Source organism: Haliotis rubra, unplaced genomic scaffold, assembly GCF_003918875.1.
Source record: "Haliotis rubra isolate DU_JTF1 unplaced genomic scaffold, ASM391887v1 Scf1419, whole genome shotgun sequence".
NCBI lineage: Eukaryota > Metazoa > Mollusca > Gastropoda > Lepetellida > Haliotidae > Haliotis > Haliotis rubra.
Window position 1 is genome coordinate 1,990 of NW_025765358.1, and position 72,089 is coordinate 74,078.

General features: G+C 42.3%; 2 protein-coding genes and 2 long non-coding RNA genes across 7 annotated transcripts; all 4 read right to left on the bottom strand.

Moving 5' to 3' along the window:
• Positions 1 to 17,144: 17,144 nt before the first annotated feature.
• Positions 17,145 to 42,039, bottom strand: LOC124269075. Its single transcript, XM_046704091.1, has 3 exons — positions 41,891 to 42,039; positions 25,145 to 25,491; positions 17,145 to 18,020 (listed from the first exon to the last, which is right to left on the bottom strand). Exons 2-3 carry the CDS (start codon positions 25,487 to 25,489, stop codon positions 17,619 to 17,621), a joined length of 747 nt encoding a protein of 248 aa, XP_046560047.1. The 5' UTR covers positions 25,490 to 25,491; positions 41,891 to 42,039; the 3' UTR covers positions 17,145 to 17,618.
• A 1,925-nt stretch (positions 42,040 to 43,964) lies between these two features.
• On the bottom strand, positions 43,965 to 44,714 carry LOC124269076. Its single transcript, XR_006896414.1, has 2 exons — positions 44,624 to 44,714; positions 43,965 to 44,187 (listed from the first exon to the last, which is right to left on the bottom strand). It is a non-coding gene; the product is annotated as an uncharacterized LOC124269076 (long non-coding RNA).
• A 9,472-nt stretch (positions 44,715 to 54,186) lies between these two features.
• On the bottom strand, positions 54,187 to 63,612 carry LOC124269074. Of its 4 annotated transcripts, XM_046704090.1 has the most exons (4): positions 59,202 to 59,290; positions 56,098 to 56,362; positions 55,914 to 56,040; positions 54,187 to 54,606 (listed from the first exon to the last, which is right to left on the bottom strand). In XM_046704090.1, exons 2-4 carry the CDS (start codon positions 56,358 to 56,360, stop codon positions 54,199 to 54,201), a joined length of 798 nt encoding a protein of 265 aa, XP_046560046.1. In that variant the 5' UTR covers positions 56,361 to 56,362; positions 59,202 to 59,290; the 3' UTR covers positions 54,187 to 54,198. The 4 variants fall into 4 exon arrangements, with proteins under 4 accessions (XP_046560046.1, XP_046560045.1, XP_046560042.1 ...); XM_046704089.1 differs by having other exon boundaries at positions 55,914 to 56,362; XM_046704086.1 differs by lacking the exons at positions 54,187 to 54,606; positions 55,914 to 56,040; positions 56,098 to 56,362 and adding exons at positions 57,488 to 58,111; positions 63,552 to 63,612 and having other exon boundaries at positions 59,202 to 59,772.
• LOC124269077 lies at positions 60,502 to 61,764 on the bottom strand. The gene is made up of 2 exons (XR_006896415.1): positions 61,503 to 61,764; positions 60,502 to 60,590 (listed from the first exon to the last, which is right to left on the bottom strand). It is a non-coding gene; the product is annotated as an uncharacterized LOC124269077 (long non-coding RNA).
• Positions 63,613 to 72,089: the final 8,477 nt, after the last annotated feature.

Genomic DNA, 72,089 nt, shown 5'->3' on the forward strand with positions numbered 1-72,089 from the left:
CCCTGTCGCACGTCATGGAAGCCCTCAGGACACAGCATGGGCCTCCAAACCAACCCCTCAACGACAGCGCGGAAGAGACGCCACACCCCAGACAGACCTTGGTTCCATCAACGGAGAACCCCCACCACCACCACCAACAACAACAACAACAACAACAACAACACCCACCATCACTGGCGCGCATCGAAAACCCACACCGCCACCACCACCACCACCACCACCAACACCAAGGCCGACCACCCAAACTCGAGCTGATCGACACCAACGCGTTAATGAAGAAAAAGGAAGAAGAAGGCGAACGGCGGCATAACGGCGATGACAGCTGCCAACGAGGAAGAAAAACCCTCGAAGAAACAAAGGAAGCGGCTTCTCTCCTCCTCCGAAGAAGACGAAAAAACAGTTGTCGAACTCGACGGTGAATTACAGAGGCTCGTGGCTGAGCTGATGGGGGTAGCTGAATGGCAGTGAAAGCGCACTCTCCCATGACGAATAAACGAACCGGACCGTGGTGGTCCGTTGAAATGTAAAACCCATTATTTCTGTCGTTATTTTCGCACGTCTCTCTCTCTCTCTCTGTTTTCACGCAGGGAAAAACAACGACAAACAAATAGCTATGGACTCGTTATAAAAGCATCACAGAAGCGCTTTATACGTTTTATTTATACTCAGGAAATGTCTTCGGTTAATTGACGCCATTCTTCTGTGGAAATAGATATACCCAAAACAGTCGCTTTTGCCGGCTAGAAATTATCTAATATCGATTATAGGAGGTTTCTTTCATACAAACGGAAACACGTTTTGTTGCCGAAAGCGTAGCTGATTCCGCGATACACCGGTATCCGTTAGGTTCGCCACCGTCGCGTCAAGGCGAATGATTGTCTCGAGGGGTACCGTTCTCGATGAATGTGGTAAAGTTATCGAGACCAACGCGCAGCACACACGATAACTAGGTAGTCGCCAATAGCACGAGAAACACGCGAGCACAGAGACACACTCACGCTTTAATGGCGATTTTTCGTATCAGCGCACCATGACAGGAACGGTTAGTAGACAGAACTCATTTCCAGTTCCTAAGATATTCAGACTCTTAATAGGAGGTCCTAGCGGGCGGAGTAAAACCACATTCGTAAAGCACATGCTAGAAAACGATATCGATGGTCCGTGGCCCTTACTACAAAAGCTACCCGACATCGTAGTGTGGGTGTATAGCGAAATGCAGCCTATATATACGACGCTATAAAAACGATATGCGCGAGGGAGGTATTGAAATTCATTTAGATCAAGAAGATTAGCTGACGACGAGAAGGCTACGTGAAGCGGCAAGCATAACTGGCTAGTGATTGGGACGACGCTGCGGGTGTGATTTGACCCGGGAGGACGAAAAGAGCTACTTAGATGGTTCGTTAAAGGTCCCACCACAGACAGACCAGCATTCTATACTTACAACAGAACATTTTTCGCGGACACCGTTCCACAGAACAATCAGCTTCAAATTGCACGCACGTGGTGTGTACAGAACCCTCAGGATAGAAGCCGGAGATAGAACATTTAGCTAGACAGATATTCCCGGGTCAATCGGGATTTATAAGAGATACCTACGCCCATGCTACGTCACAACCCCACACCTATATAATGTCTGGATTTAACGCCGAAGCACACCCGACGAGTTTAGAGTGCGTGGTAACCAGTTTAACAGGGAACATGGGAAATAGGCGGTATACCAGCCTAAGCAAAAGTGAATAATATGGATTGCCTCAAATGATAAGGGTTGCGTGTCAGAGGGAAAGAAATGCTCCGCGGACGACGGGACGTTGTCGCCACGAACAACGCAGACGAAGACGGTAGTAGTAGTAGTAGTAGTGGTAGTAGTAGTAGCAGCTATGACGACTATTCTTCGACATCTCCCGACGGATACACCGACGGCTCTAGTATGACCGATGACGATGCGACGACCAGTTCTTCTTCTTCTTCTTCTGCATCGTCTGGGGTATTGCCGCGACGATGTAGGTGCTTACAACGACGGCGAGAGTAGCAGCCACGATACCGGGGATGATGTACCAGCCACGAGACGTCGAGGGGGACTCCCTTCTGTCACTTTCACCTCGAGCAAGGGTGGACGACGTGGTGACACTACGGACTCGGTTATCCCTCCGATACTGCCACCCAAGCGTATTTTGAAAAGGAAATAAATAATCATAAATATAACGGTCACACGTTTTAGTCGTCATTTGGCGGATATCCCCAGCGTAGTGTGACATCCCCTCGAGGCAAAATTGATGAACAACATGCCTCGTTCTAACGGTAAATTACTCCGGGGTAAAGACGACCCGCCCGGAGGACGGCGGCTATTAAGAGAACCGGTATTGCCAAAGGCGATTCGTCCAACAGGGTAAAAGCTAATGCGGACATTCTGCATTTACTTATGTAGGGCTCCGAGCGCTGTCAGATCGCGGTTAGCTCAGTGCTTACCCAGAGAAGTCATCAACGCTTTACGGTGACTGTTGTTAATGTGTATTCCGGCAATCTGCTATGATGACTGATGACCAGAGGCGCCGATTAAATTGTAAGAAAGAGCTTCTTCATACCCTATGTCAGAGACACAGGGTTTCGCAGGCTGGTAAGAGGAAAATACTGGCGCAAAAGGGTGGTATATTACCTCTGTTATTACCCCTTTAGCACCAGTCGTAACAAAACTTGTATTGAGCGTGGTAGGGTCTTTTACCGGCTCTTAATACCATACCATGCCTTCCTCCTTTACCAAAATGGTGGTGTTACCACAGACTTAGCGTATTCCCGCCTCGTAGATTCCTCTCGACACGCATCGACGGAGTCTCGGACGGAATACTCTCCTCGGGAAACGTTCTTTTATTGAAAGAAAGGCGGAAAATTTAGGCGACTTGAGAAATGTGGCGCACGAACGCCGAAAAATCCCAATGATAGGACGTTATCGGTACTGATTAAACTACATGAGAAAATGGTCGCTATAATGCTCTATTGGAAGACGCTCTAGATTTACAATCGAGAGCCCGTGCCGCGATGGAGGGTTTAGTCAAGAGTGGAGGAGATCCATAGCGCTTTTTCCGAGGGACGGATAAATGATAACGTGGCGGACTAGCACCGCGACGACCGCGGTCTGCTACGGAAGTAAAACCGTGTCGGGTTTAGATGCAACGCTTTCTAAGGTTTTGTTCGATTTACCTAAAGCGTACAGACAAGATGCTAAACATATTACCGACTTCATTAAAAGTGATCCTGATCTGGAAGTGTCTGACGAGGGAACTTTGAGCTATAAAGGGATCGTCTCTGGGGACGGATACGTTGCGCTTGACGTATTACACGTAATTGACTAAAAGAAAGGTAGCGGGAGCAAATACAACAAAGTAGCGGGTTTCCTGTCATCTAGAATGGCGGAGTCTGGAGCGAGCACTACTGGTATTAAAAAGCGATGTACGTCGAGAGGGAGCAATAGTACCGGGGAGGTCCGCGAAGAAGAAACAGGGTAATGAGGAAAGTAAGAGCTCGAAAACGATCTCGGGGGAGGAAAAGAGGGTCGGCGCCGCGCGAGGGCACCGACCGACAGCGAAAGTGGGAAACCTATTAAACCTTACTGGTTGAAATGGTTGAAACGTGTTTATTACGATGACGAAGAGGTTTTGATTCGCGCGTGGGTCTCTTAAGAAAATTGTCAGAAGCTAAGGAACGTAAGGGTACCGTCAAACCTACCCAGCGCGCAGGTAACCGTTTGGTTAAAGAGACAACCCGCGTACAGTCTACATAGACCCCACCCCACCAAGCGCTTTCCCAGAACACCTTATTCCGCCACCGTGTGTAGAAAAAAGATCAATTGTGGCAGGCTGACTTGTCGGACATGTAAGCGTATCAGTAAAGTCAACGATGGTTACAAATTCATATTATGCGTGATTGACGTGTTTAGCAGAATCGCGTTTGCCGAACGCGAGGATAAAAAAGCTAAAACCGTGACCGATGGTTTCAAAAGGATCTTGGCCCGGGCTAAGCCTCGTATGTTTCTTAGCTTAATGACTGATAAAGGTAGCGAATTTGTCAACAGTACTTTTTAGACATCACGTTGAGAAGGTTCTGAGGGAAATCGTTTTATACTAGTCAAAGCGGCAGGCGTGAAATGCGCTGTGGTGGAAAGATTTCAGAGAACCCTAAAGACCCGCTTATGGAGATATTTTACCCGCGGTGCGCGGCATAACCTCCGTGCGTGGGGGTTGCCTAAAATATTGAAAGCTTACAATAACGCTTTTACCACACTAGCATCGGATGTAAGCCCAGCGGCGCGGTAACCATCCGTGACGAGCTTTCGGGGTGTGGGATCACGCTGCGAACAACAAGCCGCGGGCAAAATACCTGGACGCCAAAATGTTATCTTTCATCCGAGCGCGAACAATACCTACTGCCAGATACACCCGGTGAGGATTTCTACGAGAAAAGGGAATTTTGATAAAGGGTATAGAGGCCAACTGGACCAGAGAAATATTTTATGTTGTCAAACAAAGTTAGACATAGGAAACCGCCAGCCTATAAAATACGCGACTACAACAGAAACGCTATAAAGGAACATTTTATTGGGACGAGTTACAAATGTATCAGAGTCGGAGGCGCGATGCAGCGTAGATAGTGTAGTGAAGAGAAGGATCAATAAGGCTACCGGTAAAAGAGAGCTGTTAATTCGATGGAAGGGATACCGGCAAAAGAATTCGACCAATGGCTACCAGAAAGTCATGTGGTAAGGACATCTTCGCGTGAGGAAGCTACACACAATAACACCATTCTGTTATGCGTACTGGTCGTATGCTACTTGTCTCCTGAGAGGTACTACGTCACCGATCCTAGCCGAGGATATAAAGAAGGTGGAGGAACCGTTGTTTGAATTACTTAAAATATAAAGCTGTTCACGCGTACGGTTCATACCTCACCGAACGTCAGCGTATGGGAGAACGACACTGTACATTATGAGTAATGGTGCGAAACCGTCAGATTTTCACCTTTACCTACCTAGCGATGCCAGCCCAGAAACTCGACCAGATAATGTGCAGCACACGTACACCGTAGATTTACCATACCCTCTGAAGGTAGATAGAAAAATAATTGGAGAGTGGGCGTTAGTACTGTACAGATACCCCGTGACATGTATAATAATTTACCTGGCCTCACAATACTTTCAGCGCGTTATATCACCGTCCCGTGCGTGAGAGAGAGTGTATAAGAAGGGTAGAGGGGTGGTCAGGATAAATCGCGGTTTAGAAACCAAATTTCTGGGATAGATAATGCTACCGCAAAGGAATTATACGATGGCGAGACTCTTAGATACCATGAATAGCTCCATCAACTCGCGGTTGCAAGCGTGGCGTGAAGAATATCATAAACTGTATAATGCAGGTGGTGGGGGTGGGGGTGGTGGAAATCGACATAGAATTGATAACGCCTAAAGAGACCTGTAAATATTTGTACTCTCGAGACGATTTAGTTTTACATGGCCTCGGGCTTTGAGGAGAAGCGATTTCGTGGGGGTCGATGTTGACAAGGTGAGACACGTTTTAGGTAAATGTGGTCCTAGATTCGACATGTCGCCCTACCTGGCTTCTATGTTGGGTTTCACTACCACCGTGCCCGAGACTGTGGGCGACACCCTTGTATGCATACTGGACCCCAGAACGACTCCCGTAGCCGATACGTGCTCCAATTTCTCCAAAGAACAGCTTTTCCATAACATGTACGTCTATTCGGACATTATCGACGACCAGATCGTCGGTCACACGTTGACACCTCTGCTGACGTTGATACCCGTCAAAAAGAAAATGATGAAAGATGTAGTATACGTGAGCGGAAAAAATCCTATACAATATTTGTCTTTAAAATTTGACGAGATTCGTTCTGTGACTATTCTTATAAGAGACAATCGCGGACGACCCGTGTCATTTGCTGGCAGTCGGTCGGTTGGTGGTGATACTCCATTTTAAAAGCGAGGGGTGACATACTAACGATGTACGGTAGTCATGGGAGTCACATACCGGTGTACGTCGGTAGACATTACGGACAGGGTGGTGCTGGTCTCGGAAATATATTAGGCGCTATAGGTAGAATAGCAATGCCTCTGCTTAAGTCGACGGGTAAAGTAATACTGAGGGAGGGTGCCAAAGCTGCCGCGGGTGTTGTGGGCGACGTGGTCAAGGGTAGTGCAAAGGCGTCAGAAAGTATAAGACGGCGTGGTAGCAGGGCGTTTAAAAGCACAATGTCGATCGTTTTGGGACCATTCCCGACAGGAACGTCGAATGGTAAGCGCAGACGAATTAGTATCGGTACTCAGACACCGATAAAACGTAGGAAAAACAGAGGATTTCTACGGGTTGGCGTGGGACGAGCGCCCTGTTGAAAAGAAAGAAGCCGCAGGAGAAAGGTTAAGAGAAGCTTGGTATTCTAGTAGAGATTTAACGTAGTTTCAAATTATGATGTCAGGGAATATGGATCACGTGCAATGTGGTAAAAGTGAGCTGGATTTATTTTCACTACCGGGCATGGTTTCCACGATGACGGATTCACACTGGACCAAATATAGTCCCGTTACGGTCTCGACAGTTGGACGGTACCATAAGGTTTGATATCAATAACCCTATAAACAGCTATGTAGACCTGGCCGAATATTACCTGAGAATTGTATGCGAATTTAAGACGGTATGGATGGTCGCGCTACCGTCGCTGACAATGTGGTGGAAGCGAGGATAGTGAGACGGTGACTAGACACAGAGACGTGTGCGCACCAGTCTTAAAACACTCTACATTCTCTATTTCCGTGAGAGGTAAGGGTGATAGCGGGGTCTAACCAGCTAGAATTAACGGACAGCCTGGGTACATACCCGTACAGAGCGTTTATCGAGACCCTACTGAGTTGCGATCAATCGCAAATAGACAGCAACCTGGTAGCGCAGAATTTCATTAAAGATAAGGCGGGTCGTTTCAATAACTTCACTCTAGGACAGGGGAATTCTAACCCGGGTTTCGAGGAACGACGACCCAAATGCGTCCCCAGTAGACCCGTAGAGCTCGTCGGGAAATTACACTCTGATTTGTTTATGCAGCATAGATATCTCATAGACAGCGTGCCTTTAAAAATTGAACTGATATGTAGTCCGCATAATTTCTACATGCTACATTTTTGTAGCACAGACCAGGCTGGTACTCGCATACCCGGCTATGCTTGCCACATACTATCGGCCGAGTTTCATGTGAGACAGGTAAATGTAGCACCCGCCATTAGAGACAGTCATATCAGGGGTTTGACGCGTGGTAGCACTGTAAAGTATCCTATAGCCCAAGTGAAAACCACGGCACACGACATCCCTCAAGGCTTGAGAGAATATAATTCTGAACACTTAATAATGGGTCATATCCCTAAAAGAATAGTACTCGGTCTCGTCGACAACGAATCCCTTTGGCGGGGTTTCGAATAAAAATCCTTTAATTTCCAACCTTTGCATTGACTGAAATAGCCGCAAAAGTGAACGGTCAGGAGGTAGGTAAAAGATGTCATACCGTCAATTTCGAGCCCGACTCTACGCGAACGTGATATCAGACATACCTGGAGCTGTTTAGAAATACGGGTGGTTCTTTGGGAGAAATTCTACGCACACAGTGACTCTGGAAGAATTTTTAGACGGTACTACATTGTTTGTGTTCGATTTAACGCACGATTTGGGTGCCGACATGTCACACGATGTATCTGAAGAGCTCTGGTAAGGTTGGCATAGAATTGAAATTTTCGGCCAGCCATCCTCGAGCCTTGACGCTGGTGTGCTATATCGAGAGCTGGACAGTATCATAGAATTTGACCACTTTAGAAATGCTACTATACACTGATGTAGACTAGGGACAGGTTACACATCCTCCTAAAAATGTTGTACGGACGAGATTTTACAATGGTTTGGACATAACGACCCTTTTCTTAAAAAAACTACTACGGTGGTATCAGCAGTAGGGATACTTTGGAAGAGGGTGTGTGGTAATAAAATACGCGATGCTATGCTTAGCGGGGTGAAAAAGATTGAAATATCCCATTCTGTTTATTTTGCAACACGGACAAGAAGAGTGAGCCGGGCAGTCACTGGTTGCACCAGGTAGATTGCACCTAAACGACTCCGTACGGGATAGATTACACGCGAATTTGGGTCGAATTTCACGATTTTGTGTCAAAATATGGTCAGTTTGCAATATACCTGGCCAATAGAGTGCGCGATGCAGAGTCTATCGTCTGTAGCTTGGATGGACACCATAGCCTATATTTCAGTAGCTGTCGTTCTAGGGGTATTTCCAACGACGAGATAGTGAAACATTACAGTGAAAAGAACATGCTTAAGAACGACTCGATGGTTTTCAGATGGTACGATGATAGCGTGAAACGTATGCTCGAAAAATTCTAAATAGGCGCGGGAGTAAGGTTGTGTATTCTTAGTGGATTCTGTTTTGATTAACGGTGGCAGAGACCCGCGCGTGTTTGCTCCGACACGCTCGTATAACGAAGCCTGGTGTCCGGGTCCTTAGTGCCTGGGGATGTGGATTGGCGTGTGCCCCTGATTGATTGATGATGCGTGTCACCCCACCGCCGCTTAACCTGAAAGCTCGACCTCCCACGGAGGGATTGACGATGATGTCACGCGCGTCGTTACCCCATGACTGACTGACCTGCCACGGAGAGATTGACGATGGTGTCACGCACGTAGTCACCCCTGACTGACTGACCAGTCAGTTAGAACCCGACAGCCAGAGAGCAAGGTTGTGTCCACTCACCATAGCAAAGATGTCTCAGTACTACGATACTCTTCAATACCAGAAGGATGGAGAAAGGGGTCAATTGACCGATTGCTATGAGGATGATACAGACGCGAGGAAGCAGCCCGTGACTTTATCGGACTATGTATACGAAGACGGTGTAACTCTGGATGGTAAATATCATCTTCAACGTGGGCACGACACCTGTGGGAAACAACCATCGGTGGTGCACAGAAAGCTGTTGGTCGATTTAAAGTCAGAACTACTGTCACGAAACGATGTTATGTGGCTATGACAGGATGGCTACTTTTAAGGACTGGCCCGAACAGCTGGTTCAGAAGGGTAGACAGTTAGCCCGGAGAGGGTTTTATTATACCGGTGTTTTGGACAAGGTCACGTGTGCCTGGTGTGGATTACGATTGTGGAAATGGTGTGCCGAGGAAGATATCGACTTTGAACATCACAGGTTTAGCCCATCGTGCTCTATTCCTGAAAAATTACGTGTCCCCTTCAAATTCGACAGTGATACGAGGACTTATTTGTGAACTCGTGAGCTGAATTGTAAGTAATACAATGTGATCTAAGCATATTTACGAATAAAATTTGTGAAATGTTATTTACTTGTCTCTGTTGTGTTTTATAAAAGAAAAGTGTTGACGATGTCTACCTCGTGGGTACATTTTTTTGGGGGATGGTTTTAAACAATGAAGAAAACGATGCTCGTGCGGTCTTGTATTGTAGAGAGCTTTACATAGACTGCCCGGACTCGATGGTAGAATATAACCGCCTTCCCGTGATGTATTGTAGAGAGCTTTACATAAACTGGAGGGCGTGTTATTGAGCCGTCTTGATACATTTGTTTTGCTGCCTTGTATTGTAGAGAGCTTTTTACATCGACAGCACGACATTTACAGACCTCTTTTTTCAAAATTGTTCCCTGTTTGGGGTTTACTATACGAGGTAAAGAACGTAACACTCCGTACTGCTTTTTTTCTACTTCACAGATTTGTTTTTATGTAGAATATCACCGTCTTGTATTGTAGAGAGCTTTACACAGACGCGTGATTAAGAGTGTCTAGGTATGTCTTGCGGTCTAGTATTGTAGAGAGCTTTACATAGACTGTACGACATTCCCTAGCCTCCTTCAAAATTTAATGGCACGCTAACGGTGAGGTGGAGATTATTTGACGGACGCACTCGGATTTCTTATGGTCGCCATTTGTGTGTGATGTCACAGAGATGGTGAGTCAGCGCCTTTTTTTCCTACGTGAGACTCTATGACGTCATAGCGTGGTTAGCTCCTCTTTACCCGTCATCGCCTCCCCGTGACGTCATGATGGTGGGTCTTTTTCCTACGTCACGGGTCGGTCAACGTCATAGTGGTGGCGAGTATTTTTCAGACGTCACGGGGCGGTCAACGTGACGTCATGGTGGTAGTGAATGTTTTACCGACGTCACGGGGAGGTCAACACCTCCCGTGACGTCATGGGGGTGGTCAGTCTTTTTCCGACGTCACGGGGAGGTCAACACCGCCCGTGACGTCATGGTGGTGGGCCAGCTTCCCCGAGGGCATATTACGTCACCTCGGAAAAGCTGGCACCTTACTACTGCCACTGCGCCACCATCCTTTTAGGGATTTAATATGCTGAAGAAAGGTTAAATGGGAGTCGAAAATCAGACCCAAGAACTTGGCCTTCTTTACAACCTTGATGGGAGTACCATTTTAAAACAGTTCTGGGTCTTTATGTGGTTTATAAGGTCGCCCATGATAACACATGGCTTTGGAAGCTGATCATAGAGATTTTGAAGATCCGATTGTCGAATATTTGATGAAGGAACAATATACAAGCTGCACAGGGTCAATGCAATGTGCAGGGTTAAACGAACAGCAACTGTCTGAAGATTTGTATTAAGTGGGACAGTGCTATGTATGATCCCCTGCCGCACCAAAATTGAAGCACCTCCTGTTGCTCTATCTCCTGGAGGAGAGAATGAGTGGTAATCACTGTACTGTCGTAAATCAAAATTATCTGTATTTTTTAGATATGTCTCTTGGAGACATAATGCTGACGGTCGAAAAATCTTGAATTAGTAACTGTATTTCGTTAAAGTTACTTTTAAGTCCTCTGCAGTTCCACTGAATTATATTGGCCAACTGAGTCATGCATGCCTCAATTGGCGATCGTTCACGGGTATGTGAGGAGGAGCTATCCCTCCGCCTGTCCGGTGAGGACAGAGCAACCTCCATGTCTAGAGGTTCAAACGGGTTTTGAAGAGGAACCTCGAAAGGTGAAGAGACAATAGGTGGTTGTTTTCTGTTTAACTTTTTTCCTTTTTTCTTTTTGACTTGGTCAATAGCTGGTTGTGAAGTAGATGGTTGTGAAGCAGACGTCTTTGATGTCGCAGGCTGAATTCCAGTCTGAGACCCAGAAGTAGACTGAGTGACTGGTGAAGTAGGTGTTTTTGCTGAATAGACAGGTCTATCTGACAAGCAGTAGAGGATGTTGCTACAGTGTGGGTGACTGCAGCAGAATAAGAGATATTCAATGGAGTTGAATTCTGACTTGTAAACAGTTTTTTGGCTTCAAGGTAGGAAATGTTTTTTTCGCATTTGATTTTCATTATTTTTTATTCCCTTTGATAAACAGGGCACGACCTGGATGAAGCAGCATGTGGGCCTTCACAGTTTGCGCATTTATAATCATTCACGCAATCTGTACTCTCATGATTGTCACCACAGCGGTGACACACCACAGAGTTTCGACACGAGTGAGACCCATGACCGAAATGCTGACACTTGTAACACCGGAGTGGATTGGGGACATACACATCCACCCCGATGTTAACATAACCTGCTTTTATTGACTGTGGAAGGGAAGATCGCGAAAAAGTCAAGAGATAGGTATTAGTTTGAGTGATATTACCATCTTTCTTGAAGGTGAAACGTTTCACCGCTGTAACTCCTTGTTCCTAACGTTCTAGAGCTATATCCTCCTCTGACATATCACAGAGACAACGAGCTCGGTCTCGTATGTTACCACGGCAAGAGTTCAACGTTCTGTGCACAGACACATCAACCTCGATATTGGCAAAGGTCGTGACAGACAGCAGATTGAGAGATTGCTGTCTCCGTGCACACTCCACCAGAAGCGAGCCACTACGGAGACGGGTAACGTTCTTTACCTCTCCACAGATTCAAGAGATAGCTTTCGAAATTGCGAAGGGATTAAGTTTGATCGGTAGAAAGTCCTTAGACTCGATCACATGAAATCGAGCCCAGGAATCCAAGTTTACAGAAACAGTTTCAGTTGGACGATCTATTTCAACCAGACGCCTCTTTTTTTCATAGCGAGATGAACCAGCTTGTGGGGTTGCCATAATGAGAACGAAATAATTCAGCATCCCTGCTCCCCACCCACCATGGAGTGTCAACAAGGACGATGTCAAATAGCACCGGATCTCCAAGATGCCGACACCAGGGATACAGGGATGTTATACGCCAGCAAATATGACACATATAGCAATATTTGTGTACCAAATCAAATGCCAGGGTGGTTCTGCCCATGACAAGTAACTGGACACATATTGAATTTGGAGGTCAACATTGCCAGATTGGCCCATGAGCCACCGCCTTCTGGCATAGGACTCTAGGCAGTTTAAAGTAAACAATAATTTATTTACAATAGATCAAAATATCCAAGACCAATTTATAATTTAAATGTGCAAAAATATTCACCATGCACAGGGCTTGGCGTGACCAGCCGATTGATTGAACCGGGCCAGTTCAACCACCCGTCTAAGTGAAGTTAGGGCCGAAGTGGTGTGTTGGGCAAAGGAACACTGTTCCTGAAACCAGTGCCCTCAGCCACCAGACTACCTTCCTCCACCGACACAGGGGCGCAACCCACGGCAAACGGGTTGGTGGACCAAATATACCCCCGGGTCCACAACGGGGGGTCGAAGAGCGGTTAGCGTTACCCAGCACCCACCACGAGGAGGTGGCTCTTCACGGGTGCCGCGCAATTGGGAACCGATAACATGTGTCAACCAAGCCAGCAAGCCTGACCACCCGATCCCGTTAGTCGCCTCTTACCGAAGCAGACAGACAGACAGAGACAGACAGACAGATAGTTTATTTGAGTCTCACCTCATATATACAGTAAAAGTACACATAGAATTGGGAAAATATAGCAGTATAAGGAATATATGAGCCACTCTATAAGAGTTACGAGAGACTTGTATATATGCTAAAAGTTTATACACACACATACATAAGTATATACCATAAAAAGATAAATAAGTAAAAAGATAAAAAAAAAAAAAACATTCAAAAAATACATAAACATATCATATGAAAATATATACATACAGAATACTTAAAAGGTAAAACATAGGCATACACAATTAAAACATAATTAATTTATACGATAAAAAGTATACACTCTGAAAGGAGTTTTAAGAATATAGAAGATTACGACGACACTTAAGCATATTAAAACAGGCTTTGGCACATTTAACCATTAAATGGTTATGACTTAAAATCGCTGTGAACTTCACACTCTCTGGCCACAGAATGAAGTCGGTAAAGAAGGAGCTGGCTTCTTGTATCAAATCATATCTTAGATCGTCGTATACAGGGCACTGTAGTAGGACGTGACGCTCGTCTTCGATACAGGGGTTACTGCATAGGGGTTACTAAAGGTTCATTCTAACCCGGACCATCACGGGTCTGTTGGGATTAGAAATCACAAACCCTTTCTACACCTGTAAGAAATATCTTGTCTATTGCACGATTCTGACCTGACCATTACATGGGTATCTGTTTGTTTTGACGCCGCACTAGGCAGTATTTCAACGAAGCAGTCTGCAAACAATTGAGCTGGACCAAATAATCTAGTGATTGAGATCATGAGATACGACGACAGAGCATGTGAAAATACACAATGCCATTTTAGAAAGTGGTCAAATGTAACATCTGTTATATTTGGGATTACACTTTCTCAGTAAAGTACAGATTCCAGTACATTTTTTGAGTTGAGTCCCATCCGGGATTCGAACCCACACCATCAGAGTCAGGCACCAAATCGCCAGCACACAAAGTCAGACGCCTAGACCGCTCAGCCACCGCGGCTTAGACAAAAATGGAAGTCGGACAACTGGTAGTCTAGACTGCGGATACATGGAATGTTTACTGAATACACTGGCCCAAAAAAGAAACGCATAGGTGAAAATCCAGTGTTATCAGTGATGCTTTAATAACTTAAATTACACAAAAAGTAATGATAATAGAGCGATATAAATTCACACAGGTATTGGGACATGTGTATCCAAAAACATACAGTCATTGACAGTGGTATTGAGAGTCTCTGTTTTTGATGGCACGGTCACAAAGTCCCTATCTGGTGTGACCACCACGATCCTCAATCACTGCTCTGCATCGCCTGGGCATAGACTGTATAAGACGTCGGATCCGCCGTTGTGGGATTCTTCTCCACTCATCCTGCAACGCATCGTCAAGCTGTTGACGTGTCTGTGGTTGCGGCTGTCGGCGTCGTACACGTTGATCCAATTGGTCCCACAAATGTTCAATTGGGTTAAGATCCGGAGATTTTGAAGGCCATGGAAGAACTGTAATGTTGTTGATTGCAAGGAAATCTGTTGTAATGCGTGCTGTATGCGGTCTTGCGTTGTCATGCTGGAAAATTTATCTTCTAGCGTCAATTACGGGAATAACATGACGTACCAGGATTTCATCACGATAGCGCACAGCATTCAAATTCCCTTTGACATGCACCAGCTCTGTTCTGTCATTCACAGATATGCCTGCCCACATCATTACACCTCCGCCGCCGTGTCTGTCGACCTCACGAACACACTGTCGAGCATATCTTTCATTTCGACGTCTGTAAATCCGCATCCTGCCATCATGTCGATACAGCATAAACCGCGACTCGTCGCTGAACCAGATCCTCCTCCAGTTCAAGAGGGTCCATGGCCGAACGTTCCTGCTCCATTGAAGACGTGCACGACGATGGTGGTGTCGCAGAACAGGTCCTGTATGTGGTCTCATCGGTCGGATTCCATGCTCTCTTAGGCGATGCCTGATGGTTTGTGCAGAGACTCGACGCAGCCCAGGAACATTGTCGGCGGTGTACGCTGCAGTGACGGTCCGATTTCGCAGATGAAACACCCGGATGAAGCGGTCTTGCGGTGGAGTTGTCACCCTTGGTCTCCCACTCCTAGGACGATCTCTGGTCGAGTTGTGCTGCGTGTAGCGCTGCCAGAGACGGGAAATCGTACTCTGCCTCGCGTTTAGATGTCTGGCAACTGATGACTGGCTTTCTCCAGCTTCCAAGTGTCCAATGGCTCTGTTTCTGCTTTCTTCGTTTAGTCGTGGCATCTTGCGGGTCGCATATACAGAATTTCGGAGAATGAATCGCAACAGGACTGCTGGCTTTTTTATACCCATCAGTATCAAGATTCAGATCCCGTATTTGCACGTGCATCATGCTTTCAGATTTTTCTACATGCAGATTATACGGGGATTTTTTTCAAGGTGCTGTGTTTTGGCGAATAATCACCTAAGGTTGTGTTTGCTAGTGTTGGATAATTGTATGGGCTATATTCACACTTAATATTAACATTGACAGTCATTCCATGCCATATTTTTCGAAACAATCCTTGAAGATCAGAATTCAGCTATGCGTTTCTTTTTTTGGGCCAGTGTACATCAGACAGACAGAGGAGATAGAAGTTCGTTGAACTTTTGATACACACTGAAACAATTCTGTTGTTTGAATATATGAAGTATTATAGAAACTTATTGAAATGGTTTACTCTATGTCAATTATTGCATTGTGTGTATACCACTGATCAGTGAGTGAGTGATTGGAGCTTTTAGCAATATTCCAGCAATATCTCTGTGGGAGACATAAGAATGGGCTTCCCACATTGTACCCATGTGAGGAATCGAACCCGGGTCTTCAGCGTGACGAGCGAACACTTTAACCACTAGGCTACCCCACCGCTCAATACCTTTAGTAAAAAGACGATGAGTGATATGTCACACGTTGTTCTTCCATAGATTCACGTTCCTTTTGGGGGTTTTTCGCAGTGGAGGTGTGATATATTATGTAACTGTCATTTTAGAAGCAATGCTCCAAGGAATAAAGAAGGAATTATCTATGAGAATATCATCTTTATTGGAACATTAGGTGGAACACTATATCTACAAAACCCTCGCGCTCAGTTTCTATGGAAACATCTGTAAAAATATGTAACTATACGTGAGAATAATGACCACAGACCAGACTAAACTAAAAACATATCAAAAATATAAATGATTAAATATATATTCTAAAAAGAAACTGTCTACGGATAGACACTAAATGCAGTAGATGCGGTTTATTATCTTTACTTGGTATTTTGCAACCTAATAGCGACAGTCAATGAGACAAATGCGAAACGAAAAGCTTAGAAACAACACTGGTGGAAGTCCAGACACAAATCATACTTCCACCATGGCCTCAGTAAATACTGGATAGTGATTAGGAGATAAACATACTGTGTTGGAAAATCAGTGGTATATAACGAAATTATAATAGCTCTAAATCTGATTGAAAACAGAAAGCGTAGCGTTCGGTTTTAAATAAACAAATTAGAGCTACTATATAATTTCGTACACAGTACGTTTATCTCCATTCTACCATAACCGCGTTATTAAGGTTTAAACAAACAACATACTGTGTTGGAAATGCAGGGGTATATAACGTGAATACATACCTCTGAATGACTGTGATTACCAATCACAATCCAGTATTTACTGAAGTCATGGTAGAAATAAAGTCATTCAGAGGTATATAATCACGTTATATACCTCCGAAATTCCAACACAGAATGGATTTTTTAAAATCTTAATAACTCAGTTGTGATAGCATGGAGACAAACATACTATGTGGAAAAAACAGAGGTATATAACGAAAATATATTATAATAGCTCTAAATTATTCATTTAGAACCTCATGCTACGCGTTCGGTTGTAGATCAGATTTAGAGCTTTTATAATTTCGTTATACCTTTGATTTACCAAAACAGTATATTTATCTCCTAAACGTTGAGTTGATACCGGCCAAAAGCTAAACAAATATGGACAGGATAAATCAATGCTTTATAATATAAGCAACCTTGAGGATATAATACAACTAAGTGGCCTCTAATCTGAAAGTTAGACTAACGCTTAGTCCCTGAATATAATAATATATAATTTTGATAGTAACAAATAAACCCATTTAAATTGAAAAGGAGCCCCAGTGAGTTGGGAGATTCAGGCTGAAAATGAGGAAATCTAGACTTGCTTCATTTAAGGCTTTAGCATTGCAGGGAGGGCTAGGCAGTCAGGAAAATAATGTTGCTCAGGACTGTGAGACAGACTAACCAAAAGTAGATAGCCTTTTCTCAAGATGGCCGGTGTTAATAAAGGGTGAGGTACATGCAACTATCTGCAGTTTCTCAGTGGGTAGGACGCCAACCAGGCGTGGAATTCCAGACAGTTACTAGTTTAACTCACAAGCATCTATTCTTGGGTAAACGCATAACCACACTTACAGTGAATAAGTACGCGTAAAAACCAGTACCTATTAATCTGACATCATGAAATCTGAAAATTTGAATACATTTTTCTTCGAATATTTTAAGTGTATTGATATTTAACGGACTGGTTATTGGAAATAAAAATTAGATTAGATGTAGGTTTGTTTCATCCTAATTTTGCAAGACATCATTGACACGTAACTCCTTTACACTTTTGTGTCAGTTAAAGCAATTATATTCTACAGATTGATGGTTTCCTCTCTCATTAAACCTTCAAGTACATCTCTTGGCTTCTCCCCCTGCAGATTTGACAGACACCGTCGATATGAAATCCCTTTCTTGCCTTCTCTACACGTCTTGAGGTGCGGGTCATCATCTTTGTGTTTCAGCCAGGCGATTCTTATGTGAGCTCTTTTCAAAACGCTGGGTATGTTTTTCAAACATTTGCTGATGTCTTGTGTGCTTCCACCAGAAAATATGCTACAAAGATAAGGTAATATGGGCGTCTTCTTTGGCTCTCCAACATAAATTATTTTCCCCTTCCAAAGGATTGTGAACACGCCACGCTCTGTTCTGCTGAGCTGTCTCTTAACTTGAGAATATTGGACACCATCATCCTCAAATAACGTCTTACAACGTTTCTGAAACCAACATGCGAAAATTTAAAAGGTAAGCTCATAGAAATTTGTTAAACCAATTAAAATCAATCTTTATGTCACAGCAAACAAAGTAACTTAGGCTCAGTATTATTCGTTACACTGCTATACTGAGTCTAACAAAACCTAGTAAAGGTCGCGTCAGGTAACCTTTGAGTGACCTAAGACCGTCCATTCAAACGAGACGGCCGAAAGGAATTAACCAATCAGACAACGGCTACTATTTAGGGTTCGGCGGGACTTACAAATTGGCGACGCAAGATGAAATTGCCAGTGGGCTCGCTTAGGGGTTTCTGATGACATGGTTACTATTAGATTATATTTGCGCAAGACGACATCCTGGAATAATAGACAAAACGTTATTTTCAGCAACTGTTTACTCACTGTTGTAATTAATAGCGTCCTCCATGTGCATCACTCAGAAGCGGAAAATAGCATTCGGAATCGTTCGAGTACAAACGTTTTCGGGGGAAAACGGTATGTGCGAATGTTAACTTTCGCGATCATTCGTAACTACTCGCCTCTTTCCGCGGCCTACAATCCGGCTTGCCGGAATGACACGAGTAGTTACGAATGTTTCGTGATTTGGTAGGCTGTGTTCTGATTGGTCAGTTAAAAAGGTTCGCTGATGCGACCATCTACTAGGGTTTGTTAGACTCAGTATTGCAGTGTAACGGATAACACTGAGCCCAAGTTTACTTCGACTGTATGTCACATATCGATTTGTTCACATGGCACAGACCCACTGCCACATTTCACAAATTCATTGTGTGTGTCCCTAGCAGCTTGCCATACAGATGAGCTGGCTGTCAGCAGGTACACCCTGGGCTCTGACGGCTAGCTCCTGCAGACTCTGCAGGCAGGTGATATAAAAGCTGCATGTGCCTTTAGCTTGGCACACACCATGCTGACAGTGGCTGGCAGATAACGCAGTTTCCCTAACTACAGGTATGAACAATTTCTCATATTTATAGGCAGGTGTAATCCTTTGTTCCAGTAGATATACTCAACGACAAAAGTCCTTGTGACACATACATTTTTTTTATAAATTTGATCAAGTTTAACCCAAAATATTAAAACACGTCCATGAGACAACAGAGCGTACACACGCAACTTGAAGTGACTGTTCGAAAACCAGGTGAAATTGACTTTGCACGTGCAATTTCGTGAAAAATGAGTCAGTCTGTGGCTATTTAGACATGGGTAGATTTTTTCATTGTGGATAAAGACTCGTTCAACGAGTGTTAGTACTGTTACCTGGAAAAAAACCCATTGAATTTCGAACACTGTTTGGAGCTTGTGGCATCCACATCAGCAAACCAATCACGTCAGAGACCGTCCCCGCAGTGACCAACCACCACAGGTGGACATACCCGGTATGAGACTGTGAAATGTGATTTTAGTCTGACAACATTCCCATGGCCATCTTACCATTTACAAACGTGTGTAATCCAAGATAATGGTCAACATTCACAAGCCAGATGTCTGTTCTGTTAATGTATTTGTCTTGCATTTAGTATATTATGTTTCTTCTATATCAACTTTTGTTGTTGAGTATATATTTATTAATGGTTCAGTGACCATCAATTGTAATAAATATTTCTATATAATAATGAAGAATGTGTCACAATGATCGTTTTACTTTGCATATTAATGTTCTATGCAAGACACATTATGCTGGCAGTGGCAGTCAGGTACATATAGTTTCCGTGATTACAGGTTTACAAATGGTAAGCTCAGATTGTACCGCAACTGGCAAAATAAAAGAGTGAAATACCCAGCGCCTAATTAGAGACCAATCACCGGGTTTATGGTGCAGGAGCGGATCCAGGACATATGTTTATATATGGTTTACATTTTGCAATTGTATCATGTTTAATTTTATGTTATGAGAGTTATAAATGATTATTTTTCATGCGCAAAGATGGAAAATTAGAACTTTTTAATCTCTGAGAAAAATAAAATATGTTGACCTTTTCATGGACAATTATAAAATTTGAAATATTAATGTTCAAAATGTAACTAAATTTACGCAATAAAGCCGCCAAAATGGGTATCGTGATACGTATCGAATCGTGACATGGGTAGCGTGATACGTATCGATTCATGACATCGAGTATCGTGACATCCCTAGTGTGCAGGGAAATGTTGGCTATGTTGGTAGGCTCTAAGCAACAGCTCCAGATGTCAACTGACAAGAACTTAAAACTTGTGTTTGGTAACTCTGTTATAGATCTCACATCCCGGGTTAAAAACCTTGGTGTGTATTATCAAGTTGACAATTTGTGCAAGACCTGTTTTTATCATCTCAGATGTATTAGTCAAATTCGTCATCTGATATCACTTGATGCAGCCAAGACATTAGTACAGTGTTTGGTACTTTCGAGGTTGGACTATAGGCATCAGCAAAGAATCACTGAGGAGACTTCAAAAAGTCTAAAATGTAGCGGTAAGAATCGTTACACGTGCCCCAAAGTACTCTCATATTACGCCGATACTGACCCGTGATGATCCGGGGTAGAATAGGTCTTCAGCAACCCATGCTTGCCACAAAAGGCGACTATGCGTGTCGTAAGAGGAGAGTAACGGGATCCTGTGGTCAGGCTCGCTGACTTGGTTGACACATGTCATCTGTTCCCAATTGCGCAGATCGATGCTCATGCTGTTGGTCACTGGATTGTTTGGTCCAGACTCGATTATTTACAGACCGCCACCATATAGCTGGAATATTGCTGTGTGCGGCGTAAAACTAAACTCACTCACTCACTTACGCCGATACTGAAGTCATTACTCTGGTTTTCAGTTGAGGCGAGGATAGTGTTTAAGTCATCTGTATCACATTCATGAGTTTAAAACGCATGTCACCAGAATATTTAAGTGAACTGCTAACCCCCAACAAGCCATCCAGACAACTGCGATCTGAAAGCAGATTCTTTTTGAAAACTCCTTCTTATAGACTGGCCTATTATGGAAAGTGTTCTTTCAGGGTTTGTGCTCCATCGCTGTGGAATGAACTGCCCCTCGCCTTAAAACTGTCCCCATCTTTTGCTGCGTTCAAATCACATCATAAAACGCATCTCTGTTCACTGCACTATCAACTCTATTCAAACATTATTAGTACTATTATTTTGTAGGGGTTTGAGCACCCACTTAGTGGTTGGATATAGCGCTATATAAATTTCCATTATTATTATTATGTTTTACAGATGAAAGATAGTATGCAGCAGAGAGGGTTCGGGTGATCCTGGCACAGTCAGGCTGGTAAGGCTCATCATCAGCTCAGGGCCCTCACCCTCCTCTACACGCAGCCCAGACAGCGAATGGGACTTCTCCCAGGAAACACTGCCTAGTCGAACCCACCAAGAACTTTCCGGAGAATATGAAGGCTCCCCAGCCTTCTGCATTACCCAGATTGTCAGAAGGGCTGTGCTCCCGGTGGAGAACCCGGGCACTCTCCTGATCTGCACCATGAGATCAGGAGGTACCAAACCAAGGGCACCGAGAACAATGGGGAGCCTGACGACAGTGTACTTGGGATGCAAGCGAGACATTTCAAAGGCGAGGTCCGCATACTTAGTATGCTTTTCCTGAATCTTGCCAATCACACTGGTGTCAAAAGGGACAAAAATTCAATGATATAAATAAATTCATTGGCTTTATCAAAAAGGACAAGATCAGGTTTGTTGGCATGAATTCTTCTGAGGCTGTATATGAGCCTATTCCACAAAAGTTTGACAGCATCATTTTCCATGACGCCCTGGACATGTTCAGGGTCGTACCATGGATGGACCTCGGAGTCAAAGCCACAAGCATGGCGGAGACGGTAGTAAAAGCAACGAGCCATGCCATCATGTCTTTTAAGATATGCTGTTTGTGCCAAGGAAGGGCATCCACTGACAAGGTGTTGGACAGTCTCTGTAAATTCATTACACAGTCAGCATTTCATGTTAATATTTTCTTTAAGAATCACATTTTGGCGATTGCGAGTGGGAAGTGACTGGTCCTGAGTAGCAAAAAGGAAGCCCTCAGTTTCACATTTGAGACCAGCCGGTTCATCCAGGCGAAGGAGTCGGTGGGATTGCTATTCTGTTCCACACACTGCATGTACACACGATGCAATGGCTTCTCAGAAAGCTTCTCCACAAAAGACCGACTCTGGGCAGACTTGGTAAAGGACTTCACCTGGTTTACTCCCATCGCTGTACCGTCCAGTAGTACAAATCAACATCAAATTTCAGATTCTGTCCAACAACCTTGGCACGCTTAAAATAGCTGTGGAATTCCTTCCTTTCATCATGAGTCTTGACATGCATCACCAGAGGATCATCCGATACATAAATATGTGCAAAAGTACACAATACAATTCTATCATGAAGAGCCTCCTCATTAATCAAACCCCGACCTCCAGAATTGATTGGCATTTATAAACGGTTCAGAGAGGAACGAGGGTGGTGGGCTCTGTTATCAGACATGATCCTTCTGATCAGGCGGTCAAGACTCTGGATGTCTTGTTTAGTCCAATCAACTACTCCAAAGGAATAGGAAGGGACTGGCACAGCAAAAGTATTGGTGGCTTTGACTTGTTTCGAGCATTTAGCTATGAGCTCCAGATTTTCTTCAATCGAGATTTATACTCGGCTCGAAGTTTTTCTTGAATCTGGGCATGTTGGAGCTTGTCTCGAACTCCTTGATGCTCAATAACTCCTCCCCCTTGTAACCTGACCGATCCACCATTAACTACCTTGCCACGTTTCAAATGAAGAGTATTATATTTGTGGAGTCCAAATGTCATGCCAATATCATAAGAAAAGGACTCGACAAGGAGAACCTGTTCTTTCAAATTGGTATCTCCTTTGGCAAGGAGCTCAATATCATCCATGTAAAGGAGATGAGTAAGCTGTGTTGGGGATCTGTACTGAGGAGGTGCGGGATGGTATCCCCTCCTCTCTATTGAGCAGAAAGCTCAAAGGATTTAAAGACAAACAAAAAAGCAAAGGACTGAAGGAGTCCTCCTGGAATATTCCCCTTCTAATTGGAATAGATTCCGAAGTCTGCAACTGACCTTGCGAGTACATCTCAAGTTGAGTCGACCAGCAACTCATTAAAGACTTGAGTAAATCAAGTAGTCGCTCAGGGAGGTCAATACACTGAAGAGACTTCAGAATCCATTCGTGAGGGACAGAGTCGTATGCTTTTTTGTAGTCAATCCAGCACATGGAGAGGTTGCGGTGATATGTTTTGGCCTCTTCCAAAATCATTTTTTGTACAAGAAGTTGATCCTTGCACCCCCAACACCCCCCTTCTCGCTCCCTTCTGCTCTCTATAAATTATATCATTGGAAGAACAGTAGGATGACACGAGGTTTGTCAAACACCCTGTGAATATTTTATACTGAGTATTCAAACATGTGATAGGGCGGAAGTTTTTGGGATCAATCAAGTCTCCTTTTTTGGGAAGGCGTATTGTCCGACCTTTGCAGAACCATGGAGGAACATCACCTGTGTCCACGAGAGAACTGAAACAGTGATGTAATGGTGTTTGGACACAGAGGAACAGTGTTCAGTACCGGTTTCGAATGCCACCAGGCCCTGGAGCTGTATTAGATTTGGACTTTTTTATGACACTTTTCAGGCAGTCTGGTGATATGTAACAGACAAACGACCTAGCTACTTTCTCATGCATTGCATGGTCATAACCACGAACCCATGGTGCCTCAAGGTTACAGTCGCCGGGTATAGACCACAACTGTTTCCAGAACATTTCATTGGCATCCATGGGAGGCCACTTTTCATGCTCACCATCACCGTTTGTTTTCAGTTGCCTGTAGAAGTGTTTTTCATTATTTCTAAAAAGTTTACTTTGTTTGAAAAATTTGTTCTTCTTTTCCCATGTTTTTCTTTCTTTCCGTCCAAACCTTTAATTTGGCCTTAAGGGAAATGGCAATTTTGGAGAAGTACCTTTTCTTTCGTTGTCTTGTTTTGCAATTTTAATTTCTTCCAAATTGCCTTTTGCGTTTTAAACATGGGGTTCCCTGATGATCTTAATTTAAAGCACAGCTCAATCCAGGAAATATTTCTTCTCGTTTCATTAAGTTTTACAAGAAACCGGTTTTTCCTTGGTCTTTTGTTGGTTTCATTAGATGGTTCTTCTTTTGAAACTGTGTGAAGTTCCTCCAAAGTTCGAGGGGCAGCATAGACACAGCAATTCACTTCATGTAATGAACTGTCCGCAGAAGGTTTTTGGGAAAAGACACATTTAGTTGTTTAATTGGACCCCGTTTCTCTAAAGGTAAATCACAAATTTCCTGATAAATAGAACTGAACAAAATGTAAACAGGGTTCTCAGAAAGATCTGCAGTAGAGGAAGAAGAAGAGTTTGGGTCAGAAATTTCAGGGCCATTTGGCTCTATGCCGGAAGAATCAGGAAGAGAAGAGAGGTTAACGCGGACGTCCATCAGAAGTTTTGGGTCTGCTGCCACTTGAGCACTCTGCTCATGCAAAGGGGCCTGACGGGCGCCAGTTGTGGGTTGAACTGGCTCACGGGGCATGAGATTTTTAAGCCGCCGGAATTGATCTCGTAGATTTTGCTCCGTCAGGAAAGCATACATGGGCATGGCATTGTCCCAGTGCAGCTTAAGCGACTTGCCATTAAGGCGTGGATTTGCAGGCTACCCTGTCGCTCTCGCACACTCAAGTAGCGTGGTTTTAAGATGGTTTGACCAAGATATTCTTGATCGGGTTCTGTGCCTTCCTCTGGGGCAAGTCCCATCTCCAGTGTGGTTGGTTTGACTACCGGAGGACTGGGTGACTGGGCTGCGGAAGTGAAAGATTGATTTCTTCTTGTCTATTTGTAACCCAGTAAGAAAACCAGCTTCGGGGGGTCAGCCCTAACTGGGTGATGTACCTTCAGTTCAGGGAATAAAATTCCTCTATCTAGGCCCACCACGGAGAGGCGTACATCATCAGGCCCTTATTATTATCATTAAAAGCCCTGGATCACTGTTGACTACGCAGGATAAATCATTTTAAGATAACGTAAAACGTTGATAATCAAGATGACAAAATAACACTTTCTAAAAGCTAAAAAAATTACCTAAGGTGAAATTGTACCTGGATTACTGTTTGCGATTTATCCCGGTGAGGCGACTCATTTCGCCTGGAGGGACCAGGCTGGGGTGGGACCGTGGTCAGGCCATCTGGTCTTCTGGATGGGCCCGGTGTTGGTCCGCCATCTCTCCGTGCCGGAGATCGTGCCTCCTCCTCCCCAGGTTCTGTCTTGATGATGAGTTCCGGTCGAGGTTCCACCCTCTCATGGTTACCTGCCGGACAATCGCAATACGTACAGTTGTGTCTGCGGACAGGTTGGGAATACTCTCGACACTCCTCGGGGCAGTCCTTACACCGACCGCGAACAACCCCTTGCTTATCTCTGTTGGTGTCCGTGAACACTGCCATGTCTAGAAGAACAAGATTAAAACAGTAAGTTCGGCTGTCTGTGAGATTCGGAAAGGTAACGGTGAAAAAGAGTAAAAACCTGTCGCCATCATAAAAGTAAGCCATTACATAATGCAGCATTGAGGCGCATCAAATAATATTCAGAATTAGGGGGTCAAACTATTTGTCACTTTCGACACTATTTGGTTGATCTAGAAACTGTTGTCTTGGTATCAACGAGTTCTGATGACGAGTTCCGGTCGAGGTTCCACCCTCTCATGTTCACCTGCCGGACACCCGCAATATGTACAGTTGTGTCTGCGGAGCGGTTGGGAATACTCTCGACACTCCTCGGGGCAGTCCTTACACCGACCCCGAACATGTCCGTGCTTATCTTTGTTGATTTCCGTGAACACTGCCATGTCTAGGTGTACAACAAAATGTATACAGTAAGTTCGGCTGTTTGTGAGATAGAACAGTAACGGGGAAAAAAGTAAAGTGCCACCATACAAGCAAGTCATTACTTAAGGTTTCGTTGAGGCGCATCATATAATATTAGCAATTATGGGGATCTCGGGAGTCAAATGATCAGTTTCGACACTAAAACGTTTTGGTTGATCTTGAAACTGTTGTTTTGGTGTCAACGAGTTTTGAAAATTAATGAGCTCGGGCACGTTTAGTTTTCACCAAAACACCAACACGCATGTTTTTGCATAGGGGCGTGTCCTGCTTAGAAACAGCGTTTTGCATAGGGGCGTGTCTCGCTTAGAAGGTGAGGTGAGGTGAAATTGGGTTTTACGTCGTGCTTGAGAATATTTCGCTCATATGACGACGTGCATGCGTGTGTATGTGTATGTGCGGCTGCTTGTACCAGCCCAGACTGAAGCTGGTTTTATAGTGCTAGCCCACTCAGATACCATGCCGCAGTGAAGCATGAATATCCCACTCAGACACATTATACTGACTCCGAGCCGACTAGTCCTTGTTGTACCCACTAATGCCGAGCGCCAGGCAGGGACCAACAAGTACCATATTTGAAGGTCTTTTGGTGTGACGCGGTCGGGGATCGAACCCGCGACCTTCCGGTCTCGCTTAGAAACGGTTTTTGCATAGGTTTCGTGTCTCGCTTAGAAACAGCGTTTTTGTATAGGGGCGTGTCTCGCTTAGAATCAACGTTTTTGCATAGGGGCGTGTCTCGCTTAGAAACCGCGTTAGAAAGACATATAGGTATTTTGACCCCATCCCATGAAGTTTTACAGAAACTTTTTGGAATTAAATACTCTATGGCAATATAAGGGCTAAGTAATGTCGGTATTATGAATTTCTTTATTTCTGTATTGTAAATGTAGCGGCCATAAAATGTCCGACTCCCGTGCTGGGATTCGAACCACGGACCTTCTGATCCGAAGTCGGACGCATGGTCCACATGACAAAGAGGTTAACCCCGTCAGCAAGCTGACAAGGTAAGAATGTCACCTGTTGAATAACTCCACGCCCTGCTACATATACAACACTGCCTTTCAAAATCACAACACTGTGAGGCCAGTCTGACCTCTGTCGCCATGGGAACACAGGCGCGAGAGTCGGTGAAATACATTTGTACAACAATATTGCAAGGTCACAGTTAAGAATAGGGACAGGTCGTGTTGTCAACAATGCTCTGAAACAAAAAGATACAAATACGTTTGATTTCGCGTGCGCGTATCTGGTGTGGGATTCCTCAGGTATGTGTAAGTCAGCGAGACGGCGAGCCTGACCACCTGATCCCGTTAGTCGCCTCTCGCGACAAGCATGGGTTACTGAAGATCAACTCTGACCCGCATCTTCACGGGTCGATTAAAATCATGATCCAAGAACAATGTACACGATGACATGCATCAACCAGCCACAGGCAAACTGTAGCGCAACTAGGGTCCGCAACACCGAGAAAATGACCAGTCTTCCAATAATGCAACGAAGACTGGTCACTTTCTCTGTGTTGCGCAACCATATTTGCGTTACAGTGTGCCTGTGAACCAGCTCACGGAGCCTGACCACCAATTACTGTGGCGTAGCTACCATAATGAAACAATGCCCGGGGTTACACGTGATTTTTGCGATGAAAACTTTTGGGGGTCCTTTGTTGAAGATGTTTTGTTTTTTTCATTTTGGAAATGTTGAAATTTTGATAATTGAGATCAGTTAACATTAAAATTGTCAGGCACTCGTGGAGAGCAACCTCCTCATGGTTTGTGCTGGGTAACGCAAATAGCTCTTACCCCGTGTAGACTGGGGGCAAAATAGGTCCTTAGCACCCCATTGCTGGTCGTAAGAGGCGACCAAATTGGGCAACCTGTTTGCCGTGGGTTGCGCCACGGTGGAGGACGGGATTCTGGTGGATATATCGCTATCTATGATCTTAAGTTGTTTTTATAAAAGTTGTTTCACTGTCCTTCGTTGACAGGGTTATAAAATTTAACTTTATTTATTGGGACTCTATAACTTGCTTAGCCACAATATGGCTGAAATTATGCGAGTGTGCCTTGAAATCTAACTCACTCACTGCAACTTTCAGTAAGAATGTTTCCCTGTTTAATAGGAGTTAATATGTAATTTTTAAATTTGAGTGAATGGGTGAGTTTTTCGGCGGGGGACACCAGAAATGGGTTTCACACATTGTACCCATGTGGGGAATCGAACCCGGGTCTTCGGCGTGACGAGCAAACGCTTTAACCACTAGGCTACCCCAGCGCCCTTATATAACTGGATGGGTGATGTCGAGAGTCACCAGAGGGCTTATAGGGCTTCTGTCCTGGGTGCCGTTATACAAGGTGATCTTAGCGTTGAAGTGATCGTAGCTCCCGTACCTTAACAGGGCGGTGGGATAGCCTAGTGGTTAAAACGTTCACTCGTCACGGCGAAGACAGGGGTTCGATTCCCCACATAGGTACACTGTGTTAACCCCATTTCTGGTGTCCCCCGTCGAGATATTGCTGGAATATTGCTGAAAGCACCCACCTGCCCATACTTTAACACAGACATTCGTAGAGGGACGTTGATTTGTACAATGGCACCGTGCCCTACACTGAAGCACGTGTACCACACGTTGTGTCTCCTTAGGTATGTGACTGTTCGAAATGTGCCTCTGTTCCCCGAGCAGTGAATGGGTACACTGTAAGGTAAGATTTTAACCTTCAAACGTTTCACAAGCGGCTTGAGTTGTATGATTGGTTGTATTTGCTGGTCCAATTCTCTGTGCAGAGTTGCGTATCTTTGGGGCGCAGGAAAATATGATCGTGTGTTAGAATTCCGTTGGTTTCACCAGAGTGGTTAACCTTTAGGACCCGAATCCCTTTTGGCTCTCCTCCTGCTCGTAAAGTTGACACATCGCGCATTAACTTAAGTACTGTATAAAGCCATGTTAAACCAAACTCTCCAAGCCACTCACAAAATACCTGTATGTACCCTTTCTGTTTCAGCACATCTTTGTATAACTGTGGCGAAGTACCAAGGACTAATTATTCTAGGAATCCACGGGTGCACCCTCCCTGCTGGACCCCCATCCTCGATAATATCCTGGGTATACGTTACAATCACTCTCCACTACACCCTGGATGCATCCACGGCTTGGCTCGATGATTTTATTACCTCCCTTGGCTGGCTTTTTATCCAATCAGGGGTCTACGCTGGGAAGGTAAGCGAACCAATCACAACTCACTTTCGCTTCTTAAATTATCTAACCGTTTAAACTTAGCAACACAATTGATGCAGGGGTACTCTGAACGAGGTAGAAGGAGTTCTTTCATATATTTTTTTTAAGTTTCAGATCTGTTGATTTGTCTGTATTATTTCCCCCCAAATCTGAGTGGCACTACGAAAACCTTCGCGACTGCGACCGCTATCTTTGTTGACACTGGCAAGCTCGGATGTAACGGCGGCTTAGCTGATTGGCTACTATGGGAATGCGGAGCCAGCAAAGTGAGGTAATATAATTATCGGGCCAAGCCGTGGATGCATCCAGGGTATAGTGGTGAGTGATCGTAACGTATACCCTTGAGATTATTGAGGATGCTGGACCCCCAGCTCCAGGTCATATCACATCCATCACCGACTAACACTGACAGCAATGTGATGTTGGGTGAACAGGAACAGTGCCAGGCCCAGTGAACGTGTGCAAGGTTCAAACCCACAAACATGTTATACATGTGTTCGAAATGACCCAGTTCCACCAGAAAAGACTCAATCAAAGCCAATAGATCACACTGATGGGTTGACAGTGCGTCTCCTGTAGTAAATGAGGAATGTTTTTTGTTAGAACCAACAACATCGAGACTGATAACAAGTGCTTCTAATGACGCTAGGTCGCAACCGGGAACAAATCCACCCAAAGAGTTCGAACGCTTGAGAGGTTTCCGAAAACCATGCATTAATGAAGAACAAGATATAGATATAGAGTTATATCTTTCTTGCATAGAAAACACGACAAATCCACTATGATGCCAAAAACAAACCATTTACCTTTGATTGACGTAAGTAATACGAATGAGTGAGAATATTATTTTACGCCACCTTCAGACGACATAAGGGCGACATGGACTTCACATATTGTATCCATGTTTGTGATTGGGCCTTGAACCCTACCGCCCCCAAGTAATAGGAGTGAGTGAGTCATTTGGGTTGTACGCCGCTTTTAGCAATATTCACCAGCTATATCACGGCGGGAGACACCAGAAATGGGCTTCACACATTGTACCCATATATTCTTTATTTATCCTCCAAGTTGGGAGAGTACAAGTTGAAAAAGGTAATATTTACACCACAGTCATATTGTTATGTGACACAGAGTCTCTCAGAAAGCTGGCTGCACTGCTTAGTGCTGTGTGACTTCTCTGCACATCAGATGAATGTACCTTACAGCCACACTAGTAAATGTTCTCTGATCCTCTGCATTAAGTCCATACTGAGGCCTACATGACAGAAAACACAACACCATCTCAATGTCTGACAAGTTGTGGAACCATACACTGAAGTCCTTAGGACCAATATTGATCAGTTCACACCACAGCTGATCTCTCACAGAGTGTAAATTATCACACTGCACGACAGCACGAACACACGGATCACTATATAACCGTCCACACTTCTCACACAGGTACACAGTATCTTTAATTTATCTAATGCTGGAACATAACTGCACCAGGAACTTGGACGAGGTTCGGTACAGGTGGTCTTCCCGTGACAATGTCCATGCTGGATGAACACACATATCTCTGTGCATCTGTGCGAACCACTGGAGATCTGGTTCAACTGTTATCCTATCAGTCCAAGAGGCGGAATAGAACTTCCAAACAGCGGCTTTCACACTTTGTTTCCAAGAAGCCTTACGTGGAAATATGCCAGTTGACAAGTAGTCTTCTAGCACATTTGTCAACTGATACTTCTGGAGGAGTCTCATCAGATCAGGAATAAAACCTCTCGGTTGTGCACACACACCATGAACAAAGCACAGTAGCCTTGTCAGAAACACCTGGTGTGGAAGGTAAGATGTGTTCATGTTTATGAGGTTTCCGACAAACAAGAGTTTCTTTTTATCTATCTCAGATTCCATAGGTAGTAAACCCAAGAGACCAAGACACACATCAGTCCTAGTTCTCTTTGGGAGGCCTTGGATCGTCTTCATGACATGCCTGTAGGAACGTTCAAGCATGAGAATCTCAGTCTGACAGAGAGAGTTCCACAGCTTACTACAACAAGGACTGGTCGGCTCGGAGTCAGTATAATGTGTCTGAGTGGGGTATCGATGCTTCACTGCGGCATGGTATCTCAGTGGACTAGCACTATAACCAGTTTCAGTCTGGGCTAGTACAAGCAGCCGCACATACACATACACACGCATGCACGTCGTCATATGAGCGAAATATTCTCAAGCACGACGTTAAACCCAATTCCACCACCACCACCTCCAAAACATATCTGGTTAATAGTCAAATAATGCTTTCACTTCATCATCACCAGCACATGAGTTACCTTTTCTAAGCTGGAAAAGTTCAATATTTCTCAGTGTTCTTCTATTTACTGTACAATTGCTGATATGCCAACTTACAAGACTACCATTCATGATCATCTTTCGACAAAAGTGTCACTAGATCAGCATATATATGTAGTGTTTAGTTTAATTCATATTTCAGACTTTCAGCTTCATAAACTTCAATTCAAATCATGTGAAATACAAAGATGATTATGTTCATCAAATATTGTCATAGCCCTCGTTTGGTATAGTTTTAATGTGGGAACTGCCTGTCGTAAAACCAAACGTCAAGACGTTTTTAGAGACGAGAATGGAGCGGGGATACCGTTTGCTGTGTTAGTGCGCACAAACCTATGATCGTGTTTTCAGGATTGTAATCAGCATGCTTGTCCTTTTCACTACTTTTGTAAAATGTCCAGAAACCTACATTACTTCTGGCTTTACTTTCGCGTGAAAGTGAAGAAACGGACAGTATTCAAAGCTGTGTTCAAAGCTACAGGTAGGGCAGGACATGCGCACCCTCTTCGCGAACACCTGGTGTCATCACTGGTTTTCACTGATCTAGTTATATAATTTTCAGAACTATTTTTTCCCTTTACACCAAGGGGAATTTGTTTCTGAGGATTGTCAATACCGGTGATTCTTTTACACTACATTCCGTATTTAACAACTCACAACTCACTCGCTCATTTTATTTTAAAGGCTGGCTTCATGTGTATGGAAGTTAGGCCCAAACGCCGTACTCAGTAATATTCCAATTATATGTCGGCGGTCTGTAAAGGATCTAGTTTGGACCAGATAATCCAGTGATCAACAATATGATCATCGATCTACGCAATTTGGATACCATGACATGTGTCAACCAAGTCATCGAGCCTGACCTCCCGATCCCATCAATCACCTCTTACGACACGCATGTGTCACTGAACATCAATTCTAAGCCGGGTCTTCACGGGTACATATGTTATGAGTAATGATAGATAGAATACTGCATTTATTTCCAGATGAAACCATGCAAGCTGCTGCACAGAGGCCATATACCCAGTCATCGTCCGGACAAAGCGCAGGCCTAGTGGAGTGTACAAGGTTGCCTACAGGTGGGAGACCATCTATGTCGGTTCATCAAGCAATATCATCAAGGACCTTCGGAAACAGTTCAGTGGTAATGGCAAGCAGGACTCAATAGCATTCTTGCTCAATCTCACCGAGGAGGAACTTGAGATGGTATCAGTGTACTGGTTAGATAAGACCATGTCCACAACTGTGGTAAGTCCTACCTGGAATGTATCACAGACCTACAGGGAAAGAAACCAAACTTTAACGACATACAACCGATTCTCTGCTCCATGTCGACTGCCAGCGTGGCAGTTGTCAATGCTGATTCCAGAACCTTCACACATGAAAAAGGACAATCACAGGATGCATCTATCCGACCTTGCAACGCCACAGAAGAGCGAAAGAAAGGTGCCAGAAAGAGATTGAGCTCGTTAGATAAACATACTGCACCTGGAGTCAGTTTGATGTCGAGGAAGAGACCCGTGGAAGAGGATCGAGAGAGATCGCAATTTCATACCGATTCAAAGAAAATGAAGACTGGTCAAGATGTAGAACACTCAGAGCATCATCGTCTGACAAAGAATCCACTTTCAACCACAGTGCCAAGTACAAAATGTGAACTTAAAGATGCAGAACATAGAAACGCAGAACTATTTTTTCCCTTTACACCAAGGGGAATTTGTTTCTGAGGATTGTCAATACCGGTGATTCTTTTACACTACATTCCGTATTTAACAACTCACAACTCACTCGCTCATTTTATTTTAAAGGCTGGCTTCATGTGTATGGAAGTTAGGCCCAAACGCCGTACTCAGTAATATTCCAGTTATATGTCGGCGGTCTGTAAAGGATCTAGTTTGGACCAGACAATCCAGTGATCAACAATATGAGCATCGATCTACGCAATTTGGATACCATGACATGTGTCAACCAAGTCATCGATCCTGACCTCCCGATCTCATCAATCACCTCTTACGATACGCATGTGTCACTGAACATCTTAAAGATGCAGAACATGGAAACGCCAGAGATGTCGCTGAGCATCATCCCAAGAAGCCCAGTCATGCCCAAGTCATCATACAAATAAAGATGTCAGTCAGTACGAGGAACTTCTGTTGATATGTCGACGAACCATAAAAATCTCACAACCCATGAGTTGCCTCAATAGTTCTGTATTTCTTCCCGATCACCTGAATTTGAAGAGAGAATACAACATGATACAATTGGATACATCGCTGGAAGCACAGACTTTAGAAAGGATATCAGTGTCAATATCCCAATTTCAACCGTCTCTAAAGAGAACCCACCTGCCTGTCCTACCACACAGCTCCCCAGAAACATTCACAGAAAACAAACCCCAGTTTCCGAGCATCCTCTGAAAGAAATGAACAGACACACACCGTCAGTTCTACGCAGTCTCTATATACAGCAATACATCCTCGGCATGAGTTAAGATCCCCAGAGAATTATCCAGGAAAGACTTAAGACTCAGATGAAAAGCACAATGAATCAACAACATGTGCGCCTGGTGGAAATGATCCCGAAAGGAACATGCCTCCAGTTTCTTCGACATCACCTTCAGGTCTCGCAGGAACACTTTTTGTGCTCACGCCCCATGCTGTATCTGAACCAGAAACGGATACCACAAGGTCATGTACTGGTCTACCTCGTAAAGATACAGCTTTGTGCCATAAATGAAGGCAGAAATGACCGCGGACAGTTTAAAGAAAACGGTTCGTTATTTCGGCGCATTGTTGTCCCGCGCTGTCTTTCCTTTACCGATATTGATGTATATTTTTAGATAGTGGATCACGTGCGCGTCACGTGACCGTTACTTCCGGTTAGAATGTCGTCTGCTTGTTTACATTCACGGCGGTAAACAAGATGCCTCCAAATGAAAAGAATTGGACATTGGCGTAAAAGAATCAATAGTAAAATTATATGAGCACGGGAAGAAACCTGCAAATATTGCAGAATTACTTGATTTATCGTCATCAACTGTCTATCATGTGATTCATCGGTATAAATCGCGTGGTTCTGTGGAAAACAAGCCAAGAACGGGAAGGAAGAAAATTTTGACTCGGAGGGACTCGTGCAAAATTTTTCGGATTTTAACAAATTCTCGTCGGCGATCTTTGAAGGATATTACCAACAAATTTAATGAGGTCAACAACAAGCATGTGTCATACAGAACTGTTCAAAGAAAATTGTATTCTGAAGGATTTCATAGACGTGTAATTCGAAAGAAAATCAGAATCAGGAAAGTGAACATTAAAAATAGATTAGCATGCTGCAGGGGAAAATTACATCGATCTGTGGACACATATTGGAATAAAGTCATATTTAGTGATGAGTGTAAAGTGATCATTGATGCAAAGGAAAAAATATTCATTTGGAGACAAGTTGGTGAACAGTGGGCCCCCCAGTGTTTGGGTGTTCCCCAAACCCCTACCCTATCTTTGATGATTTGGGGTTGCATTACGTACCATGGTGTGGGAACTGTAGCCGTTGTAGAAGGTAACATAACTGCTGAGAAATATGTTGACATTATCGATAACAATATTTGGCCAGTTATTGCTCGTCATTTTCCTGATGACCAATACATATTTCAAGATGATAATGCCCCAGTCCATCGGGCTAGAACTGTTCAAGTTTACAAGACAGAAAATAATTTAAAAGGCATGTCATGCCCAGCCCAGAGTCCGGACTTGAACATAATTGAATATGTGTGGCATAGGCTTAAGAGAGAATTGCAGTGTCGCACCTATCGTATATATTCAAAAGAGGACCTTGCAGCAGCAATTCATGAGGTGCGGACGTCTTTGCCGCTTGCATTCATAAGAAACTTGTATTTAAAGGTCACATGCAACGTAAAACACAACTTTGCAGATTCTGATACCTTTCGGTATGGACTTACCGAAACAAATCGTCAAAAATGCAAATTCAACTTATAAAGTTGAAAAATAACGCGATGAAAAAAAACGCGCGAAATCGGAGTTCAAACGTTTCACTAATTTTCCCCAGACTTTTCTGGGGAAAACGGGTTTCAACAGCTGGGCTGCGCTTATAGCACGTGCGCAGTGAAGTAGGTTCGCGCAGCTTGGAAGCGGTTGTCCAGTGAATGCTCGGTGAAGGCTTTGGTGTGAGCTATTTTTTCTAATGTCTTGTCGATATCTCACAGGCGCGAGCTTTTTATATGTTATGACAGTAAATTAACTGTTTATATAATTTCATTTGTTTATTTCACCAAACGTTCTTCTTACCGAGTCACTTTCTCAGTTCGATACTTAAAAGCAATGCCATTATTTAGCGTTGACAGAATTTCCAACTGTGATATAGATATGTCGTTGTCACTGACTAAACTCAATGTCTTGTTTTATTGACACCTGTGTGTCTGCCTGCCTGTCTGCTAATGACAATATTCAATACACAGCTGCTATCACTGACCACATGCAATTTGAACTTAACACCTATCAGGCTATACACCATAAACAAAATGCATTGATTTATGGCCCGAGTTCGGTCTCTGTCACATTATGTAATTACACAGACAGGCAGGTGTGATACTTGAACACATGACATGTTATGATGTCTGTTGATTGCAAAATGTTATACACAAAAAATGAGCATGTATTTACAAAACCCAACATCTCCATATATACACACACAATGACCCGTGAGCGCATCTGCAAATGAACCAGCCGCTACACTTGAGTGCACACCCACCCGCTCTGACTGGGTTCGGTATCCCGGCTGCTTCATTTCTTGGGAAGTAAACCGAAGTAGACAATATTGCACTTTTGATTTGCGATTGTACGCTTATAATTTTGTTTATATGTTTTTTCATAACCAGCAATGTATATTATATGTCATGAATAAGTGATAATTATGTTTTAATTATGTTTGATTTTTTGGCTGCATGTGACCTTTAAGCATTCCAAAGAGGATACGTCAAGTTCTTGTGTCTAAGGGGTATATCACAAAATATAAGGTAGGTAGATTCAAGTTTCTTTGAAATAGTGCAATTAAAATTGAGTTGTCAAATTGCGACAAGCACGCTGCCATCTCGTTTTTGCCTTCATTTATGGCACAAAGCTGTAGCTCCAAACTGTTGGAGAGAATGTTAAAGCTGCACCAGCCAAACCGGGCTCGCTTGGTTGGAGTATAAAGCCTAGTGGAAGTAGGAACCTCGAAACCAAGAATGAAACAACATCATCACCGTACAAAGGCCCAGGTGCCAATTCTGTGAGATGCTGGTTTGTGAGCCCATTGTCTCCAGTACTCAGACATGCCCTTCAAACCAGAGCTCTCTGGCAAAAGTTCCAAACATAGCATCTGGAGAGCCACGTTCACAGACAAAAGTTCCAGACGAAGCATCTGGAGAGACACGCCCTTAGACAAACGTTCCTTCAAAACATAGCATCTGGAGAGCCACGTTCACAGGCAAAACGTTCCAAGCAAAGCATCTGGAGAGACACGCCCTCAGACAAAAGTTCCAAACATAGAATCTGGAGAGCCACATTCACAGACAAACGTTCCAAACGAAGCATCTGGAGAGACACGCCCTCAGACAAAAGTTCCAAACATAGCTTCTGGAGAGCCAACGTTCGCAGACAAACGTTCCAAGCAAAGCATCTGGAGAGACACGTTCACAGACAAACGTTCCAAGCAAAGCATCTGGAGAGACACGTTCACAGAAAAACGTTCCAGGCAAAGCATCTGGAAAGACACGCCCTCAGACAAAAGTTCCAAACATAGCATCTGGAGAGCAACGTTCGCAGACAAACGTTAACCAAGCAAACGACCCTGGAGAGACATGTTCACAGACAAACGTTCCAAGCATAGCATCTGGAGAGACACGCCCTCAGACAAAAGTTCCAAACATAGCATCTGGAGAGCCACATTCACAGGCAAAAGTTCCAAACATAGCATCTGGAAAGACACGCCCTCAGACAAAAGTTCCAAACATAGCTTCTGGAGAGCCACGTTCACAGACAAAAGTTCCAAACATAGCATCTGGAGAGCAACGTTCAAATACAAACGTTCCAAGCAAAGCATCTGGAGAGACACGTTCACAGAAAAACGTTCCAAGCAAAGCATCTGGAGAGACACGTTCACAGAAAAACGTTCCAGGCAAAGCATCTGGAAAGACACGCCCTCAGACAAAAGTTCCAAACATAGCATCTGGAGAGCAACGTTTGCAGACAAACGTTAACCAAGCAAACGACCCTGGAGAGACATGTTCACAGACAAACGTTCCAAGCAAAGCATCTGGAGAGACACGCCCTCAGACAAAAGTTCCAAACATAGCATCTGGAGAGACACGCTCACAGACAAAAGTTCCAAACATAGCATCTGGAGAGCCACGTTCACAGACAAAAGTTCCAAACATAGCATCTGGAGAGCAACGTTCAAATACAAACGTTCCAAGCAAAGCATCTGGAGAGACACGTTCACAGAAAAACGTTCCAAGCAAAGCATCTGGAGAGACACGCCCTCAGACAAAAGTTCCAAACATAGCATCTGGAGAGCCACGTTCACAGGCAAAACGTTCCAAGCAAAGCATCTGGAGAGACACGCCCTCAGACAAAAGTTCCAAACATAGCTTCTGGAGAGCAACGTTCACAGACAAACGTTCCAAGCAAAGCATCTGGAGAGACACGTTCACAGAAAAAACGTTCAAGGTAAAGCATCTGGAAAGACACGCCCTCAGACAAAAGTTCCAAACATAGCATCTGGAGAGCCACGTTCACAGACAAACGTTAACCAAGCAAACGACCCTGGAGAGACACGTTCACAGACAAACGTTCCAAGCAAAGCATCTGGAGAGACACGCCCTCAGACAAAAGTTCCAAACATAGCATCTGGAGAGCCACGTTTACACACAATCGTTCCAAGAAAGCATCTGGAGAGACGCGCCCTCAGACAAAAGTTCCAAACATAGCATCTGGAGAGACGCACCCTCAGACAAAAGTTCCAAACATAGCATCTAGGAGGTCACGTACAATCAGTGCACAGCCATTGCCGAAGAAAGACACGGATGCAACGCACGGACCTGGGGTATTCTCAGTGATCAAGACCATTGGTTCGAAAGTGTTTACTATGATGAACCCATTTGCTTCAAACGATGGTCAGCAAACATGGAAATGCTAAAATATAATTGACCTGATCACTCCTTTGAACATGATTTGTTTCAGCTTTATTGTGTTTAGATAAAGTTTGTAACTTTGGTCAAGTCAATTTTAAGTGTATGCTTTCCTTTGCCCGGTTGTTTGTACCATGCGCATGCATGGAGAATGGCTGGTCTCCATCACTAATTCCACCGGGCGTGGAAGGCAAAACTTTGTTTTTTGCAAATTATATGACAGATACATGTATATCTAATGACAGTGAGCATTTATTCTTTCTGACAAACTAGTGATATCCCAGTAAGCTGTACCACCGTTGAGGATGGTCGCCCAGCCATCATGGGAGTCTTTGCTGCATCGTTTTGATTTCCTGTTTTGACTCACAGCTAAAATTATACGGGTATACTCTACTGTACCTATCTGGAGTGAGTGATTACCATACTAACACGTTTTGCCACAAACATGTACCCTTCCACACTGTGTTAAATGGATGCTTGCGTATTTCAACTCAGACACTTTTTACTTAAATAAACGATTTATCGCCTGGAAGATTTGTTTAATTATCCTAAGATGTCCGTGTGTGTGTGTGTGTGTGTGTGTGTGTGTGCGCGCGCGTTTGCGTGCGTCCTGCGTGCAAGTGTGTGTGATTGTGTACCCTTAAGTTGATTGTTTGATGTTAAACGCAGCTATATCTCTGTAAATGATTGAGTATGAACCACACAATCCAGTGACTGACAATATGAGCATCGATCTAAGCAATTGTAATACAGTGACATGCATCAACCAAGTCAACGAACCTTACCACCTGAACCCGAAAGTCACGAGAACCATGAGTTACTGAAGACCAATTCCAACCTGCAACTTCACGGGTAGTATACCCTTATTGACAGGTACATTTATATATTTAAGACAGGTTTGCTAACAGATATCAGATATAAAATATAGTACACGTGTGTTTAGCAACTTAGCACAAGAAACACAGCCATTTTTTTCTGAACTGACGTATTTGAAACGGGTATCATTACTGTGTTTGGACCTTACATTTGTAGTGTTTTGGTGACACCTTATGTCCTTGCAGCGTTTTGATAATATTTCTAATATATGTTCAGATGCAGCTTCTGCCCTGCAGTTTCTAGTTATTCTAGGGACAGCCAAGGCTTAAAGGATACTACAGTACAGCTGACCAGCCAAGATTAGGGTATCCATATTTAGGCTGCTGTCAGTGATGGCATGGGGTGTCCTATTCTGGGACCCGTGAAGATCCGGGTTAGACCTGATCTTCAGCAACCCATGCTTAACGTAAGAGGTGACTAACTGGATCGGGTGGTCGGGCTCGCTGACTTGGTTGACACATGTCATCGTATCCCAATTGCGTAGATCGATGCTCATGCTGTTGATTTACAGACCGCCGCCAAATATCTGGAATATTGTTGAGTACGGCGTAAAACTAAACTCACTCACGCCTATCTGGTTCGCTATAACAGGTTCGTTATAACAATGCCAATGACGCATGTTTTCTTGATATGGATCTTCCGCAAGGTGTAACAAAACTGCCTCGACACCGGTGTTTTCGTTTCTGGTGTACCTGAGGCGTGTTGAACAGAACGAATACTCGCGAGTATTCGCGAATATCCGCTGCTGAACGAAAGCGAGGTCTCGTGTACCCGCTAATACACGCGTTACCACTTTAGAGCAGTCACGTCTAGAGATAATTCCAAGATGTTCACCATTATGCTGCTACCCAGCGGCCAGCGCCCACAGGAGATGCCTTAATTGTGAGGTCTTTGATTGTGAAAGGTTTACGTAATATTTGCCGTCCAGTACTGCTTATAGGATATATAGTATGACCAGAAATTATTGAGAATTGTAGGAACATGTTTAATTGGATTTCTAGTATAAACAACATTGACCAGCTATCAAGTGCTTGGTTTCATTCAAGAGAGACGATGATTTAGAGAAGAGGAAGTTGATTTTAGAGTGTTATAACCAGGACATCAGATCAGCTAAAGTGATTTCAAGTAGAACAGGCATCCCTTTGTCCACTGTTTATCGTGTTTTGAAATCTTTAACTTCTCAATAATTTCTGGTTGTACTGTATATTAGTCGGTGGACAGAAGTGTTGCTCGCAGAAGTGTTTTCCCATACACAAAAGTATTCGTGATTGGACGTATTGTCCGTAGACGTGCATGTCAATTTGGTGTTGGTGAAATAATTGTCATTTAGTTCATTTTTGCAGGATGAGTTTAAAATTGTACAGTTAATTAGAAAGTCATCTCACACGAACACAATTTTCACAAATTTTGTCCGTTCAACATTACCCACGTAGTAGCTCTATGTTCGCGCTAAAATGATTCCTCGCACTGGTACAAAATTTGACAAAGGTCCATCCTAAAGTAAATGTTATTAAATCATATTACCTTCACCAACTGAGCATGCAAGTCTATGAAAATTACGTCCAATCTCAATCACGAATACTTAATGTCCAGGGACTGTAGACAAGGAATGCTAATAGCAAACCGTTATGTCTCTGTCATAAGCTTTATAAACATGACTTGCCGCAGTTTTATTTCAAATTCAAATTCAATTGAAATTCACTGACCGGCGTAGGCCTAATTTAAGTAAACCTCCAGATTTTATAATGAATCGTAACAAATTGAATATTTCTGGTAGCGAAAAAGACTGTGTGCATTTCATCTTTCGACACGATCTTGGAAAATACTACCTAGCTACTTCCCCGTTCAGCAGTCGTTCGCGTGTACCTGCGTACTCGCTAAACGAGTATTCGCTCTGTTGAACACGCCTCTGATGGATATCACTTGCAGGAGACATATTACTTCATCGGCGGCAGGTAATATGACCCAATTTCTTATTGAATGTAAATTCAGGGGTGCACATCCCCCTTTTGTCCTGAAAGTTCACTAGAAGACACAATTATAATGGACAAATTCGTCCGTGTCCAATTTTCTGGGACATGGCTATACATTGAACTGTTTCACCTCCCTATCCTCTTCCCCTGCGGCAAGGGTGTTGACGACAGGCGACAACAGCGTATAGGATACATATACAATGTAATAGTGCAGCATGCCCTTCCTGTGTGGAACATAAGATACGTGCATGACTGTTGAGTCTGCTGCGCTAAGTGTCGAAACGTTGAGTAAGGTGTGGTCAGCAAGTCATGTACATTGAACACACCCCCCTACCTGCCTGCAACATGGAATAAACATGTCCTACCTGCGAAGGAGTCTACAGCAATCTGTACACTGCGTTAGTTGCTCCCGACTGTAAGACTGATGCTCTGACTTATATATAAGCGTCACTGTTTTCCGGAAATATGCTTTTACTTTCGTTTCATCTAATATTTCGATCGGGGGTGGGGGCTGGTGCGTTAAACGGACAGTTACAACCACCCTCTGAAACCAGGGTCGAGGTAACAACACCCGAACAGTCGGTCGTGCGAGTGGCAAAAATGAAAGATGCGGCTAGTGTATAGTGGATGGGCTTTAATGTCAGGTTTAAGATTAATCGTGTGTATTTGCGTTTGTGCGTGCGTCCTCGTGTATTCGTACGACCTATTGATGTATTATAGTTTTGGAAAAATTTATACTGTGCTGCATTTTAACATGGATAACCCACTGATATACAGCATGGTGGTTGCGAGCCGACCATTCCTTATTTTATACCCAGTTGCTGGGCGCCAGGCAGGGTAACAACAAGTACCATCTTTTGACGGCGTTCCGCATGACGGGCACGGTGGTCGAACCAATGACGGTCCCCACTCTCTGCAGACGCTTTATCCACTCGGAGGCTGTGGCAAGTAAACAAGGACAACGACGAATATCTCATATAATAGCGTTAACTATAACACTCACACATTTTGAATCCGTAATAAATGTGTATGAAATCCTCAAAACTGACACCCACCCACCCAAAATAACAAACAAACAAAACAAACAAAAATAGCCAAAAAAAACCAAAACAAACATACAAAAACAAAACACACAACAACAAAAAAAACCAAAAAACCCAACAAATGAAACCAACAAAAACCATCAAAAGAAAAACACACACTATAAAAAACACAAACAGAATAAGGTGATTTAAATATTTCATGTTTTGAATTGGTTGCGACTACAGCTTACTTTTCTCGCCGGCTATTTGCTAGAAATGAACACCTCTTCATACCTGTCACGTTCATAGCTGGCCTACATTGAAGAACGTTGAACTTTATGACCCAACACTGCCGCTGTTACAGGTGATTGGCTCCCTCCCCCTGCAAGCAGTCTGCGGTCTGCTGTTTATTTTGTTGACAGTTACATAGACAGATTCATTAATACAAATGCATAAAATCGGTGATTTACAATGTGATTAGGTTGTCTGACAAAACATCCACTTGCACAGATTGAGATCGATTGGGTCATTGGATGAAGAGATATTTACAAAAAAAAAACGGGTCCACATGCATTTCATGCCAAACTATAGAACTGAAACATTCTAGTTACATGACAGCATGTCAGCTTAAAATGTGAAGTAATGAAGGTCGTTTACCCCTGGGGCGAATCCCACGGACACAAGTGTGGAGCCGACAAACCAAGAAACAAAATCGTGGTAAACCGGAAATGAACCCACGATCATACGGTTTCCAGCGAGCCCAAGCAAGGGACGCAACGATGAATTGCAGCGACTACGGCGCAAATAAACCGTGCTCCCGATCCAAGTCGCCCTAAAACTATATCACCACGAGGGCACCATCACCGCCTAAGGCGACTGGGAGACTCGTATATATGGCATATACAGTTCACAGTTCATTTTTACAACAAAAAAAGTAATAAATAAAACAAAAACAAACAAAATATATACAAAGTAAAACAAGCATTGTCACTAAGGTGACATAATTCCCCGCCGCAAATTATCAAATAAAAAAGTAATGAAACTGAAGGTTGTAGTTTGAGATCAACAAAAGCATGACCAGTCAACCTGCACCTTCCCAAGATGATGCTTTGTGTCAAATATGAAGAAAATGTGTTAATGTGTCGCTGTGACCTTGAAGAGTACATGAACATAGCGTAATACTATATCCCCCGCTTCGCGCTAAACGCGGGCACACGTTTTCATGTCCCCGCGTTTAGCGCGAAGCGGGGATATAGTATTAGGCTATGTTCATGTATTCTGGAACAACTTATAATTTTAATTCATTCAGAATTCTTGTGGGGATACTGCACGTGCGTATTGAAAACAATATGTATAAGTTTCATCACATTTCTCGGCTTTGTATATATGGTGGTATTTCATTAATGACAGTAGTATGTTTTAATAGATCAAAGATGGGTTTTATTGCACAACACACAGATATATATTAACAGACACTTCGGAAAGAATTGTGTGTCCAGTTTTCAACTTTTTAGAAAATCAATATGCAGTTTTGTGGAATGTTGCAAGAGGTAATGGTTGTGACTACACTACAGGGTCATGCAGTAGGGATGATAGGAGATTGAGTGTTCCACCTTGACCAAATACCCAGAGTGTTCCACCTTGACCAAATACCCAGAGTGTTCCACCTTGACCAAATGCCCAGAGTGTTCCACCTTGACCAAATACCCAGAGTGTTCCACCTTGACCAAATACCCAGAGTGTTCCACCTTGACAAAATACCCAGAGTGTTCCACCTTGACCAAATACCCAGAGTGTTCCACCTTGACCAAATACCCAGAGTGTTCCACCTTGACCAAATACCCAGAGTGTTCCACCTTGACCAAATACCCAGAGTGTTCCACCTTGACCAAATACCCAGAGTGTTCCACCTTGACCAAATACCCAGTGTGTTCCACCTTGACCAAATACCCAGAGTGTTCCACCTTGACAACATGCCCAGAGTGTTCCACCTTGACCAAATACCCAGAGTGTTCCACCGTGACAACATGACCTTAGTGCGTTTCACATTGACAACATGACCTTAGTGCGTTTCACCTTGACACAGCCATAGACTGTTCCACCTTCACAACACAACAATAAAGTGTTTCATTTTGGACAACATGACGATACCCTGTTCCGCCTTGACAACATGGCCATAGACTGTTCCATCTTGACAACATGGCCATAGACTGTTCCATCTTGACAACATGGCCATTAACTGTCCCATCTTGACAACATGGCCATAGACTGTTCCATCTTGACAACATGGCCATATAATAGACTCTCCATCTTGACAAACACCCATAGACTGTTCCATTTTGACAAAAGACCCATAGACTGTTCGATCTAGACAACACATCCATCGAGTGTTCCATTTTGACAACATGGCCATAGACTGTTCCATCTTGACAACATGGCCATAGACTCTCCATCTTGACAAAACACCCATAGACTGTTCCATTTTGACAAAAGACCCATAGACTGTTCGATCTAGACAACACATCCATCGAGTGTTCCATTTTGACAACATGACCATCGAGTGTTCCATCTTGACAAAACTCCCATAGACAAAACACCCTAAGACTGTTCCATCTTCACAAAGCACCTTTAGAGTGGTCCTTTTTGATAACACACCCATATAGTGTTCCATTTTGACAACATGGCCATAGAGTGTTCCATCTTGACAACATGCCCTTAGAGTGTTCCATCTTGACAAAAGACCCATATAGTGTTCCATCTTGACAAAACACCCATATACTGTTCCATCTTGACAACACCACCATAGGGTGTTCCATCTTGACAAAATGCCCACAGTGTGTACCATCTTGACAACATAACCATAGAGTGTTCCATATTTGAAACATGACCGTATGGTGTTCTATAAAAGGATTTGAGTGAATTTCCATACCACTGCCACATCATGTACCAACATGACTGTCAACATGACTGTGTACTACCTTCACAATCTGCCCGTGGAGCATACAGTCTTCATGACATCACCATTTTCCCCACCTTGACAACACCATGCTCTGTTCACTTAAACAAGGCGCAAAGTCATCAAACATGGAATGAATCACTGCAGTAAATAAACATGGTACATTCAGACAACTTGACTCTGATAATATTAACAATCATAGAAAAATGTGTAACACATATTAATCGAGATATATATTAAAACGCAGATGATTTGATCAAATGAAAAATGCAAAAAATCCATTCTGCTTCACACATGACTACCCTTAGGCTGTCTGATTGCCAAAACATTCTACTGAATTCCTATGGAAGAAAGTCAGTGAGATGAGCGTCTACGGAAAAATCCATTGAAAACACTCAGGCGGACAGACAGAATACACACAAACAGTGAAATGTCATTGTAATAACAAATAAAAACAAACACTGCTGCTACTACAACCACAACTCTTGGGTGGGTGGCCTACTGGTTAAAGCTTTCGCTCGTCACGCCGGGTTCAACATGTGATATTGCTAAAAGTGGCGTAAAACTAAACTCACTCGCTCCTACTACACAGTATGTGTTTTTTTTCTAAACAATAATATAAAGTTAACATTACCTGAAAAACCTCTCTCCAATTCTAATTTTCTTCTTAGATGACTCAATGAAAAATTAACGTGAAATCAACGAATTTAAGACAGCATTCTGTGCCGTCCACTTCACGACATTCATGCTTATCGGGGGCACGTCAATACTTCTGTTCTTCTCCACATAATACGAGAGGCGTTATAAAGTAAACGCTCTTTACACTATGGTGGACGTTATGTAAATATATAGGATTCAACGTCATCTAACGTCATTGGGGTAGCCTAATGGTGAAGCGTTCGCTCGTCACGCCGAAGACCCAATTCATCACATGGGTACACTGTGTGGAACCCATTTCGTGTCCCCCGCCGTGATGTTGCTTGAATTTTGCTAAAAGTGGCGTAAAACTAAACTCACTGTCCTACATAATTGTTGACTTCATGTTTAATGACTGCCCAGGGGTAATCAGTCACCTACGACATTACCTACGACAGGCTGACACTGTTTCCAGGTAATGTTTAAGGGTGGACGGATGACAATCCCGTCAGGGCCTCAGTGAAAATCCAAAGAATTTGCATATTTTTTCTGATATTGCCGTTGTTTCACATAATTTCAAGTTACACCTTGTTACTTCACTTTTTACTGACGTATGCATGGAGCTACATTGAAATGCATGCTATGATCAAATTTTCAGTAATTTCAACAATGACGATACGAAAGTACATTAGTATATATCATATTTGAGTTTTTAATATATATGTTTTTTTATTGTCTTACAGTTTGATATATGCATATGCATAGTGTTAAATGTACTAGGGTTTCGAAAAGGTTTTCTTTTTATACAGGGGCGGTCGGGTAGCCTAGTGGTTAAAGCGTTCGCTCGTCATATCGAAGACCATATTCGATTCCCCACATGGGTAAGGTGTGAAAGCCATTTCTGGTGTCCACCGCTGTGATATTGCTGGAATATTGCAAAAGGTGGTGTAAACCTAAACTCACCCACTCACTGTACTGGTGGACAAACAACTAACTTGCAATGTCACCATCCTCCTTACATCATGTGGTCTGGGAAAGATGGCCACATGAAGCCATAATAATGTCATAAGTTAAATAAAATAACTATTATTTTTCAGAACTCGTTGATACCAAGACAACAGTTTCTAGATCAACCAAAACCTTTTAAGAATAGAGAGTGACAAATAGTTGGACTGATCATTTGACCCCCTAATTCTGAATATTATTTGTTGCGCCACAATGCTGCATTCTGCAATGCTTACATTTATGATTGCGACAGGTTTTACTCTTTTCCCCGTTACTGTTATTAATTATTGTATTAATTTTGTTCTACTCCTAAACATGGCAGTGTTCACGGACATCAACAGAGATAAGTACAGAGTTGTTCGGGGTAGTTGTAAGGACTGCCCCGAGGAGTGTCCACAGTGTTCCCAGCCTGTCCTCAGACACAACTGTACGTATTGCGGGTGTCCGGCAGGTGAACATGAGAGGGTGAAACCTCGACCGGAACTCATCATCAAGACAGAACCTGGGGAGGATGGGGCAGGATCTCCGGGACGGAGTGATGGCGGACCAACACCGGTCCCATCCAGAGGACCGGATGACTGGACCACGGTCCAAGCCGAACCTGGTCCCTCCAGGACGTTAGACGTTATTTGAGAACAATGGTGTTGAGTATTCTCAACTTGAAAGACACCTCAGCAGAACGGAACGTGGCGTGTTCACAATCCGGTGGAAGGGGAAAATATTTTATGTTGGAGAGCCAAAGAAGACGCCCATATTATCGAGCCTCCGAAGTATCTTTGTTGGTGGAAGCAATCAAGTCATCAGCGCATTTTTGAAAATATTAGGCAGCGATTTGAAACGTGCTCACGTCAGAATCGCCTGGCTGAAACACAAAGATGATGACCCGCACCTCAAGACGTGTAGAGAAGGCAATAAAGTGATGTCATATAGACACTATCTGACAAAACTGCAGGGGGCGAACCCAAGGGATGTGCTTAAAGTTTCAATGAGAGAGAATATAACTGTTTTAGCTGACACAAAAGTGTAAAAGAGTTACTAGTACATATGAACGATGTCTTGCAAAATTGGGATTAAACAAACCAACATCTCAGCTCATCTTGTTAACAGAACACTCACATTACTAAGATAACAAAATAAGAATTACTGTTTCTTTGATATATTTAAAATTATGTTGTTGTTTTTTATTTCCAATACCCAGTCCGTTAAATATCCATACACTTAAAATATTTGAAGAAATATGTATGATGTCAGATTAATATGAACTGTTTTTTACGCTTACTTATTTACTGTAAGTGTGGTTATGCATTTACCCAGGAATAGATGCTTGTAAGTTTAATTAGTAACTGTCTGCAATTCAAAACCCTGGTTGGCGTCCTTACCACTGAGAAACTGTGCAGATGCTTGGCTATATTCCACCCTTCAGTAACATGGGCCATCTTGAGACAAAACTATCAACATCTATTTTGGTTAGAAGCGACTTAATTCATATGTTCGTATTATATTCTGACAGTTGCTTACATCATAGAGCATTGGGTTATTTTGTCCAGATTTGTTTATCTTTTGGCCGGCGTCAACTGAACATTTATGATTTCTGTCCGGAATTTCCACCGGGGCTGTTTATAGGCTTTTCGTTTTGCATTTGTCTCATTGACTAACGCTATTAGGATGCAAAATACTTGCAGCAATATTTGTATGGCAAGGAAAAAAGGATAAGGTAAAGCGAGAAATCATGTCTCAAAACCCAAGAATGGAGGTATTAGTGTACCTAATATACAAAATACCATAAATGCACAAAACCTAATGTGGATCAAGAGGCTTATCACTGAAAATTTAAAATGTATTTCTATTGCCAATGTATGCATACCTGATGGGATTAAACTATGTTATGCTGATGCAGATTATGTACGCAACAATATCATGCCAAATGTTACAAATCCTCTTTGGAAAGATGTACTATTGGCATGGTCCTATTACCTTAAGAATTGCTATTCAGAGGTGAATACATTTTGTTAAAGATATCTTTGACCATAATGGGAATTTTCTACAAAAAGCTGACATAGAAAAAAAAATGAATACCCAAGGTAAACTTTCTGCATATAGAAGTTATAAAATGTGCTGTGTTGGCTTATTGCAGATCTAAACATATAACTATTATAGGAAAAACCGGTTCAGAATTTCAAAACCCAATATTACCGTTTAATATAGCTTGTATATGTACAAAAAAACAAAGGAGCAAAACATTCTATAATACTCTCTTGCCACAAAGTCACGTCATTCCCAGTGGCCAAAATAAATGGGAGGATACTCTGAAACAACATTACAACAAAGAAGATTGGACTAATATTTATTTAATGGCAAACAGATGCACACAGAGCGTACAGTTAAAATGGTTTCACTTTAAGATTACTCATAATATTTTAATGACAAAGTACAGATTACATTTAATGACATATACTGATTCTCCCGTGTGCTCTTTCTGTGAATCTACTCCTGAAACAATAATACATCTATCATGTGAATGTCCATATACTGTGAAAATATGGAGGGAACTGTCCAGTTGGCTTGATATATTATCCGAAGGAAACATCAATCTCTCTCAAGAAAATGTATGTATGTATGTATATGTATGTATATATATATATTTATGTATGTTTATATGGAAGTATGTATGAATGCGTATGTACGTGTACTTGAGGTATATATATACATGAGGTATGTGCATGTATATTGAAATATATACAACTTGATACAAGCAATATATAACGTCTTCTATTTTGTATCAGCTAAGTATTGAATACGACTCATAATCATTGCAACTGTGTAGATTTCTTAGTATACATATTACATTGTCTATATAACTGAAAAATGTACAACATACTGATGTGGATATTGAAATAAAAATACTTACCTCTGGCAAAAACGGTAAGGTAAAGATACTTTAAAGTAACAGTGTAAAGGAAAGTAACGTGGTGATGTAAAGTGTATGGACTGGGGTCCCAGAAAACCTAGGGACGAGTCCAGGAACTGTGTTACCAATATTGTAGGGTAAAACGTATATGGCTTGCTTTGTTTGTAATATTTTGTCATAAGTAAGTGAGTGAGTTGAGTTTTACGCCGCACTCAGCAATATTCCAGCTATATGACGGCAGTCAGTAAATAATCGGATCTGGACCAGGTGTCATAAGCGCAGGAACTGTGTTACATATATACGTGTAACCTCTGACATTCCCATTTAGAAAGTGGTCAAACATATGTTACATTTGGGAGTACACATTCTCAGTAAAATACCGATTCTAGCTCGCCGTGGCTGAGTGGGTTAAGTGGCTGACTTTGTGCGCAGGTGCCTATATCTGAAGGTGTCGGTTCAAATCTCGGATAGGACCCAACCTAACAAAAGTGAGTGAGTTAGGTTAGTTTTACGCCGCACTCAGTAATTTTACAGCTATATGGCGGCGGTCTGTAAATAATCGAGTCTTGACCTGACAGTCCAGTGATCAACAGCATGAGCATCGATCTGCGCAATTGGGAACCGATGACATGTGCCAACCAAGTCAGCGAGCCTGACCTACCGATGCCGTTAGTCGCCTCTTACGACAAGCATGGGTTATTGCAGATCAATTCTAACCCGGATATTCACGGGTCCCTAACAAAAGTACTTTTCTGAGAAAGACTAGTGTAATCCCGAATACACTGCCCCAAGAAGCAGTGCCAAAGGAGATGGAAGTACTGTAGAGTTGATCACATGTTTGTCCTTTTCGATTTCGAGGTTTGAGGTATTAGCCTTCTTTCATTTTAGCAGTACTACTAGAAATAATGTAAAAGTGATTATCTCTGAACATTATTTTATTGGAATACGAGTTTGATAGAAATATGGAAAGAGCAGGTTGTGCTATGAGGTTGTGCTTTCTACAGACAAAATGGATGAAGCATGTTATATATGAATGTATATAGTACGAACAGTATAAAAATATAATTGGAAGGGTCAAAGTGAATAATATATAGCATGACCAGAAATTATTCAGAATTTTAGGAATACGTTTAATTGGATTTCTAGTACAAACAACCTTGACCAGCTATCAAGTGCTTGGTTTCATTCAAGAGAGACATTTCCGTTAATCCTTTTTCATTAGTTTGTGAAGAGTTATCCCCCTTTGTTTACTTGCTAGCAGACGACATTTTCAGTGATCCTCAGTATGGATGATTTAGAGAAGAGGAAGTTGATTTTAGAGTATTATAACAAGGACATCAGATCAGCTAAAGTGATTTCATGTAGAACAGGCATAAACCTGTTTATGGTGTTTTGAAAAATATTGCAAATGGATATGGCATTGAGCACCAGGGAGGCGCAGGTAGGCCCAGAAAATTGACTGTCGGTGACAGGAGGCGGCTTGGTATTCTTGTTTCTAAAAACAAACGAAGGAGTTTAGAAAACTTAAGGCTGGATATGATTGATAGAGGAACTGTGGTTGTCTGTAAGGAGACAATTAGAACTGAGCTGCATGCAATGGGTTGGCAGAAAAGTCGAGGAATTCCATCACCGATCATGAAACCTGAACAAAAGGCCCGAAGGCTGAACTAGTGCTTACAGCATGGAAATTATAACTGGGACAATGTGGCTGTTTCCTAATACACTGAAATTCTGGACCAAACAAACTGAAAAACCTTTGTATCAGCACCCAAAGTACAGTCCGAAATTTAACGTGTAGGGTGGCGTATCTGTGTTAGGGGCAACGCCCCTCTGTGTATTTGAAGGGAATATGAACAGTGAGCGGTATACAGATATTCTCGAGGGACATGTACTTCCATCTGCTCACGTGTTCTATGGAAATTGTTGGATTTTCCAGCAGGACAACGACCCAAAACATCGTTCAAAGCGTTCACAAGCGTGGTTTCGGACCCAACATATGACCCAAAATTAGATTGGCCAAGCTATAGCCCTGACCTAAATCCAATAGAAAATGGTTGGGGACTTATGAAGGAAAGTGTCAATAAGAAAAATCTGACAAATATTGCTGAAATGAAAGAAGAGATGGTCCGATATTGGGACAGCATGGACCACGACTTTCTAACTCCTTTGATCAGTAGTATGCACCGCCGCATTGAAGCCTGCATTGCTGCCCATGGTGACTTGACAAAATACTAACTGTTCACCTGTCTTTGAATCTGGAGTTATGTTCTGCTAATATTCACATTTAATACGTGAGTAATGAGTGAAAAACATAAAAAATTACAATCTTAAATTCTCAATAATTTCTGGTTGTACTATACAGTCAGTAAATATGTTGTTGTTCGTTTGTTGTTTAATGACGCACTCAGCAATATTCCAGCTACTAGTATATGGCGGCGGTCTGTAAATTATCGAGTCTGGACCAGACAATCCCGTGATCAACATCATGAGCATCGATCTGCGCAGTTTGGGATACGATGACATGTGTCAACCAAGTCGGCGAGTCTGACCACCCGATCCCGTTAGTCGCCTCTAACGACAAGCAGGGGATACTGAAGACCAATTCTAACCCGGATCTTCACGGGCCTGTATATATATTGATATATCAGATACGATACACAATGTGTTCCTGATAGTAATATTATGCATGGAGCATCACAATAAAGACGTTGAGACACAAGCAATTTGTAAACTGCATGCAAAATAAACAAAATCTGTGAGAATTCTTAGCCGCAATCACAAACGTTCAGCTGCTTGACGGCGGGCTGTTCTAGCTCAAGTGCAAACTTTATTTAGTAGGGTGGCGGTTGTCCCCATCTTCTTTATAAGTATATTTTAATTATTCTTATTAGAATAATGTGTACTTCTACACAAAATATGATGAAATGTCTAAAGAACATGATACTGCCGATGTGACTTTAAATTTGACATTTCAATTGAAACAACTCTAAAGAACATTCTCCAATACAAAATAATGTACAGCGGTGTGAAATACAAACATATTCCAACAGTACCATAATCCCCTGGTGTTAATTATTGTAGAGATATAATACTCATATCATCATGATCTTATTGTTGTTTTTTTTAGTAGTGAGTGTACTGAGTGAATTTACTTTCATATTCCAGCAATATCAAGGCAGGGGACACCAGAAATGGGCTTCACACAATGTACCCATGTGGGGAATCGAACCCGGGTCTTCAGCGTGACGAGCGAACGCTTTAACTACTAGGCTACCCCGCCGCCCTTATTTTAGTACCATTCGTTTTGGTATTGTTTCATATTTTAACATATATTGATTATTATTTTCATGTTGCAACGATATTCAATATAAAACGTTTTTTTGTTAAATACAAATAAGACAATATTAAAAGTTAACTTAATGCATTTTTCTTTTACAATTTCGTTATACAGAACATCAACTGTGATTAGATTTGGCGAGTGTGGTTGAAGGATACTTGGTTGATACTTCCCTTCTCTAGTAGTATCTACCAAAATATTTAGTGGCTGATGATCTGTGGCATGAGTTTGCTATCAAGGTAATATGCGCAAAATGTCGTAAATGTAGTTTCGCTATACGTATCGTATCGCGAAGTTATAAACGCGATACATATAGTATCGGGACTTCAGTAACGCGATACATATCGTATCGTGACTTCAGTATCGAGATACGTATAGCATCGTGACCCCTGTACCGTGATACATATCGCATCGTGACCTCAGTAATGCGATACATATCGTATCGTGACCTCAGTAATGCGATAGGTATTGAATCGTGATCTCAGTATCGCAATACGTATCGTATCGTGACCTCATTATCACGATACGTATCGCATCGTGACCCCAGAACCGAGATACGTATTGCATCGTGACCTCAGTATCGTGAGACATATCGCATCGTGACCTCAGTAATGCGATACATATCGTATCGTGACCTAAGTATCGCGAAACGTATTGTATCGTGGCCTCAGTATCGTGGGGAACCTATATCGTGACATTGCATACCGATTCAGAGACATGCCAAGGGCACCAGCGCCCTCACATTCTTGTGTCAGCTACAGCATTTATTTCTATCGGCTGATGTGTTTTCTGGCTCATTTTTGTGTCTGTTAACACATTAATATTCCAGAGGTTGATTGCATTAAACCTCTCAGGACATCCCTTGGTTTCCTCGCCTGCAGATTTGACAGACACTGTCGATATGACATCCTTTTCTTGCCTTCTCTACAAGTTTTTAGGTGAGGGTCGTCATCCACGTGTTTGATCCACGCGACTCTGACGTGCTCCTGTACCAAATTCCTGGGTAAACCTTTCAAACATTTGCTGATGTCTTGACTGCTTCCACCAGTAAATATGCAGCGAAGGTTCGATAATATGGGCGTCTTCTTTGGCTCTCCAACATAAAGTATTTCACCCTTCCACAGGATTGTGAACACGCCATGGTCTGTTTTGCTGAGGTGTCTTTCAAGTTGAGAATAATCGACACTTTCACTCTCAAATAACGTTTTGCAGCGTTTCTGAAATGAATGTGTGAAGTTTAAAAAGGTCAGCTAATGGAAATTTGATAAATCAATTAAAATCAATCTTTAATTTCACAAATATATATACCCAGAGGCTAAGAGACCAACCACCAGGTTTGTGGTGTAACAAATCAACTATGTACGTACGTGTCTTTCAAGGTATGAAAATGTGCCACCTTCATTCTCAAACAAGAATCATCAGAAGATGACAAATCCCCCGGGCCCCACATATTTGAAAGAACAAATAATCTGACAGTTACTTAAAGTCCAACTTGATTTTTTCTAGACTAAGCCCAAATCGTTTCCATGGAAATCAAGAAAAAGAAAAATGACAAAGCTCCGCAAATAGCAAAAGGCACCACTTTGGGATCTGTCCCATACATCTGCTAAGTTCTGTTGAAATATATTGAACCGTTTTCAAGTTGTGCTCAGGAAACGAAACCCACCCCTCCCTTTGAGACCAAGTCCAACACATTTCCATGGTAATCATGAAAAATAAACATGACAAAATTCTGCAAAAGCAAATGGCACCACTTTGGGATCTGTCTCATATATCTGCTAAGTTATGTTGAAAGACATTGAACTGTTTTCGAGTTGTGCTCCGGAAACGAAGCCCACCACTCCCTTTGAGACTTAAGTCCGAATCATTTCATGGAAGAAGGGAAAAATAGAACTGACAAAAATCTGTAAATATCGAAAGGCACTACTTTAGGTTCTATTTGATATATCTACCAATTTCTGTTGAAAAATATTGAACGCTTTTTAGTTATGCTCCGGAAACGAAGCCCATCCCTTTCTTTTGAGACTAAGTCCGAAACGTTTCCATGGAAACCGGGAAAAGTAAACTACGAATCTCCCCATTGGATAGGTTTGAGCTGTAACAACAATTAACGCGTGATGCATGTTATTGTATCCCAATCGATCGATGCTCAGTCACTGGATTGTTTGGTCCAGATTCGATTATCTCCACACCACTGTTAAGTAACTGGACATTTGCTGAGTTCAGCGTAAAACAACAAACTTACCAAACATAAAAATAAGATGCACACAAACACACACGCACACACACACCTAGCAAATGACAGGCTTAGTAATACTTTGAACACTTTCTAAAATGACGAAGAAAAACAAGTGTCGTGGGTTGACAACTTCGTTATTGGAATAGATGCGGCACCACTTGCTTCATAACGGTGTTAGCATCTACGACGGAACGTCGCATCTATTGTATGAAGTAGTTGTCAATCCATAAAACTCGTCCTTCCTTCTAAACGCTACTGATGTAAGTTAATAGACTGACGTAATACCTGAGTTACTATACCCCATGGGTCACGAAGTGTTCGTGACACTATGGGCGACCTATTTCGCCTGGAGGGAGCAGGTTGGGCTTGGATCTGGATTACTGTTCGCGATTGATTCCGGTGTGTGGTAGAGTCATTTGGCGACTCATTTCGCCTGGAGGGACCAGGCTGGGGTGGGACCGTGGTCCAGCCATCTGGTCTTCTGGATGGGCCCGGTGTTGGTCCGCCATCTCTCCGTCCCGGAGATCGTGCCTCCTCCTCCCCAGGTTCTGTCTTGATGATGGGTTCCGGTCGACGTTCCACCCTCTCATGGTTACCTGCCGGACACCCGCAATACGTACAGTTGTGTCTGAGGACAGGCTGGGAATACTGTGGACACTCCTCGGGGCAGTCCTTACACCGACCCCGAACAACCCCGTACTTATCTCTGTTTATGTCCGTGAACACTGCCATGTCTAGGAAATGAGAAACGAAATGAGATCGACAATGGTGCAAAAAATACAGGGTGAAAAGGGACTGTTGTTGAGCTGAATACGACAATAAACAACAAACGCTATACGTGTTGTCATTAAGAAAGTAACTGAATGAAAGGCTGTTTCAACAGCATCACGATGGCGATAACGAACTTTGGCCAGCCCACCATCAAGCCGGAGTGAGGTGAGTTGAGGTAAAATAGCATGCGTGTGTATGTGAATGTGCGGCTGATTGTACTAGCCCAGACTTCAGCTGGTGTTATAGTGCTAGCCCACTGAGATACCATGCCGCAGTGAAGCATGGATATCCCACTCAGACACATTATACTGAGTCCGAGCCGACCAGTCCTTGTTGTAGCCATTAATGCCGAGCGCCAGGCAGGGACCAGCAAATACCATATTTGAACGTCTTTTGGTATGACGCGGCCGGGGATCGAACCCGCGGCCTTCCGCTCTCCGGGCGGACGCTCTAACCACTACACTACGGAGGCGGTCAAGCCGGAGTGAGATAAATACATATGATCCACACTATTCAACTTCCATGACGGACTCACTATTATTGCCTGGAAAAGTCATGTGAATGTATGAGCTAGCTTTTAACTCTTCTCTCATTATACCATTCTGGTGTCCCCCGCCGTGATATTGCTGGAAAATTGCTAAAAGCGGCGTAAAACTAAACTCAGTCAGTCAGTCATTATACCAATGTAGGAACTCCGGGCATGGGCTTTGGCGTTACGAACAAACAAACGGCAGTTTGCTTGAGGTTTTTTTTCTTTTAACAGACTATATTCATGAGGGTTTTTTTTCGGCTAATAAGCATTGCCCCGAACACACACACTTGCGAAAGATAAGATATATGATCGTTATACTAGTATATATTAGTGAAATATATTACCCCAGGAAAACGAACACAATCCTGCTTTTTAAAGATATATTTATTCAACCAAATCAATTAATATGAAAAATGATAGACAATATTTAAAAAACCCATCAAAGATCCGGGCTAGAACTGATCTTCAGTAACCCATGCTTGTCGTAAGAGGCGACTAGCATGATCGGGTGGTCAGGCTCGCTGACTTGGTTGACACATGTCATCGTATCCCGATTGCGTAGATCCATGCTCTTGCTGTTGATCATTGGATTCTATGGTCCAGACTCGATTATTTACAGACCGCCGCCATATAGTTGGAATATTGCTGACTGTGGTGATAACAATCAATCAATGAAATCTTTTCCTGTAAATGAAAATATGAGTCCACTATTCAACTTTTAAATCCTCTAGAAGAATCCCTAATTCTGAAAATCTTTAACAAATGCAGGAGTAATAATGTCCCGATTATATGGGTCAGATTTAGACCGAGTACCCCTTCGCTTTGGTCGCGAGACGTAGGCATGGCCCTGCATGTTATACTGTGGCTTTTTACCTTCCATTCTTTCGAAGCACTTAAGATAGCTGCACTTGCAGGCATGTTTGATATCAATACCAAGCCAGAACACTGTTATAAATTCATCTTTGTACTCTTTGTCTAAGGTGGCAAGATAAGCCCCAATGGTTTGCTTGCCCATTCCTCTGAAGTGCCTCCGCAGAGCTGTTCTGATAGATGCACTTTCAGCATTGCCCACATAGATTGTCCGCCCTTTCTCTGCAATTTTGTATGAGCCACAAAGAGCTTCTGGTGGTTCGGTTCCGTATGCAAGGTGGCTCATTCTAAGACGCCAGCAGGATGGTTTCTACAAACAAGGAGTACAACGTGTCAGTTGACCAGGCGTGATTAGGTGATCAGACCATCTTTTATAGTGTTGGCTTTTCATTAAAGACACGTTCATTAGTTTCTTTATAAGGTTCTAAAAAGGTACTTCCGAAACAATTATGGTTAGCAACATGACTAAACAATCTAATGGCAGCCTAGTTTTACCGAAACAATAACTGAATGAGATATTGCGTTACCTAAAAGACGTAAATTACCTGTAAAATCTATTGAGTCTAAACATGAGTAAGTGAGTTTAGTTTTACGCCGCTTTTAGCAATATTCCAGTAGGGGACACCAGAAATGGGCTTCACACATTGTACCCATTTGGGGAATCGAACCCGGGTTTTCGGCGTGACGACCAAACGCTTTAACCAATAGAATATACAACCGCCCCGCATAAACACGCAGTGGCTGTGTCGGATATCTCGAACTATATATGTAACTTTGAAACAATGATGTATAATTGTAGAAATTTACAATCACATGCATGATAATACAACATCATATATTTACCTCACTGTGTTCAAAGATCATAGGGAGGTTGGTAGCCAAGTGGGTAAAGCGTTCGCTCGTCACTCCAAAGACCGGGTTCGATTCCCCACATGCGCACAATGCGTTCAGCCTATTTCTGGTGTTCCCCGCCTTGATGTTGCTGAAATATTCCCAAGAACAGCCTACTACCTCACCCACTCACGGAATAACATGCATTGTAATATCCACTTCACTATGTGATGACTGATAAGATTTAACTTCTTATTCTTGTTTCTGGTGTCCCTTGCCGAGATATTGCTGGAACATTGCTAAAAGCGGTGTAAATCTATACTCACTCACATACTGTCGTGGTCAGTGTGTATGACGTATGTATTAAATGTCACAAAACATGTCTTTGACAAAAAAGTGTAAGTGAATGTAGTTTGAAGCCGCTTTTAGCAATATTTCAGCAATATAACGACGGGGACATCACACATTGTACCCATGTGGGGAATCGAACCCGGGTCTCCGTCGTGACAAGCGAACGCTTTAACCACTAGGCTACCCCAGCGCCCCTTTAACAAAGACACCGTACATACCGGTCCATTGTAAGGTGCTGTACCAACAAACACATCAGATGCCTTTATTGGTGTCCTCGTCAGGGAACTGAACTGTCTGGGCTTAGGAGCTGGACTCGACTCTCCTCTTTCTGGCTTCGCACCAATTGATCTTTGAGCTGCTTTGGAGGGAGCATTCCCTTCAGTAGATCCAACATCTCCGTCCTTTCCTTTCACTGATGATATTTGCCTTGAGATGATTGAAACTTTATCTTGGGGCTTGGTGAAATGACCATGCGCCCGGACAGAGGATTCACGAACTTCCCTTGTTTCTTCAAAACATATGTCAGGGGCGTCTTGTCTAAACGTCGCCCCCGATTGCATTTGGCTAACGTCCACCGTGGCACCATCTATAGGGTTCTGAACAGACCATGAATCGTATTTTCTGGTTTGTGCTCCAGTACTGGTTTGAGGTTTGTATTTGACGAGGTGGCAGTCCATGTCGTGGTTGCAGTGGTAACATTTTTCCCCCTCGGGCGGCTTCACGTATTCTCCACATCTGCAGTAGCGACATCCACCTCGCCCGATGAACGACATCGTTGACGAAGAGCGTCTACGAAAAAAAACAACTGAAAATATTCAGACGGATAGACACAATACACAAAAAACAGTGAAATGTCACTGTAATAACAAATAAAAACAAGTACTACTACTGCTACTACTACCACAACTCTTGGGTGGGTGGCATACTGGTTAAAGCTTTCGCTCGTCACGCCGTAAACCCGGGTTCGCTTCCTCACGTGGGTACAATATGTGATATTGCTAAAAGTGGCGTAAAACTAAACTCACTCGCTCCTACTACACAGTAGGTGTGTTTTTTAAAACAATAATATATAGTTAATAGTTACCTGAAAAACCTCTCTCCAATTCTAATCTTCTTCTTAGATGACTGAATAAAATATGAAAGCCAAATCAACGAATTTAAGACACCATTCTGTGCCGTCTACTTCACTACATTCATGCTTATCGGGGGAACGTCAATACACCTGTTCTTCTCCACATAAATACGAGAGACGTTATAAAGTAGACGCTCCTTCCAGGTAACACAGAAACGTTTTGAAAACGTTTAGACAACGTTTCCGTATGGTTTCCAAAACGTTTCAGAAACGTTTGGGTTGAACCTTCTTGCCATTGTAGAGATAGCAGTAAGGATATCATGTTCTGATATCGTTGCAAGGCTAGTTTACCAACACTACGTGTTGAATCCCGTCCAATAAATACATTGGTAATGTTAATCATGTCATCCGTTATTATTAGTGAAAATGAAAACAAAACAATGATATGTTTTAAAGAATACTTTATTTCATCAATACATATGGAAAATAATCAGTCATCTTTGCCATCGGGCTTTTCTTGCGTCTGTGTTGGCTTCTGAAATAAACACAAAGAAATTCTATGAATATTTACTATAACTTCACTCTTGACGATGCTAAATTACTGCTACATGTTTCTGTGTCGTGAAACTATGTTGAAGAGTACAAATTCCCATCTGTGTTTATCGCAAACTTACACAATAAATACAGCTCAATCAGCCTTAGTAGATCAGTCATATGCAAAAGGAATGTATTACCAACCAAATAAAAACAATTTGTCAATTTGTGCAAGTATTTCATCTGATTATATTGTATGATACTTTCCAAAAATAAGGGCATCATTTACATAAGGAAGTTGTTACTCACAATAGTTTTACGGAACTGAATATTGTGTATTTCTTACATTTGGCCCAAGTTATTAATGATAAGTTGCCTTTTAATGGCAGGAAGAACTTTTATTTAAAAGTATTTCTTCATGACTCATCTTCATCTCTTGTTTAAAAAGTCGCATACAACATTTACTTATGAGGGGGTGACATTTGTTGTGAGGAATCACAGTCTGGTTGTTAGGGAAGTGACGTATTGTTTGCTATAAAATAACGAGCTGGAGTCACCGACTCGAATGTTATATCATCCCCCGATTTCCTGTACGTCGCTGATAAGCAAGAGTGTCTTCGTGACCAAATCTGTGTCGGAAGATTGGATACGGGACAGAAGAAACAGAGAAAATTCCTATATTTGAACACATATCTACACTTTGGTCATTTAATAAATGGTAATATTATAGTTAGGTTAATAGTCGACGTTTCTTTGTAATTTAATTGATATCACAAACACAGATACACTGTGACATAGTTTGGATATGAATGTGCATTTATTAATTTACCGCTCTGCAAACGTATATAAACAGGCTATCTCATGTTGCTTGTTCTATTGATTTTGATCTTGTGAACATTGATAATGTACATACCTCCTTTTAGAAATCTGTCGTCTTGTCACCAAAGTAAAATGTACCGTCTTCTACATCCAGCAATGTGATGGAATTTCCCGCCTGATATGTACAGCGTCCGATTTTGAATGCACGGGTTCCTGCTCTGACCTGACAAAGTATCTGGAAACATTCCTGTAAGCTGACACCATACAAAAGATAGCAAGTTGTCCACGCAGAAATGGCTGAACTTAAACGCACAGCAGTAAACGGGTATTATATTTACAATACAATGTTGGATCTGTTGTAATTAGTGCAGTACCAAAATAAATGATAGTAAAGAAACACATGACATACTATTCCACTTGACAAAATGTTCACAACACTATTTAAGTTTTCTCACAAATATTGTTGTACAGGTTGTAATTTCATGACTATTATTTTCAAGTTAATGTACATTCCTGTAGTTGGCGGAGACATTCTTATCAAGAAAATTTAACCTAAAAATGTTTCACTTACGATCTTATAACATTGTGATTTGGTTTCAATCAAACTTTTGGGAAACCTTCGCCAATGTTTCAATAGCGTTTCTAATACTTTGGTGTGTAGAAGTTTGGATTTTGTTTCTTGATAATATTTTAATAACGTTACTCGAAACGTTTTCATAACGTTTCAAAATAACGTTTAAAAAATCGTTTGAAAAACATTATCAAAACGTTTTCATGAAACATTTCCATGAGAAACCACTAGAAAACGTTTTAGAAACGTTTTGTGTTAGCTGGGTTTCCACTATGGTGGACGTTATGTAAATATATAGGATTCAACGTCATCTAACGTCATTGGGGTAGCCTAATGGTGAAGCGTACGCTCGTCACGCCGAAGACCCAATTCATCACATGGGTACACTGTGTGGAACCCATTTCGTGTCCCCCGCCGTGATGTTGCTTGAATGTTGCTAAAAGCGGCGTAAAACTAAACTCACCGTCTTACATAATTGTTGACTTCATGTTTAATGACTGCCCAGGGGTAATCAGTCACCTACGACATTACCTACGACAGGCTGACACTGTTTCCAGGTAATGTGTAAGCGCGGACGCTAGTACAGGTGTATGATAAGAGGAGACGAAGATGGTCAGGTGTGCAGAGTTAGAGAGTGAGTTTAGTTTTACGCCGCTTTTAGCAATATTCCAGCAATATCACGGCTGAGGACACCGGAAATCTGCTTTACACATTGTGCCCATTTGGGGAATCGAACTCGGGTCTTCGGCATGACAAGCGAACACTTTAACCACAAGGCCACCCATCACCCCCAGGCGCACAGATTTCGGTGATGCATATCATATTCAAATTGCGTTTATCGATATTGCCTAGTTCTAAGTATTTATACAGACTCGCATTACATCACTTGGTAAACACCCAAGAAACAAGCAAACAAATATTTATGTGTGTGTTTGTGGGAATGGAAGTGATTTTATGAAAATGCTCTGAAAAACCTATGACCCTTAGGAGCACCCATCTCATTCAAATATAAAGATAAAAGCCTTTCGAACTGAGAAGTGATATTACGTAACTTCCCCTGCGTTGATATGCACACAAAGAACGGAGTCAGAACCTGGATTTTGAAAAAAGTGGTTGTGGGCACAAAAGCACGTGAAAAAACTATGATCACATGACATGTTAACTTACGTTGCTGAACTTCCCGTTACAAAATAAACATTTTGTTCACACTACTAACTTGAGGAAACACGTACTGTCCCCATGCGAGCTGCCTCACTTACATTGTCAAAGCGTATTTCAATCAAGAAATGTTTACTGGGAAAACAGAACAACGAAAGTTCAGTTCAAGATCGAGTTTCATAGGCAAGTTCCTAAACACATGATGGATGACTGCACGCATGCACACACACACACACACACACACTATAGGCGGATCCAGAGGGGGGTAGGGTGGGTACAGGAGTGCGCACCTCCCTTTTGTCCTGAGTGAAAGTTTATTAAATGACACAAATGTATCCAGAACAACTATAATGTCCGCGTCCATATCAATTTGCTGGGAAATGGCATTTATATTGAGCTGTTTCACCTCCCTACCCTCTTCCCCTCGGCCAGGGTGTTGACGACAGGCGACAACAGCGTATAGGATACATACAGTGTATTATGCCCTTCCTGTGTGGAGCTAGACTAATGCTTAGTCTCTGAATATATATAATTTTGATAGTAACAAACAAGCCCATTTAAATTGAAAAAGAGCCCCAGGGAGACCAGAGATTCAGAGGAAATCTAACTTACCGGGTACTTTATTTAGGGCTTTAGCACTGCCGAGAGACCTTGGCAGTGGGGAAAATAATGTGGTTTAGGGACTGTGAGACAGACTACTGTGGAGCATACGAGACTGCGTTGAGTTTAGTCTGGTTCCCGGGGTCTGCTGCGTTAAGTCTCGGAACGTTGAGGAAAGTGTGGTCAGCAATTGAACACGCCCTGCAACATGGAATCAGCCTGGTTCCCTGGGTCCGTTGCGCCTGCGCTACGCTCCGCCACTGACCCAGGCAACCACTGCCGAATGGCGGCCTTCGCTGCAGGGAGACGCGCCATACATTTACTATAGGAAAATCCGAGAACGGGTGGTTAGAATTTTTTCATAGCATTTTCATCGATACTATGGGAAAATATACGTCACCAGAACAACGGCCATCGTTACTTTCAGTGTACAAACACGTTATTTAAGCAGTTTCGAGACACGAAAATCGTCGTTACATTGGCGATATGTAAACAATGACACACACCCTATTTTCATCACCGACATGTGCTTTGATATTTCGTGTCAGCTCGCTATTGCCACGAAATCGTACATATAAAACATGAATCTGAACGACCACATTGATTGAATATAGTTAGCATCTTTATTTTAGCAAATGTGATCACGTGTAATTCGATGATTTGGCCCCCATTTCTCCTGTTTTGTGTGTTGGAAATAAACTGAACGCCCAGTAATAGTAACCAGAAAATGGTTGTTACCACATTATATAATTAATAATAATTATTTCTAATACATTTGAAACACATAAATGATTCATTCAACAATGGGTTTTTTTTAACAATGTATGTGCTTTCAAAAATGAAATAATGATAGAAGAATATGGCCTATTTATTATTTGTATTCATTTGGCATAAATCATTTCAATATAACATTGGGCTGATCACGGTGATGCAATAGGCATTGATCTTAAAAAGTTTAACAATAGTCATAGTATGGCAACATCTGCGTGATTCTACTGGGAAATCGATTACACATCGGACCATTATATATAACATTGAATGTACCCCATTCCCCACCCCATATATAGGTACAGTTTTGTATATAATAGGAAAACGGACACTTTATGAAATATTCAAAACTGTGTGTGTTTTAGCTTGTTTTGAAAGAGCCCACTCATAAAAAGGAAAGTGCGCATTGTCTAAAACACACTGATACACAACACTTCCAGATGGGGCTCATGTTTGTTAAAGACATGTTTAGTGAAAAACAGCTACATATATTTCATAATATGTCCATTTCATATTACAAAAAAAACACTGTAGCGATATCTGGGGTTGGAGAGGGGTGGGGAATGGGGTACATTCAGTTTTGAAACCTGTTGGTATTAAAATCCCAATAAACAGACAGTTTAATACAGACTATCTTTGATTGCATGAAGCACGCATGCCAATGAAGCAATTCTATTACAATTCCCTTAGCTGTTTAATAGAAATATAGACATGAGTTATACACAACATCAAAGTTGTCTTGTCTGTCTGTCGAAGATTTCAGATGAAAGAATTTCGATAAAAGATGTTGGTTGGTTTGTTGTTTAAGGCTGCACTCGGTTCTATTCCAGTCTGGACCAGGCAATCCAGAGATCAACAGCATGATCATCGATCCGATAAAAAATGTTACAGTGTGTTACAGACTTTATATATATTATTGTTTAAGACACATACATAATTCTTATGGCTGAGTAGTGAGTGAGTATGTATGGTTTTACGCCGCTTTTAGCAATATTCCACCAATATCATGGCGGGGGACACCAGAAATGGGCTTCACACATTGTACCCATATGGGGAATCGAACCCGGGTCTTCGGTGTGACGAGCGAACGCTTTAACCACTGGGCTACCCCACCGCCCCTATGGCTGAATAATGCTCACATACAAGCAATACATGCATATGAAACTCATCTTCAACAAAAGATCTTCCCCTTAATATACAATATTTACAGTCATTCAGTGTATGGGACATTTGTGTATCTTCCAAAACCGACTGGAAGTTTAAACCTACTACATCTGAAAAGGTCATGGGTAGTCTTAGGTTACAGGGATAGGGAGTGTAAAATTCATTTCCACATTTAACAGTGATTTAAAATAAACTGATAAACTGTTGATAGAACTACACCCTGATTGTTGTAGGTTGTCAAGTGATCTTCACATCTTGTGCTAACCGCACATATTCAAATCAGAATATTCTAAATATGAATGAGTCTAAACAGAATATTTTTAGTATCAGGAGGCCATGTGGTACGGCATTTGCGAGGCAGTTTGCGTTCATCCAAATACAGTAGCCTGCACCAATACCTTATAGGGCTTGTGGTGTGCACAAGTTGGAGAGGGGTTCTGCCACATTCTCCCCAAACCATAGCATTGTTTGCTGTTTTGAAAAACCGTTTACACATTTTATGCTGTACGTCTTCAATATTTTTACAATATGAGGTCCCCTATACTTCTGCACCATTACACACTATAGGAACAATCATAACATTAAATATCATAATTAATCTTGACATGGTTTATTTTCAACTTTCTTTTGACATCTGTACAATGCCATAACAGCCTTTTAACTCTGTGCATCAAGAGTAGTTAGTGCTTTAGTCCAAAAAAGTTTACAATATTGATTTTTAAAAAATAAAATCACAATAGTGGACTGGTACAGAGCAAATTACCCAAAATTCAAAAGCAAAATCACTGATGGTGTGTTGAATTATGTATGCATGCACTGCTGTAAAGTATGATAAAGTAAAGAAAAGAGTCCATAGCAGCATTTAACCAAACTAGTTAACTGATATCTGACTGAAAAATTGCTGACATCAGATGATTTGTATCAGATCTATTCTAATAACACCAGGGTTATCATGCTCAAAATAATCAATGTACAGCAAATGTATACTCTCATACTGGCTTAAGGCCATAAAAACTACAGTTCTCATGACAGGTTTCATTGGTAAAAATCACCCTTAATTCAACAGTTCACAAATAGTGGAATGTTTATCTGTCTAAAACGTTCTTTTTCACATATATGTTATACCAATGCTTTAACATACTGATCATACCATGTATTTTTATGCATTCAGTTTAGTAATATAAAGTAACTAATTCATTGTTTTGAGCTGTATATGTGTGTGTATTTTTGTATATAGATCATTTGATTCACCATGTTTAATATAATCATAAACATTTCTGAATGATATTGGTATATTTGTTAACTGTTTCATGTTGTTTTGTAGAGGCTAAATATCAGAATGACAAACCCTGTCATTAACATCATCCATCCTAAACACTTTACCTTGTAATTTCACTAGGCGATCGAAAATATATCTACCTAACCAACCCTGGAACGATGGAAGACACGGGACATAATCGGCGATATTTTCGTCATCAAATTTGCTAAAATAAAGATGCTAACTATATTCAATCAATGTGGTCGTTCAGATTCATGTTTTATATGTACGATTTCGTGGCAATAGCGAGCTGACACGAAATATCAAAGCACATGTCGGTGATGAAAATAGGGTGTGTGTCATTGTTTACATATCGCCAATGTAACGACGATTTTCGTGTCTCGAAACTGCTTAAATAACGTGTTTGTACACTGAAAGCAACGATGGCCGCTGTTCTGGTGATGTATATTTTCCCATAGTATCGATGAAAATGCTATGAAAAAATTCTAACCACCCGTTCTCGGATTTTCCTATAGTAAATGTATGGCGCGTCTCCCTGCAGCGAGGGCCGCCATTCGGCAGTGGTTGCCTGGGTCAGTGTCGGAGCGTAGCGCAGGCGCAACGGACCCAGGGAACCAGGCTGTTAGTTGACGGGCTTTAATGTCAGGTTTAAGATTAGTTGTGTGTTTTTGCGTGTGCGTGCGTCCTCTTGTATTCGTGCGAACTATTGCTGTATTATGGTGTTGGGCAAATGTACATACTGTGCTGCATTTTAACATGGATAACCCACTGATATACAGCATGGTGGTTGCGAGCCGACCATTCCTTATTTTATACCCAGTTGCTGGGCGCCAGACAGGGTAACAACAAGTACCATCTTTTGACGGCGAACCAATGACGGTCCCCACTCTCTGCGGACGCTTTATCCACTCGCCCACGGAGGCTGTGACAAGTAAACAAACAAAAAACTAAACAAACGAAAGAAACAAACAGAAACAAAATAACAAAAAGCAAAAAGAACACCAAAAAAACAAAATCACCATCCAAACAAAACACACACTATAAAACCACAAACAAAATAAGGTAATTAAAATATTTCATGTTTTGGTTGCGACTACAGTTATTTTTCTTGCACAGTGACTGTAACGTATGCAGTGATATACTGTAACCAGAGGGACATGCAGTGGTAGAACAGTTCGAAAGGGGAAACGGCTTTAGGAATCTGTGTGCATGCGTTTGTTTGCGAATGCTTGTGGGCATACGGATGTATTCGTGTGTGTGCCCACAAGTGTGTTTGTGTTTGTGTGTGTTGGCGTGCGCGAGTGAGTGTTAAATGTGCGTGTACACACGTGTCGTGATTAGGTGAGAATTGGTTCAAATCCTGCTTTGGACTTTCCCTAGAAAGTACTAATACGTGTAAGCCGAGGTATATCATGGTATATTAAGTCCTGTGGACATCAAAGTTTGCTGTGGACGTGGGCTGTTGGTTGTAAAGATGATGAGTGAGTGGATTTGGGTTCACGGCGCCTTGAACTGTAACATTATAGTTACATGACGGCATGTCAGCTAAATGTGTGAAGTAATGAAGGTCGTTTACCCCTGGGGCGAATCCCACGAACACGAGTGTGGAGCCAACAAACCAAGAAACAAAATCGTGGTAAACCGGAATTGAACCCACGATCATACGGTTTCCGGCGAGCCCAAGCAAAGGACGCAACGATGAATTGCAGCGACTTCGGCGCAAATAAACCGTGCTCCCGATCCAAGTCGCCCTAAAACTATATCACCACCATCGCCGCCTTAGGCGATTTGGACACTCGTATATATGGCATATGTAGTTCACAGTTCATTTTTACAAAACAAAAGTAATAAATAAATAAAAAAAAAATTAAAAAATAATAATACAAAATAAAACCAGTGAACGGTTCTTAAGATAGCTTAATGACATTTAGCAATATTTAGCTAAATGGTGTTATGGGCTGCGTTACCGTTTCGTTCCAATTTCTAACCTCTCCATTGTTTTGATTTCGTCCACCATCTAATTCCCGCGCTTGAATTCACTTCCGCTTACGTCACCAACTTGCCCCACGTGCAGCTAAGCTTAGAGCCACGTAATATCCGCCGGCATTACGTCACGTTTTTTAATAGCACTTCACATGCTCCGGCTACCTGCTGTATAAAAAGTCCGTTTCCCGTCCTCCCGTGTGAAGGTCACCAAAATCGACTGGGCCCTGCGCCTTCCCTTGATAAAGCTTTGTATTGAAGATGAAGAAAATCCAGTGAACAGTTCTTGAGATAGCTTAACATGCAGGTTTACATGCTGAAATCTTCAAAGTGTCGCCATGACCTTGAAAATTATGTGAAGGTCACCAAAATCGACTGGGCCCTGCGCCTTCCCTAGATAAAGCTTTGTATTAAATATGAAGAAAATCCAGTAAACGGTTCTTGAGATAGCTTACCATGCAGGTAAAACGTTAAAGTCCCCTTGTGACCTTAAATTTAAGGTCAAGGTCACCAAACCTGGCTTGGACCTTTCTTATACTGTGATGAACCCAGGTACCAATTATGAAAAGAATCTAGTGAACGGTTCTTAAGATATTCCAATTCGTACGTACGGACGGACGGACGGAGCCTAATACTATATCCCCCGCTTCGCGCTAAACGCGCGGCGTGGGATGACAAGCATTGTCACTAAGGTGACACAATTCACCGCCACAAATTATCAAATCAACTAAAAAAAGTAATGGAACTGAAGGTTGTAGTTTGAGATCAATAAAAGCATGACCAGTCAACCTGCACCTTCCCAAGATGATGCTTTGTGTCAAATATGAAGAAAATGTGTTAATGTGTCGCTGTGACCTTGAAGAGTGAGTGAGAGAGTTAATATTTAACGTCACATCGGGAATATTTCAGCCATAGCGTAATACTATATCCCCCGCTTCGCGCTAAACGCGGGCACACGTTTTTATGTCACCGTGTTTAGCACGAAGCGGGGGTATAGTATTAGGCTATGTTCATGTTTTGCTGAACAACTTATTATTTGAATTCATTCAGAATTCTTCTGGGGATACTGCACCTGTGTATTAAAAAGTATATGTATGAGGGACCGTTCATAATTTATGGCTTTGTGTGTGTGAGTGGGTGGGGGTGGGGTTGATTTTAAGGGGTCACCCATTTTGTTCTGGTGAGCTAGGGGTCATCACATTGGGGTGGGGGTAATCAATTTTGTACATAAAACTATGCTTAGAAATTTTGGGGAGGGGAGGTCATTGATTTTGTACATGATATGCAGGGGATGGGGGTGGGGTGTGACTTATTTTGTACATAAATTTTAGGGGGAGGGGCATTCACATTGTACATGCTTCTCCATAAAAACCATCATCACACACACACACACACCAGCCATAAATTATGAACCGTCCCTAGCTAAGTTTCATCAGGGAGACTATATATGTTGTAGAGTATCCCTGGTTTCATCACCTTTATTTCATACATCAAATGTCCACTGGTTTGTCCGCTTTGTATATGGTGTTATTTCATTGATGACAGTAGCAAGTTTTAATAGATCAAAGTTTGTTTTATTGCACAACACACACATATATATTTACAGACACTTCGGAAAGAATTGTGTGTCCAATCTTCAATATTTTAGAAAATCAATATGCAGTTTTGTGGAATGTTGCAAGAGGTAATGGTTGTGACTACACTACAGGGTCATGCAGTAGGGATGATAGGAGATTGAGTGTTCCACCTTGACAAATACCCAGAGTGTTCCACCTTGACCAAATACCCAGAGTGTTCCACCTTGACACAGCCATAGACTGTTCCACCTTCACAACACAACAATAAAGTGTTTCATTATGGACAACATGACGATACACTTTACCGCCTTGACCATGGACTGTTCCATCTTGACAACAGGGCCATAGACTGTTCCTTCTAGAAACATGGCCATAGACTGTCCCATCTAGACAACATGGCCATAGACTGTCCCATCTTGACAACATGGCCACAGACTGTTCCATCTAGACAACATGGCTACAGACTGTTCCATCTTGACAACATGGCCATAGACTGTTCCATCTAGACAACATGGCTACAGACTGTTCCATCTTGACAACATGGCCATTAACTGTTCCATATTGACAACATGGCCATAGACTGTTCCATCTTGACAAAACACCCATAGTGTTCCATCTTGACAAAAGGCCCATAGACTGTTCCATCTTGACAACATGGCCATAGACTGTCCCATCTGGACAACATGGCCATAGACTGTTCCATCTTGACAAAACACCCATAGTGTTCCATCTTGACAAAAGGCCCATAGACTGTTCCATCTTGACAACACGCCCCATCGAGTGTTGCTTCTTGACAACACGACCATAGAGAGTTTCATCTTGACAACACACCCATAGAAGAGTACAATCTTGACATATACAATTGTTCCATATTTGAAACATGACCGTATGGTGTTCTATAAAAAGATTTGAGTGAATTTCCACACCAACCCCACACCATGTACCAACATGACTGTGTACTACCTTCACAATCTGCCCGTGGAGCATACAGTCTTCATGACATCACCATTTTCCCCACCTTGACAACACCATGCTGTGTTCACTAAAACAAGGCGCAAAGTCATCAAACATGGAATGAATCACTGCAGTAAAGAAACCTGATACATTTTATACAACTTGACTCTGATAATATTCACAATCACAGAAAAAGTATAACACATATTAATCGAGATATATATTAAAACGCAGATGACTTGATTAAACGAAAAATGCAAAAAATCCATTCTGTTTCACACATGACTACCCTAAGGCTACCATACCAAACACACAAGAACTGTCTGATTGCCAAAACATTTTACTGAATTCCTATGGAAGAAAGTCAATGAGACGACTAGGATATTTATCTTATGTTTTGCACAAACATCAGACATCCTTGTGTCAAAGTTGAAGGTACCTAAATAAATAATTCAAGTTATCAAACATTCAACACAACCGAAACATATTGAACTAGAAAGATTGGTAACTAATGTTTACCTCAAGACAACTATTAGTTCACCATATCATAGTTCACCACAACAGTGCTTGACCTCCGTGAAAATCCGAAGAATTTGCGTGTTTTTTCTGATATTCATCACATCTGGC

Excerpts from the sequence above, each read along its gene's own strand:
- LOC124269075 (XM_046704091.1), bottom strand. The coding sequence starts at position 25,489 with ATGGCAGTGTTCACGGACACCAACAGAGATAAGCAAGGGGTTGTTCGC. Across the intron at positions 18,021-25,144 it reads AATCGCAAACAGTAATCCAG|AAACGTTGTAAGACGTTATT; the intron begins GTACAATTTCAC and ends TGTTGGTTTCAG.
- LOC124269074 (XM_046704086.1), bottom strand. The coding sequence starts at position 63,607 with ATGTATCCTATACGCTGTTGTCGCCTGTCGTCAACACCCTGGCCGAGG. Across the intron at positions 59,773-63,551 it reads CCCTGGCCGAGGGGAAGAGG|ACGCTCTTCGTCAACGATGT; the intron begins GTAGGGAGGTGA and ends TTTTTTTCGTAG. Across the intron at positions 58,112-59,201 it reads CAGCACCTTACAATGGACCG|AAACCATCCTGCTGGCGTCT; the intron begins GTATGTACGGTG and ends CCTTGTTTGTAG.